Raw genomic sequence first — 72,089 nt, 5'->3', positions numbered from 1 at the left:
TAGCCCATTTCCATTGTGAACTGTCCCCACATCGAATGGGTGTGGCTTCGGAAGATAAAACTGAATGGTCAAATTTGAAAATAATTCAGTGGTAATGCACTCATTTCTCCTTGATACAAGCATTAGTACATGGCTTACCGGTAAGTGCAACATCACTAGTAGTTGGTGTAATACATTAATGTTAGATGTCAGGCAAGTGGAGATCTATACATTCGTTTCATTATATAATATTGGTGGTGGTATTTTCTCCTATTCTTTACTGCATAATGTAAAATAAACATATGGATCGACATTAAAAAATTTTTTTGTTCAAGGTTTTTTTTATTAGTTTCCGCAGTATATAACACATACATAGAAATCCAAGCATAAAAGTACAGAAACAAACACAAAAATGAAAAAATTACCAAACTAAGGTCAAACATCCCAACTCCCCAATCGCCAGACATATATATACAATGCATACATACAAAAGCCCAAAAAAGGATGTAAACAAACTGTATATTATAAGCCTAGTGTAGCATATCCTAATGAAGATTCCCCTTGTTCTGTTACCTTTTCTTTGTCACATTACCGCCTTAGCTGCATCCATATCTACTATGACAGTTAAGAAAGGCTGCCAGATATTATAAAATTTCTCAGTAGACCCTTTGATGGTATGTCTAATTTTTTCCAGCTTAAGTTGACCCATACTCTCTCTTATCCAATGGGTGTGTGTCGGTGGAGTAGGGTCCTTCCATTTAAAGAGTATCAGCCTCCTAGCTAGGAGAGATCTGAAGGCCAGCACAGTTTTCATCCTTTTGTTAATAATTATGTTTTCTGGGGCCACACCAAACAATGCAATAAATGGAGATGGTTCTATTCTCTCTCCAAATGTCTTGGAGAAGGTCTCAAAGATATTAACCCAATATGTGTAAAGCTTCGGGCATGTCCAAAACATGTGCAGCAGGGTGGCAGGGTCCTGTCTGCATCGAACACATATGGGGTCTATATCAGGCTTAATTTTAGAGAGTCGGGTCTTGGACCAATGCAAGCGATGAACAATTTTGAACTGTATCACAGCATGCTTAAGACAGATAGATGACGAAAAAATTCCTTTTATTATATTGTGCCAAATTTCTTTTGAAATACTGTAGGTTCTTCTAAATCTGTTTCCCATTTATTTTTAAGCAAATTAAGTGACTCTAGATTAGGCCTATTAAGTAATTCATATATCCTACTTACAGTTCGTTTTCCGATTGATTTATATTCAAAAACTGAGTCTGAGAAGTAGGAGGGCATGATGGAAAGCAATTAGAGTTCAACGCTACAAAGCTCCGAAGCTGCAGATATCTGAAGAAATGTGAATTAGGGATGTCATATTTCTGTACCAACTGCTCAAAGCTAACAAAATTCCCCTCAATATAAAGAGCAGATAATGAAACCACACCCTTTTTAGCCCAAACATCAAAAGCTTTATCCATCATTGATGGGGTAAACATGACGTTCTTTGCAACTGGAGCAGCCTGTAATAGATCTTTAAGTGCAAAGGACCGTCTGATTTGGTTCCAGATCTTAACTGAGTGTATAACTATTGGGTTAGAGGTTAAGTTAGATATGGGCTGTGTAAATGGTAGTTTAGAACACAATAAAGCTATTAACGAAGTAGGTCTAACTGCCGCCGCCTCTAATGCGGGCCATGCATAGGATGAGTTATCCTCAGTTACCCAGTAGAGCATTGATTTTATGTTGGCTGCCCAATAGTAGTACATGAAATTCGGGAGTGCCATCCCTCCCATTGAACGCGGTCTCTGTAATATACTTCTTTTGATTCTTGGCGGTTTTTTAGTCCAAATGAATGATGTTATTTGATTATTCAGTTTAGAAAAGAAAGATTTAGTTAGAAAAAATGGAAGGCACTGAAAAATATATAAAAACTTTGGCAGTATAGTCATCTTTACTGTATTAATTCGTCCACCCAGTAAAAGAGGCAGATTGTCCCAACGTTCAAAATTATGTTTCAAATTAGATAAAAGGGGCTGAAAATTGGCTATATATAAGTCTTTATATCTGTGTGTAATCCAAACACCCAGGTATTTCAATTTATTATGACTAATTTTGAAAGGGACTGAGCCTAACCATGACAAATTAATTTTATCACCAATAGACATTAATTAACTTTTTTGAACATTAATTTTATATCCAGATATTTTACTAAATTCGGGAAGTAAATTCAACAATTTAGGAAGACTTAAGCTGGGGTTTGATAGGTACAGCAACATATCATCCACATATAACAAGACTTTATGCTCCAGCCCTGCCCGCTGAATGCCCTTGATATCAGCCCTTTGCCTCAGGGCCAGGGCCAACGGTTCCATTGCTACTGCAAACAAGAGTGGGGACAGAGGACAGCCCTGTCGCGTGCCACGCTGGAGCTCAAAGTAAGCAGATATATTATTGTTAGTCCGGACAGCAGCTAGCGAAGTTGTATAAAAGAGTCTGATCCAAGCAATAAATCTGTGCACAAAACCAAATTTCCCCAAAATATCAAAAAGATAGTCCCATTCCACCCGATTAAATGCTTTTTCAGCATCTAGTGAAAGAACTATCTCCAGCACGCCGGGCGGGGAGGGGCTATGAACAATGTTTAAAAGTCGTCTGACATTAGAGAAAGAATAACGATTTTTAATAAAACCTGTTTGGTCTGGGGATATAATAGATGGTAAAACCCCTTCCAAACGTCGCGCAAGGACCTTAGCCAGCACTTTGGCATCAGTATTTAAAAGGGAAAACGGTCGGTATGAGTTGCACTCTAGGGGATTCCTATTCCTTTTAAGAATTAAAGAGATAACTGCTTGCCGCGTAGTTAGTGGCAGAGAGTTCAGTAGGAGCGATTCTTTATAAACACAAAGCAATAAAGGAGAGAGCTGATCCGAATTTTTTTTAAAGAAATCTGTTGGGAATCCATCCGGTCCCGGTAATTTGCCGCTTTGCATAGATCTAATTGCTAAACTAATCTCTTCGACGGTAAGGTCTTTTTCCAACTCAACAACCAGCTCTGGATTGACGGAGGAAATGTGAATTTTTTCAGAAAGGCCCCCGGGGAAGGAGGGTCCTTATAAGCCTCAGAGGTGTATAATGACTGGTAGTAGTTCTCAAAACATGCATTAATTTTTAAGCTATCAGTATTCTTGCAGCCCTGCTCATCATTAATTGCAGAGATTGTCTGATTGGCAGTTTTTTGCTTCAGCTGATGAGCGAGTAATCGCCCAGCATTTTCCCCGTGCTCATAACATTTATGCCGTGATTTAGAAATTAGATATTCTACCTGCCGCGTTAATAGAAAATCAAATTCAGTTTGTAATAATATACACCTTTTCATCATATCCACAGAGGGCGTATGACTGTTAAGCATATCTATCCTCTGTATTTCATCTGTCAGCTCTTTGAGGCGCATAGTGTTAATTTTATTTCTATTTCACAATATGATATTATCTGGCCTCTTAAGTACGCTTTTAGCGCCTCCCAAACAGGTAAAGAGGACATCCCTGGTGTTTGATTTATCTCGAGGAATGATGCAATCTCAGAAGAAATAAATTTAGTAAAAAAAATTTCTGCCAGGAGCAGAGGATTGAGTCTCCGAGGGCGATAGCTGGTCTGTGTATCAGGAATACACATTGTCATGGCTAAGGGGCCGTGATCTGAAAATGCTATGCTTTTATAACCACAGTTAGTAACAAGGGAAGAAGTCTATTATCCAGAAAGAAATTGTCTATACGGGAGTAGGTATTATGAACCGGAGAAAAAAATAATATTCTTTTAAGGTAGGATTACGAAACCGCCAGCCACTCCATAGTTTTTAAGAAAGCGTTTAATCGAGCGAGCCGACCTGGACAGTGATACCCTTTTGGGTGAACTACGATCTAAAACATTGGAGAGTACACAATTTGGATTGCCACTGAGAATAAGGTGGTGTGATGTCAGATTTTGTAAAAGAGAAAAAAAAATTGAAAAAAAATGCAGGATTATCCCAGTTTGGTGCGTAAATGTTGGCCAAGATAACTGGAAACGAGAACAGCTGTCCCACATCAACAACATAACGCCCAAATGGATCAATTTCTGTTTTAGTCAGTGTATATGGTATATTTTTATTAATAAGTATGGCAGCCCCTCTAGCCTTTGAGTTAAAATTAGAGTGATATATCTGTCCCGACCAACTGCTTCTAAGTCGAGAAAGATCCATAGTGCGCAAATGGGTCTCCTGAAGGTAGGCAAGATACAGTGGGCATCTGTCAAAATAAGTCTGGCACTTAGGCTAACCCCACACACTACTTTATCACCAACAAAAACAGGGTGAACCCAATATCCTTCCAAAATAAATCCACACATCGAGTGTTTGTGCGTGTCAGGGACGCTATAAAATCAGCAAAAAAAAAGAACAAACAACAACACAAACCCCCTCCCCCAGGCTCTCGACAAACCCCTCAATCAAAGACCATTTAAGCAGTGTGCACTGTTATTAAATTAGATTCCACTTCCAACAGTGCCATACGCAACACAAACATTAACATCTTTCAGTGAAACATGGCTGATCATCACAATTCCATCACGATAATAGGTGAACCAAGTTATTTATCAAAGGGAACAAAAACAAATAGCAATTCAGATTAATCAAACCTTCACATTCTTGTACCTGCGTAACACTTGGAGTACCGTATACATCAGTAAAGTTCAGTCTCAGTCCTTCTAAGTGGAAATGATGTTCTTCTTGACATACCTCTTCGCTTCCTCCGCATCTGTGAACTCTTTTTCTTTACCGCCATGTGAGATACGTAGCCGGGCTGGGAACAAGATACCAAAACAGACGCCTTAACGTTTGTGCAATAATTTCCGGACCTCCTTGAAGTCGTCAGCAAGTGCATTTTTCAACTCAGATTTAATCACCTCTGAAATGTCCGTTCTGAGGGAGCAAAATATCTCTGCTTTCAAATCTGCCGCCTCCATCTTTTCTGGGCTGTCCAGCGGAGGCGGAGTTGTTCACAATCTAGTGACGGTGGAACTCGAGGCTGGTGCGGTGCTGGGCCTAGCAGCCGATGATGTGTCGAATTTGTATTTATGCGGTTTTTCAGCCATTAGTTCGTACATTTTCCGGATTCAGGAACACATTCAAACAGATTTCTTGTGCTGGTATGTAAGATAAGGCACTTATTAATTTTATAAAACGGGTTCAGCGAGAGCCCAAGCCAAACAAGTCCTACTCCAGCACCCCTTGACATTTAAAAACTTTTGATTTACTTTTTTTTAGGTTTTTTTATATCACAAATTTTGTCTTCTCATTTAGAGGGTGACGTCTTCAATACAGCGGAAATGTAACATTTGTGGAGGAGGACAACATGAGTATCAACATGTGTCATCAAGTAGAAATAATAGGATTCATTTTTAAACAGGACGTCAAAAAATTTGAAACACTGAAAGAATTAATAATTAAAATTATCTACCCTCCAGTCAAGGGTGGTTACTACACTGCTTTTACTTAGATTGTTCTTGTTTATTAAAAATTTGGAGAGTACTTTGCTGACAATTGTCCAGAGCTCATCCACAAACTAAATAGTTAGGGCAAATGTTAAATTTCCATGTCTTCCATGTAATTCATATAGTTTTTACACAGAGGGGCAACATTTTAAACACTTTGGAGCTCATTTGAAAAGCGCTATTGTGTTTTAAAGGTTGTTTTTTCTGATTGTAATTCTTTTGTGTTTAATTCCCTGTTCAGTAATCAGAGAGTGTATCACAAATAAGAAATCAGAAAAGTTAGATCGATTTTATGTCTTAGAATGACTAGAGTGCGTTAAAATTTACTTCACACACATCAGTACACCCATTTCAGATGTAAAAAAAAAAAAAATTCAGTTTAACTTTTTAATTAATGTCTTTTGGTGCTTGGTGGTAAACAAAAAATGTTGTTTACATTAATCAAGTAGCTTATTAGTTTAAAGCAAATTGCATTTACTCAACCTTTTGATTTCACTTATGGTATTGTTAAACTTCAGGAAGAGTACTGGAAAAGTTTCATTAAATTATTTCCAGTGTATTCACAGTATCGTGCAGTCTTAACTTCAGGCAAATACCAAAGGACTGGTAAAGTTTCATTAAATTCTTGACAGACACACATGTTTGTAGACTGAAATTTTTTTATACTGTTTTCAGGTCCTACAGCTTACACAGGACCTATAAAACAAGACAGAAACATAATCGTCTCACATCTGCACTTGCTAACTTGCTAATCAATTTTAATGTTAGTGATTAGCATGTTGATTTTAGTGTTAGCATGGGCGTCAACTCGCACGTTCTGTAATATTCCATTGTCATTCATATTGCCGTTGTTTTAGACCTTTACCAAAGCATTCGCTAGTCAGTAAATAAGTAAATAAGCAAATAAAAGATAAATGTATAAATAGCTTTATTATATTTAGCTTCACATATTTAGGCCTTTTTGTGGACTTCATTCAGCCATTTAAGTTATATGAAAAATACCATGCCTACCAGACCACTATTATTTTCTGTTCAAATTTAAAGGTGTGTATGCAGGTGTGCAAAAAAGTACAACAAAGAATACAAAAGTGTATAATCTTTAATAAAGTTAGCCTAATACAATATTGTTTCTAATGCTGAAGCAATCATGATTTTGTATTAGTCTATTCTCTGAATAGAACACAACAGCATGTGTCGTGGAAATTAATTGAAGACTCAGGCTTTGGTTTTCAGAAGATAACGGCCTTTATTTATCATGCAATAACGGCCGGGGGAGACTGCAGTGTCACACTGAACTCTGAACGCTTTTCGTTTAAATACCCTCTGATACAATGGAGTGTAAACAGTGATGTTCCACAACAGCTGGGTTTCTTTAAATTCCCCCGTTCTATGTATACCTCACCTTCCTGAGCAAGCACATTCCAGGAGGCCTTATATGGTTAGCTTTTGCACTTACGATTCCCCATCCTATGTGTAGCTTGGATTCCTAGGCAAGCACTTGTTAAATTGACTACAGAGAATGACTATTATGTTCCAGTGGGTACCTAAAAGTAGGTGAAATCACATAAAACCAAATAGAAATTACTACCATACATGCTCCGAGGTGACTCCCACATAACCCCAGTTACTGTAATCCCTCTTCTAACCTTTCATTCAAGATAGGTGTAAAGCTATCAAACCGGTTTTGCTGATGGGGGAATTCATAGAATTGAGGGGTTTAAAATGATTTAACAAGATCGAGCAGACCTACATGAAAGGTGAGAAGAAGGATTACAGTAACTGAGCGCGCTGTCGTGTTGTATACAGTATACTGTACAACACAAGTTAATCCTGTTGTAAAGTGAAAGTATTTTACAAAAGACGAACAGCTTTATTTTAGTCATAAATTCACAATCACATTCCAGCTATTATTTCCAGCCATGGTTAAATAATAGATGAAATAATTATTCAATGCTGGACACAAACAGCAAAAAAACATGATTATTATTATTATAAAAAGCCCTAAGCACTTCGTATTCATAAAATAATATTTACTTAATATGATATTGCTTATTCATGTTGACACATTTTTACGTTTTAAATAAGACATGTTGGCATATTCACGAATCAGGACATTTGCATAGTTAACACTATCAGATAGCCTACTATCATGAAATTAAATACATTTTAAGACCATTTAAACCGAGGCATTGCCATGTCTTTCATTGTTTTGTCCCTGTTAAGACATTACAAAAACTATAAAAGAAACTTATTAGGAATTTTAAAGCACGAATTAAAAAAGTATGAAAATAATTTAAAGCACATATACACACATTCATCATGAAAGATCTGTTGTAAAACAAAATAAAATTTATGTTTGCTTCAGCATTGGAAAAAATATTGTTTTAGGGTAACTAATAATACACAATTCTTCGTTGCACTTGGTCTGGCTTTTAGATAAAGTCCTTCCATGCACCATCTGGCGTATATTCAGTGAAGCACAACACATTTATTTAATTTCCCGGATGTTGCTTGCGGCAAGTCGCGGCACGCTGCACACCAAATTGCGGCATCTCGCAGGAAAACACGCATTCTTGATGGCCACATCTGTACATAAGACATACATAGTGAGTGACAGGCATTTACAATAATGTTTTAAAGGTTTTAAATTGCACACTTTGTCCAGTTATGGTGGTTCCCCCAAGACAGAAAGAAAAAGTTCCGCCACCTGCAGAAGGGGGAGGGTGCCTATGTAGGAAGCCTATGTAGGTAAACGATGAGTAAACGATGAGCGATAACGGTTGAGACGCACACTCATTACAGGCGCACACCATGACACATGGTATTAGTTTTCACTGCTGTGCTGATGACACATAGTCATACAGTATCTTACAAAAGTGAGTAGATCCCTCCAATTTCAGCAAGCACTTTATTATATGTTCTCAAGGGACAATACTATGGAAATTAAAATGTAATATATTTTAGAGTAGTCAGTTTGCAGCTTGTATGGCAGTATAGCAGTGTCTTCTAACAATTACTGAACATGCAGAAATAGTCTAAACTGGGAAAGAAAATGAGTGGACAATACTATAGAAATGAAAATTGGATATACTTTTGAGTAGTCAGCTTGTATAGCAGTATAGCGGTGTTCTGTAAAAAATAACTCAATGTGCAGACTTTATTAAACCATATACTGGCCAAGAAAATGACTACAAACTAAAATTAACATGTCAAAACTGTGTCCAAAGTATCAATATTTTGTGTGCACCATTGTTATCTAGCACAGCCGTAATCCTTAAGCTGCACATGTTGTTGCTGGGATCCTCTTCCACTCCTTCACAAAGATATCATGGAGCTGCTGCATGTTTGCTGCATGGTGGCGCTTTGCCACCTTCTGCTTAAGGACGCCCCACAGATGCTTAATAGGGTTTCTGGAGACATGCAGTACTTTGCCACTAACATATGACTTATTAAAGATGTACAGCTCTTATCACTTAGGGTATACTTACTTTTGTTGCCAGCTATTTTGACAATAATGGCTGTATGTTGAGTTTAGGACAGTAAATCTATACTGTTATACAAGATGCAAATTGACTAATGTATGTGTGTATGACTGTATACGTGACAAATAAAATTTTACTTTGTCTACTATAAAATATTGTAGCATTTTACCACCGGAAAAGATGTTGGAGAGACTAGTGAGCTTACTTGCTGCCCAATGGCTGGGAGTACTTTATTTTACACGCAGCATGTGTAACATGAGCAGCACATTCAGACGAGAACCACATCCAATTTAGTTTAAGCATAAACCGGCACACATTCAACACGTCACACACACCCACACACAAACAGGGCCGAAGCCACTACCCCAAACACCCTTCCCCAACATGGTGAACACATAGCAACCCCTCCCGCAAAGCATGATGGTCGCCAGCCGAAGCCCAGCCTACGCCACACTGCCCCCACCACAGCTGTGAGTCCCCGGTCACCATGACGAACTCAGGCGCGAAGGCAGTCGGGGCTGGCGTTGTGAACGCCGGAGTCCTTTTGCGGGGTAGGGAGGAGCACAAACATTGTCCTGAGGCGGTCCGACCTCCGCAAAATTCGATGTTTCGGTGGCGTGCGGCTGATAGGGAGCGAGACGGTCACGGTGAAGCACAACCACTTGCGCCCGGCCCGCTAACTGCACCCGGTAGACTACATCGGAGAGCTGGGCAATCACTGTACAGGTGCCCACCCAGTGGGACCTAAGCTTGGGCGAGAGCCCCCTCTTCCTTACGAAGATGACTCCTGTACTGCTGTGCGGGATGCCCAGAGCACGAGAGGCAAATGTTAAGCCAACGCTCCATAGGTGCCCCCACCTGAAAGTCCTGCAGCGGTGCCCGCGAGCGCTGGGTGGGGCCCTTCTTTGCCGTACAGAAGTCGCATTGGTGAACAAAGAGTTCACTGTCCATATGACAACCTGGCCAGTAGAACCGAGCACGCAACCGGCACAGCGTTTTAGTCACCCCGAAGTGTTCAGAACCGGACTGTCCATGCACCATCCCCAGCACACATGCCCGCAAAGTCCTCGGTACCAGCAGCTGAAAACATTCACCAGCGCCACATAGTCGTTCCCAGTGGCAGTGGAGTAACCCTCCCCGCAACACTAGGCGGGTAAACTGTGAGTGGAGAGCTTTTATCTGAGCTAAAATCTGAGCTTTTAAACTGTTCGGGCTCTTTAAAACTGAGCAGCCAAACTAGCAAAGCGTGATCAGTCCGCAGCAAGAAGGGTTGCCCGTATAAGTACGCCTGTAAATGTTTTAAAGACGTGATGACCGCTAACAGCTCGCCCCGCGTGACGCAGTAATTTCTCTCGGGCCCAGACAACGCGCGGCTGAAATAAGCGACAACACGCTCTTGATTATCGGAAACTTGAGACAGTACAGCCCCCAGCCCTACATTGCTCGCGTTTGTGTCAAGGATGAACGTGCGCGATGCATCCAGATAATCAAGAACTGGACACGTGATCAAAGCTTCACGTGTTGTACAAGCACGCGCATGTACAATGTCCCAGCGAAACGGCTGGTTCTTTTTTGTTAGCCCGTGCAGCGGGCTTGCGATCGTGGCAAAGTTTTTCACAAACCGGCGGTAGTAAGAGGCTAACCCGAGGAAAGTGCATAGTGGCTGGATCGGTGGCAATCCCTTGAGCACTAATTATGTAACCCAGAAAAACAGTCTCTTGCCGCAACAGCTGGCACTTTTTGGAATTGAGCCGCAAATTCGCCCGCCGGAAGATTGTAAGATCTTGACAAACGTTTTAACGTTAATATACACGACCAAGACAACAGTTGTTTATCAAGAAACAAGAATTTATTGAACTACTTATGATACATGAAACTCTTTGCCATGCACCAGTAAATTGTCCAGGTAGACGACACAACGGTTGCGAGAAATATCTGCCAGCACTTTCTCCATCAACCAATTTTGAGCGTGGCATGGTTGTTGGTGCCAGATGGGCTGGTCTGAGTATTTCACAATCTGCTCAGTTACTGGGATTTTCACGCACAACCATTTCTAGGGTTTACAAGGAATGGTGTGAAAAGGGAAAAACATCCAGTATGCGGCAGTCCTGTGGGCTGGTCTGATGAGTCTCGATTTCTGTTGAGACATTCAAGTGGTAGAGTCAGAATTTGGCGTAAACAGAATGAGAACATGGATCCATCATGCCTTGTTACCACTGTGCAGGCTGGTGTAATGGTGTGGGGGATGTTTTCTTGGCACACTTTAGGTCCCTTAGTGCCAATTGGGCATCGTTTAAATGCCACGGGCTACATGAGCATTGTTTTTGACTAGGTCCATCCCTTTATGACCACCATGTACCCATCCTCTGATGGCTACTTTCAGCAGGATAATGCGCCATGTCACAAAGCTTGAATCTAACCCTAACCCTAACCCATTCACCAGATCTCAACCCAATAGAGCATCTTTGGGATGTCGTGGAATGGGAGCTTCGTGCTCTGGATGTGCATCCCACAAATCTCCATCAACTGCAAGGTGCTTTCCTACCAATATGGGCCAACATTTCTAAAGAATGCTTTCAGCACCTTGTTGAATAAATGCCATGTAGAATTAAGGCAGTTCTAAAGGCGAAAGGAGGTCAAACACCATATTAGTATGGTGTTCCTAATAATCCTTTAGGTGAGTGTATATATATAATCACTATTACTTGACCCTGAAGTTTACTTTAGCACACAAAAAACAGAAAAGTCCTTTCTGGTAAATCAGCTGCATATGTAGTTTATTTACAGTAATTCATAAAAAATGAATATACATTGTAAAGTACAAGGTAAACACGAGAAAGATTACAAAATGAAAAAAAAGTGTCTACTTTATAAACAGCTTAGTATACTGTGCCCATGCTGCCTTTGCCATTTTCTGGTGCGCACATAGCTTCTTTACCTCCTGCTTATGGTCACATTCATGCACTGTTTATATAGAATATGTGCATTAATTGCCGCCAGGTCTAGGAGGTTGTAAAACAACACCCTCCACAGGCCACAGGCCAGCGACAGGCCAGCCACAGGCCAGCGACAATTGCCTCTCATTACTCTCTTTACTGAATACAGTCACCCAATTTGATCCATAACATCAATGCCAACTTTAGTGCTGTTGTAGTAGGAAATTGTTTCAGGCAGTTTCTTTTCGCCATGATCAGTTGAAACTGCATGATGTATTGTGCTCAGAAGGCATACATTTTTCTTTCGTTTTACCTGGTAAATCGTGAGTGTTATATTTCTTCCTTTCCGTAGGAAAGGCTCCACAATACGCATTACAACGGTGTCTGATAACCGCTGACCAGCCACCCCACTGTCGTCTTTCCCTAGATAGGGAATTGCGTTCAACATGTATTTTGTTTCAACATCGGCGGCCACCCAGAGCTTGATATATCAAACGTATTTGGTTTATTGGCCCTGTACTGCGTGAAACCGCAGCGTGCTTTAGTAGGGAACCCCCAACCCCAACCCCACCCCTGTAGTCTGTTCACATGCAATAATGCAGATCAAACATAATACGCGTGTCCATAAATAAAAAGGAATATTTAGACCTTTATGCAAACTATATTTCACTTAAATACACAGATTAAAACGAGGAAAGAATGGTGGTGCGGACAAATGGAAGGAGGAAGGAAACGGAGACATAAGTTTTCTTTATTTTACAAAATCTGAATATATTCAGTAAATGTATAAATTATACTTAAAGTATCAAATACAACTATGAAGTCTGGTTTAATTGGTACCATCTAACATTTTATTTTCAATTTATTTTATGTTTTGCTGGCAAAAGACTTTTTAGGCAGAGACGTCTGCTCGGTCTTGTTAATTTGTTTTAAATACAGCCAATTCCCCCATCAGCGAAACCGGTTTGATAACTTCACACCTATCGTGAATGAAAGGTGAGAAGAGGGATATAGTTACTAGGGTGTTCACCTCGGAATACTCGCTGTCGCGTTGTATTCAGCAAATAGATATATTTGTTTGTTGCATTTCAGAGGGAGTATGTTTGCAGTTTTATCGATAAATCTGCTCATTTGATCAACAGCACTCACTTTTACTTTAATGTATATTTAAAGCTGTTTATAAAGTAGACACTTTTTTTTATTTTGTAATCTTTTTTGTGTTTACCTTGTACTGTACAATGTATATTCATTTTTTATGAATTACTGTAAATAAACTACATATACAGTTGATTTACCAGATTGAGACCAAATTGAATTAAATCTAGTGTTAATAAAAATGCTTCCTTGGCATATGACTTTCTTTATATTGCATACAGATCTGGCCTTTAAAAAGGCACGTTTTCGAAAAAGGGATCCCACGACTTGCCGCGGTTGCGCGCGGCAAGCTGTGAAAATGCCCTTCAATACCTGTAGGGGGCAGTCGTGTTTCAGTCTAAAGTATTGTGTGTCTACTGAAGCCGAAAAATGTTATGTCTCTTAGGCGCCCACTGACAGCAAGCGACAGAGCTCATAAACGTGTCAAGCTCAAACTGTTATGTATTTATTCATCATTTTCATTCAGAATTATTATTATTAGTAGTAGTAGTTCTCCGAATTTATTATTATTATTATTATAACGCACCCGCGCGTATGCAAAAGGATTACAAGGTACTGGTGGCTCGCGACGGCAAGTCATGAATAGCAGGCACTCCGTGACAGCCAATGAAATTGAAGCATTTTTGCGGCTTTCCACGTGGTGCGGCGTTGCTCAAATAATAGTATAAAATCGTCTAGACACTGGTTCGAATCCCGCTTTGGGTGAAAATGTAATAAATGTGAATTCTTTGTTTTACACTTTTTGCTTATGATTATCATTAAATTATAGTGAGTGAGTGTTATTGTGTTTCATAGCTTAAGAAAAAAAAATCTCAATTGCAAACATGCATTTAGTACTGAAGCATAACTTGATAATGTAATGGCATGGTTATAGCCAAAACTTGGTTTGTGGCTGTTAAATAATAAGACTGACTTCACTTATTCAGCCGAAACACTTTTAATTGAAATTGCAATTAATTGTTACAATCTCCACACTCATTCATTTATTTTACTTCTCACTATACATTATTCACTTTACTTAATAAAGCCTGCAGAAATTATCATACTGTATTTTAACACACTCTTGGCAACAATAACAAAAACGATAAAGAACAACAAGAAGAAAAAAATACACACTTGAGAAACCACTGTCAGTCTCCCCCTTTCTCACATTATCATTTCTGTCTTTTCCCATCTTTGTCTTTTCATTTCATTGAATGTATAGTCCTGAAATTCTCTCCATTTCATCTCCTTCTCCATGCCCAGATCCTTCCTTCTCCATAATTCTACAAATCCTTGTACAAAGAAAATACCTTTCAGTAATCTACTTTCCTGCCATTCCAGTGTAACCCGTGTGTACAAGTCGGCTGTTTGGGATGAGAAGGAAAGATTTAATTGAAGATTTAGTTTGGAAAAACGACTTGTGGTCCCAGCGCAGGAGGACTTTTGGTTAGACAGCTCTTTCAGTTCCTGATGCCTGTACCTTCTCTGGCAGTCGATGTCGTTTGGGGCGTAGCAGAAGCAGGAGCTGAAAGAAACGTAGAAAAATAATAATGAAATAAAGACTACATAGGCATGCACATTTCATAATAGGCATACTGATCAGTTTTTAATTTAAAATACATGGATTCAAACTCGTTTGTGCATTTTACCTGTTACAAAGAAAAAATATTTTGTTTAATTAAGCATCACAAACAAGCATAGTTTTTATAACATGTTATATAAATGCTCAGTGGACAACAAAGATTATAAAGATTAAATATCAGTACAGGTACTTTTACTGTGTGTACTATCTAATTCTAACTGTCTAGGTTTCCTTTTAAACAAATTAAACAAACACACATTATCCGTAATGCTGGCAAAGGCCTGACATTGCCATGAAAATCCCTCGGATACATAGGAGCTATCACAAAAACTACACATTTTACACAATACAGTTTAACTTACTGTTACACAAACAGTACAAACAGTTATGGTTATGTTATGGTTCCCTCCAAAGGATAATTCTGTGAAGACCATGGTACTACAGTGGGTATTTAATATGATACTGCCTGTGCTTTACCACACCAGCATTGTGTACAAACATATCTACTGTGGTACTGTATGAACAAAAATACCATATTACTGTAGGTACCTGCTGAACTGAAGTAAGTACCATGAAGTTCACCCAAAGTGGATAAATATACTATATAACATTTCTTATGGTATAAACACATTAGAGTTAGATGTAACAGAATGAAATATAGCGTTGTTTTTTTTTAATTAAATTTAGCGTTTTAGTCTCGTTGCTACTTCATCTAAATGTCCTCTAACTAAATGAATGAATGATGTGTTCAGTGTGTTTAGACGTGAGCACGAGCGGTCAGTGAATGATGAAGGTTAACGCACACGATAAACTCTGCAAAAACAAAAAGATTACAGCGATGGCGGCGAGAAATGTATAGCAAGAGCTAAGATAAGGTCTGTTCATCTGTTAGTGTCTTATTCAAGTTAAAATTAATAATAATATAAGAAAAAACTTACCGATCAGCGTGGTCTCTGTGTCGCGCAAGCGCACAGCGTCCGTCTGTCTCACTCAGGTTCCCGGCTCGACCAATCAGCGCGCGGAACGACGCCGGCGGGCCACACAGCGCCACCGGCGGCCGAAAGTATATTACATCCGTAGTGGTTTAGCACTACCGTTGAAAATGAATGGGAAACGGTTTAAGGTTTTTTCTAAGGCGGCTCGTCCGCGGACTGATTCGCCTGCCATGCGGGAGACCCGGGTTCGATTCCCAGCCAGTTCTCAATATGCTGGTGCTATGCGCTAAAATGCCACGATATAGCCATTACATTATCATCTTATGCTTCAGTACTAAATGCATGTTTGCAATTGAGAATTTTTTTTTTGCTTAAGCTATGAAACACATTAGCACTCACCTCACAGTTGCTATAATTTAATGATTATCATAAGCAAAAAGTGTAAAACAAAGGATTCACATTTATTACATTTTCACCCAGAGCGGGATTCGAACCAGGGTCTGGACGATTTTATAGGATATACGGATATTATACGGATATTATTTAAGCAACGCCACACCACGTGGAAAGCGGCAAAAATGCTTCAATTTCATTGGCTGTTACTGAGTGTCAGCTATTCACGACTGGCCCTCGCGGAACGCAGAATCCCCGGGCTTCGACTGCGCTTTCTCCATTCGTTATTACAGGGGCGGACTGGGACCAAAAAGTGGCCCTGGACTTCCTGGCCCACAGCAGCCCACACCATAATACATTGGCTTATTAATGTAGAGATACATTTTTAACACCAGTTACTAGTATAAAAATATAACACAATACAGAAATCAATGCTATTTAAACATGTTATTTGAAGTATCACTGAACATATATTGGGTCAAAGAAACGAAAAAAAAAAAGAACATCAAGACAAACAACATATAAATCTATAAAGACAATATTTTAAAAGGAATGGCAATAAAACTGAACAGGTAAGCTGAAATAAAATCAGTAGCAGCAGTAGCTCACGCTAGTAAAATAGTTACTTATTTTAATTATAATAACTGAGAAACATTATTTCAATTAATATTGACCACCATCATAATAACTAGCACAAGTTAATGCTGCTACTAATTTTATTCTGTTTGATTGCCATTCTTTTTACTTGGCTCTGGTAGATCAGGGGAGACGTGTTGGTCATCATCAGCATGTATTATGATGTGGGATGTGGTGCGCTGCTGGGTCCAGCCTCACTGTCCCTGACCTGTTATAGGCAGAATCTGTTAATTTGAAGCATTTCACAGCATTTACCTCTAAAGCTTTTTCTTATTTTCGCGTAACCTTTTCTTCTTCCTCCTTTTCATTCATGGAAATTATTATTAATTTGCTCAGAAAATTTGCTGCATTGAGAAAGGATCAATATCTAAAAATTTAAAGATGCCCACGTGTGTGGACAAAGAATACAAAAGTCTATAATCTTTAATAAAGTTAGCCTAATACAATATTGTTTCCAATGCTGAAGCAAACATGATTTAGTTTTAGTCTATTCATTGAATACAACGCGACAGCGCGCTCCGAGGTGAAGGCACCCACAGTTACTGTAATCCCCCATCTCACCTTTACAACAGGTGTGAAGTCATCAAACCGGTTTCGCTGCTAGGCGAATTCACAGAATTGGGGGTTTTAAAACAAATTAACAAGACCGAGCAGACGTCAGAGAGGGGGTTTGGTTGGTTAGAAGTGCCGCTGACGGGGGGCGCGGGAGGGGGTCTCGCCCGGGGAGCAATTCAGTGTAGAACCGCCACTGCCTATTCTCCAGCACATCACGTACTTCCCTGATCTAGGACTAAACTCCGCGCTTTGCTTTTATAATGTGGAGCAAGCCCAAGATCATATTAACGTAGCATTCATCATTCAAAGTTATTCATATCAGTGTATAGTAAGTGTGATTTGAAAAGTGCTATAACTCCACCTGCTACAGTTTCAGCCCAGTGGAACAATCTGACTACATGTGAAGTGCCATGTAAAGGTATTTGCCCCTTCCTATTTTTTTTCTTTGCATATTTGTCACACTAGTATAGGTGGAATTTCACCTAAACACTTTAGGTGAGAACGTATAGGTTAATATGTATAGGTGAGAACAGCTGATTCACACTTAGGGAGAGTGAATAATTTGCATTTGAATGTTGTCTGGCATTGTAAGCACACGCAGTGACAATAAAAGAACAATAGGATTAATAGGAATAGGAGGCACTAAAGAGGAGGATTTTAATTTAGACTATAAAAAAATTAACCTGCGTCTATTTTTAGGCGTGCCAGCTGCCACTTTTTAGTCTTATAATGCCCACATGACATGCTGGTAAAGAGCTGGACATAGCTCATCCATGCCAATGATCCCGGGTTTGCACCCTGCGCTATAAAATACGAGTACGACGGCCATCCGCGGACAGCAGCTCCTGCCTCCGTCCGCTCGCGCTGGCTCTTCTTTGAAGTCCCTGGGGCGCGTTCCATTTGCCCCGTTTGCATGCCGCACTTCCGTGTTGTGTGCGCGCGTCTCACTCACACCGCGTAGTAAAATCCACTGTAAATCAACAAACCCCGAGTATTTTATAGCGCGGATTGGAAGCCCAGGAATATTAGCAACTGTTATCTTCTTGTACTGTTATAAAAATATATATAACAAACAAAATACAGCTTTTTTCTCAGAGGTAAATGGAAAAGTGAAGTTGTTCAGCTGTTTGGTGTCACTATGCAGATGTTACACCCAGTGTAGTTACCGAAATCTTTGGTTTGGTTCTCATTGAGAGGCCACACATCTTTTCCACATTTCCACATTTCCAAATAGACGCGTTGTCCGTTGCCTAGCAACATTGAACGAAACAAGGCATAATCGTGGTGTTTGCTTCGGTTATGACATAGCATAGTTTATTATCTGCTGTGGTAGATCTGATTTATTCAAACCCAATAATAAAGCTTTATATCCTCAGGAGGGGTCACTACATTGTTTTAGCATGGATCTGCTCCATCTAAAGCACTGTCACACAAAAAAAACATCCGAGATTCCAGAAGCTTCAAATAGAATAAACGAACTAATGAATTTTCTTAAAACATTATAAAATTATTTATCTTATAAGTAGAGACTTAGTAACTCCCCTTAGAGACTCTGTAGTAGGTTTTCTCAGTTAAATATAAAGAGAAAATACCGCTGATTATCAACGCGGGAATGAATGGCGCATTGCCCAACTGCAAGTTTATCTTGGAGCTAAACTATTTGCTTTGGGTAAAAGCGCCATTTAGCTATCATTGTGTGTCAGCAACAGCTTCCCATTCAAAACAATAGGCAGTCAAATGACCGGTGAACCGCGTTAAAAGTAGGTGACACTGGCTTCTAGTGTTAACACAATAAAAATAAAACGCTACTGTATGTCTAAGAGCTCCAAGCCACTGCGTCCGCACACGCCGCCATCTTGAATGATAACTCCTACTCTATTTCTTTTCCTATCCACACCATGGTAAAACAACTTGAACCCTGCTCCTAAGCTTCTAGCCTTGCTACCTTTCCACCTTGTCTCTTGTCCTCCTTGCCTACTGTCACTCCTAAACACTTGCCTTTCCTCTTCTCTATCTGCCTACGAACATGCCTTTCTCCTCCCCTTCCTTGACTTTTCGAGCACCACTAACAAGGGTAAATTGTAGTAGTAGTCAAAGAAGCTGGAAAGGATTGGTCGACCTGCAAATCACGTTACACTAGGGCAGTGGTTCTCAAAGTGTGGGGCGCGCCCCACTAGTGGGGAATACAGACATGGCAGGTGGGGCGCAATGAACGGGAGGGAATTAGTGGAAAATAATAGGAAAGTACCTATTCTAATTCATGCTTTTCTTTATTGATAATAATGATCGGACACTTGAAACTAAACAATCACACGCAAAGAAATGGATCAATAATACAAGTAAATTAAAATAAAATCAGGGAAAAAGTGGAACCATAGTGCAACAATAACGGTTTAACGTCGGCATGTTAATTGCAGAGGAACAATATATAGGGAAACATTCGGTATTATATATGTAGTTTCATTTATTCCAATGTGTATGCTGATGTTTCTGTATTTTTGTTAAATATTAATATTTTATCAGGCAGTACTAGTCTGGCATTTCTAGTTTCTAGTGGGGTAACAAAGTTGCTTTTTGATCCTTCAGGCGCTGAACAGAAAGGAAGATCAATATCGTTCTACGCTTTTTGTTCGTGTGCGGCATTTTGCAGTGATCCCTAAATCATTTGTTGCGCCGTAGAGAATAATGGTGTTTATGCTTTTAAACATGTATATTTTAAGGCGGATGTAGCTTAAAGACAATTTAGAGAGGAAATATATGTGGGTATCTTATTTGCGGGTTTATTTACGCAGCTGTTGAATTCGGAGTTGCAAATATAAAACTAACTTTACCGCCGTCACAAACAGGTGTTATGCGCTAAAATGCCCCCCTGCCACGGAATGCCCCTCTACATAATCTCTATCAAACATTATATTAGGATATGCATTCAAAGGTTTATTATTATCAAATATATTATTACTATTATAATTAACCCTAGGCACGTGACACTCGTCGAGACGATTAATACAAATCCCCCAAAGTGATTATTTTATGGCACATTTATTTTGCAGGAGTTTGTCAATGTACAAATAACAAATTATTTATCACAAATTGCACTAAATAAATATTGTTTGTGGTGAAAAATTACAGGAAAAATAAGCTAAAATAAGCAATATAAAAATACACATGTGGTATATGAAAAAATATATAATTTATATATTTTCCCCTATACATTTTTTATATTGCTTATTTAATAATTAAATTAATTTGTTATAATTTGTAATTTGTAAACCATAAACCTATGAATTTATGTTTTAATATATTATTTGAAAGAGATTATGTAGGTGGGGCAATCTGTGGCAGGGGGGGCATTTTCGAGCTAACACCACCTGTTCAGTAGCATACTGTATGTAGTGAGCATAATAACGTTAATGGATACATTTGTTGCATGGACCACAAAAAAAGCAGGTGATTCAGCATCATTAGCCTAATCGACCAAAAACCCAGCCGAAAGGAAAACATGATGAAGCCTATGTTGCGCTTGAATTCATGGTGGGGATGGTGGGGCAGAAGAGAGACCCGTGTGTGTTTTGTGTCTTAAAGCGCTGGCAGCAGACAGCACGAGACCCAACAAAGTAGGAAGACACTTATAACAATTGCACGTGTATTTTATCTGTTTTGAACTTGGTGTTATTTGATCTTATCGGTTTAGAAATTGATATTTCAATAAATAGTACACTTGGCCGTTTTCGTTATCATTTTATTGACAAGTGGGGCTTAAAAATTCGCCCACCCTTTTAAGTGGGGAATGACAGAAAATGTTTGAGAACCACTGCACTAGGGGAAGCAGAAAACCGGAAACCCTCCACTGCTAAGTCCTATTTAAGGACCTGGGTAATTGGGTGCAAGTGTTTAGAACTTAGGTGATTTGGAACGTGATAAGTTTGTTTTCGCTATGTTTGTATGCGGAAACAACCAGGTCTGTTCAACTGTCTTAGCTGGCCTGACACGTATTTTATTTTTTAATGTTGCAATGGGTTTGCAATTTGATCTATTAAAATATTTCCATATTTTGTTTTTAGATTTTTGTATTAAATGGTTCTGCTTTAAATGTCTGAGATTAATGGCTTTTAAGTGTTATTTTATATAAACAATTAAAAAGGCGATAAACAGACATGGACCGTGCACGAATTATTTATTTATCGACTGATTATTTATTTAATCCTTGAATGTATGCATACAGTATGTAAAATAAATAATAAGGTGAGGTTAAGAGAAGTTTAAAGGAACGTTTTGCAAAATAAAACACAATGATTTATTTCCACAGAGAAAATAAAAAAACGTAGAGCTAAAAAACAGAACTTTCTAGAAACCCAATTTGTTAGCTTTGTTGTTAAATTGGGACAGCAACTTAAAGAGAACATTTTAAACATTATTTGGCATAGTTTTTAATAACTCCTGAGCAGTGCCACAGGCTGATTGCCTCCATTTCATGCTAAAGGAGATAAAAGTGTAAGTATATAAATTAACATAATTAATTAGATTTTTGCATTTTAATTTCATGTTTGATTGATCTTATAAAATATTCTGATATTTTGAGACATTGGATATTTAATTCCATGATCTGTAAGCCGAACTCATGGAAATTAAAATTAAATACTGTAGGCTTTATATAATTTACATTATGTGCAATGAATCTAGAAAAATATGAGAGCTTTACTTTTAAATTACAAAAAAAAATTAGTCCATTACAATATTCTAATTTTTCAAAATGCACTGTGCTGACTCATATCAGCAAGCTAGCAAGAAAAAAACTTTTCTTACCAGGACAGAGGCAACCTTAACTCAAACAACTAGACTGCTTGATAGAGGACAAAATATAGTCAATTAAATATGGTCAGAGCATATTAAGAGCGTGGTATTTTATTTCAGAGACACAAGAAACAAAACAGACAAAACAAAACAAAACAAATTTTTTTTGTCCCACTTTACTAGTATGCTCCAAAAAGATTTTATGTTTGTTTAGTAGAGGTTTGAAGAGGCATCATTTTGATATATATTTTTTTAATTTATAAATGGTATAAAGGACAACCTAAGCTTTTTAAATTATATAATATTGTCATATACAGTATGGTACTAAGATTTTACCACAAAGTAACAGAGAACATGTTATTTCATTCACCCTATATAACAGCATATCTCAGCTGGAGAATGCTGCGATAGTATCGTGGGCATGACCATTTTTTTAAATTCTACAAATAGAAAAAAAAAACAACATACAATGATTTCTGCTATGGAGAATTAAAAAAGTTATGACACTTTATAATGTCCAACAGCTGCAACAAAGATTTGGGAATTGTGATCTTGAAATACTCCTTAATTTTATATATCAAAAATAAATATAAAATTTCTACTGTTCTTACTATCCCTCACCTGAAATCTGATTAACAAAAGCTTTCATAAACATATATAAATAATAGTATATGTGTATATAAAATCGTTGATCATGATGCATCCATTACCACTTGAGTGTTTATTTAATTTAATTTAATTTAATTCAATTCAATTCAATTTTATTTGTATAGCGCTTTTAACAATTGCCATTGTCCCAAAGCAGCTTTAGACAAAGAATTATTTAAGTTTGTATGGAATTTGAATGTGTATGAATCAGGCAGTTTATGCTATACTACTGTTTTTGGTTCACATACAGTAAGCCTCCTCTTCAATTTTTGGGATGAGTATTTTAATGTGCTTGCCATGGATAATGAATATGTGCATGATCTGTGATTCAATTTTAATTTATTATTTCCCATATTGTCAGCTGTGACAAACCCAAATCATCACTTTTCCAAAGCAGCATCTTCCCTGGTACTAAAAAATGTAAAGCAGGAAACCTGTGGAGACATTATATAAAATGTTCGTTAACTAACCAGTTGCATAGCGCACAATATCTTTTAAAAAATAGTATTCTACTTTTGTCAGATTTAGAACTTTAGAACATCTCTCCTCTGCACACATCTTTGCCTAAACACCATGTCCTCGCAACTCCTAACCAGTTAGGACACCGCTTCTCATCGAGTTCCCCTAAGTTTTGGTGGACGTAGGAGTGATTTCCTATTTTAAGAATGTTGATAAATTGTTCCTAATATTCATAAATGTAGGACCAAAAATATTGCATCACTCCGAAATTTTTTGGCCACTTTTTTTGGCTATTTTCTCTCTCCTTTAAGTGTCTTTGAGATATCTGTTTTTTGACATTATAGTGCATTGTATTTTATTTTATTTTCTAATTTTCTTTGTATCCTATTGTATTTTATTTTATTTTTTTAAATATGCAGTTACTGGAGAAAAAAAATTCTTCGGGATTAATAAAGACTTATCTAATCTTAGAAGATGGGTACACTGCATTCTTAAAGAATGGACATATTTATTAACAACGACTGGATTCATGCTTTATAATGTTTATGCCAAATTCTGGCCGTTCCATCTGAACGTCAGAAATCAAGACTTATTAGATCAGGCAAATTTTTCTCTAATCTTCTATCGACCAATTTTGGTCAGGCAATTTAAATTACAAAGTCAATTGCATGTTTTTAGCTGACAGGGGAGGTACCTGGTGTGGATGGCATACCGCAGTTGTAACAAGATACTATTTGGGTTACTCCATTATATCAGCTCGAACCAGTCTGGCTATTCTTCTCTGACCTTAGGCATCAACAAGGCATTTTTATCCAGAGAACTGCCACTCACTGGATATTTATTTTCTTATAGATGGCAGTGCATGAAAATCCCAGTAGATCAGCATTTTTTGGAAAAACGTAGACCAGACCTTCTGGCACCAACAACCATGTCCACGAGTCACTTAAATCACCTTCCTTTCCCATTTGGACTGCACAAAGGCATTAAATTACTGCCATGTGGTGGCTGAATTATTGGCATTTCGGTTACATTTAATCTTGGCCGCAGCATGGATAATTTTTAACATCTGTTTTACACACCTTTTTAACGTTAAAAACACTCGAACAGCGATACTGTGATAAATAACTACCAAGTAACTGTTCATATTCAGCGCCTAATTGAAATGGGTTAAGAAATGTAAACGTTAGTGTTTTTTTTTAATCCAGAAAACCGGATCTGCCTCTTTTACAACAATTAGTTTCCATCACAGTGTTGCCGTACCAATATGGCGAACACTTTGACATATGATTGCGGCGATTGCAGATGAGTTTGGTATGACCTTCTTCGGGGTCCTACTTTACCCTTCACATGGTAATTTTCTTTGCGGTCCGTTGATCTACCTTACATCTTAGATTTTTAGTTGCTCAAGATTATTGGGTCTAATAGGCACGAATAACTAAAGCAACATACATATTATTCCATCTTATACAACAATAATTATTTTGTTTTCATTTCCACAAAAAGTTTTTTTTTTTTTTTTAACTATGAATACGTTTTAATCAGGCAATGCCATTTGCTACCGTGCAGGGTCCGAGTACTGTGTCGCGTAGCGGTGTCATCAAACCATGTGGTGTAGATAGTTCCAGAAGCATACTGTCGGCAAGGTGGAAGCCTTGTATTCGCACTGACTGTGAGGTGTAATCGAGCTCAATTAGAAGTTGTTTCTTGTTAGCTAATATAATACCATATTGTTGTTTACACATTGTGCGAAAATGTTAAATATAGGCAAAATGGTTTCACAAAGCTGCGTTCGAGGTTTACCATGTTTAGTCAAAAAGGTGGGTAATTTTCTTTTACCTTGCGTCATTGATGGATGTTTCCTTGAAGTAGTTAAAATGTATAGAATTAAAGGAACACTTTTTCCAATGTGCTAATTGTATAATTAGTCATTTGTTTTCTCATTGTTAACTTCGTGACGATAAGATAACGTTAGCAATACACAGGAAAGTATGCTTATCTTCGTGATTTTTTTCCTTTAGCTTCATGCTAGTAAATACTAAACTGTTAGTATTTATTATACTAAAGGCATACTAAACGTGATTTGATAATTTATTTGGTTATTCCAGTTTCTAGATACGACCAAGTGAAGATAGTTACGCGCCGTTATATCGGTGTTTTGGATTTCCTTCAGTCGTGTTCTCTTTCCAGTATATGAACCTATCCAATTGTGTACTTTGCAAATACCAGTCAGTAACTTTTTGTAGACATGTCTTCAACTGATGCCCGTCCCTCTTCTAAGTATGTAACGTTAACCAAAAAAACGCAGGTTTTAAGCTGTTATGTTTTTGAATTGTCGAACAGTAAAGATTTGGCTAAGAGCAATAATTTTTCTAGGCTTGCTGGAATCAGTTTATGGAACATGCCATTCAGGCTCCGTCTAGACGTCAATATGCGTGAGTAAATTGCAACAGTTCAATAAATTATTAGCTATCTAGTTTTTTTTTTTTTTTTTTTTACTGCACTTGCATATTCATCTTGTGGTGGTCTGTGGATGTTACAGTTCAGAAGCAATCAAAGGAGCAGTTATTGGAATTGACCTGGGGACCACAAATTCATGTGTGGCTGTCATGGATGGTAAACAAGCAAAGGTCAGATTTTTAATAAATTGGTTGTAATGCAATATATGCACAAATTATTTTTACTTTTAAAAAAGTTTTTGATGTTGAATTTTTAAAATGTTTCTTAAATTTTTATTTTCATTTTTTTCAATTAAATATATTAAACTCTTTGCTGCACATTATGAAAGTGCCGTAGCCATATATGAATTATTTATTTTTTAAGGTGACTTTATGCAATCAGGTCCATGCCTTACTTTTCCCCCTTGCCTTTGTACACCACTGCAGTGTGGTAAAACGTAATCTGTGTGATTGAACATTTTTAATCATGTGGCTTTAATTCAATTATAAACATCACATGATTTAAACATTACTTTTGTTTTTTTTTAAATTGCACACGCAATACAATGTCTTGATTACGTTGGTGTAGTTTGGTGGCCCCTAGGACAGGGGGTGGCAACCCAATTTAATTTCGGCGTAAAAACGATATATGCAGTATTCTCTCCATTTTTGATTTCAAAAGAGTTTTATGGCTCCTGGTGTTTTCTGTGGGAAACAGGTCCAAAGGGCTCTTTTGAGTGTTTTAAGGTTGCGACCCCTTCCCTAGGAGGACTGTGTATGTAAGTGAATGTATATGTATATGTGTGTGTATATATATGTATGTGTGTGTGTGTGTGTGTATATATATATATATATATATATATATATATATATATATGTTTATGCAGATGTATGCAGGGGTTGGACAATGAAACTAAAACACTGGCCAAATGTTGGAGGTTTTATGGCTAAATTTGACCTAGTGGCCAATCTTCATTGACTGCGCATTCCACCAGTAAGAGCAGGCAGGGTGTGAAGGTTTAATTAGCAGAATGATAGCACAGTTTTGCTTAAAATATTGCAATGCACATATTATGGGTGACCTATCAAGTTCAAAAGAGGACAAATTGTTAGTGTGCGTCTTGCTGGCGCATCTGTGACCACGACAACAAGTCCTTGTGATGTATCAAGAGCCAAGGCATCCAGGGGTAATGTCAGCATTCCACCAAGAAAGACGAATTACATCTAACAGTGCAATATACACACTGGTGAAAGAGTAGTTTGATGAACTTGAAAGTGAAGTGGAAGCGGATAGTGATGTCCTCCAAGTGTGTTACACCCTTAATTGCTCAATTAACTGATAAGCAGTAAGATGGCCAGGTTTGTGTGTCCTGTTTCCTTATTATTTCATAACAAATCAAAGTGTGTGTGTTTGAAAGCAATCCAAGGCAAAAATGTGGATGATTTTTAAATGGATGAATCGTTCATTGACCTAAACTAGTTTGGCTAGTTTGCCTGTGAAAATAGACAGACTATGTAAACAGATGGGTGTAATCATTGAATTGGTAATGGGGTATTTTGGTTAAAACCACCAATTTAACGCTGAAAATCTACAGTTTTATTAAATCTTGATAGTTTTTAAACCAACTGTGGTGGTGTTAACAGCTATTGTCTAAATACTTGTAGACCTGGTTATGTCTCCAGTTGCTTCGAGTTATTTGTGCAATATTGTAATATTTTCTTGCTCAATGTCAATATCTACAGGTGAACTTAAAAATTTTTCAACCCCCATAAACTTTTATTTTGTGCAAATTCTTTGCAATAAAACCTTGGATTGCGAGTAACTTGGTGTATTGTGAGATGAGCAAAAATTTTAAATATATTTTCACTCGATAAACAAGTGAGGTCTTGCATATACATAATATTTAAATAAATGTTATTTGTATAGCACTTTTAACAATTGTCATTGTTTTAAAGGGGTTTTCAAAATGAAAAGAAATTAGAGAAGTTTGTATGAAATGTGAAAAATGTGTACAAATCAAAATGATAGTCCCTGATGAGCAAGCCGAGGGCGACAGTGGCAAGGAAACCCTCTGAGATGGCAGTAGAAAGAAACCTTAAGAGGATACCAGACTCAGCGGGCAACCCATCCTCATTTGGGTGATAACGGATAGCAGGAATTATTTTGCAGTCATACTTTGTGTAAGGCGGCTGGAAGTTCAGTATTATAGTAGGAAGTTACTATATAGCCCAGTTTATTACTGGAGGCTCAGGTAGACTGTAGAAAATTCTAGTTCTGAACAATTAAGTGACTGCAGTGACAAGAACAGCTGTCTACATCAGCCGAGGCCAGGATCCTCTTTACAGTAAAGTGGAAACGTCCCCCGTCACCACCACATCTCAAGCAATATGATCTCTCTTACCAGAAGCGGGGCACAAGGATGAATCACAGGTCCAGAAGGCAGAGCGGGCCTGCATAACTGGCAGCTCAGGACTATGTAGCTCGACAGAAAAAGAGGGGGAACAGGAGGGGGGGGGGGCAGAAGGAAAGGCAAGATAAGTCACGTAAGGTACAAGATAAATATATGTTAAGTGAAGGGTGCCAGCAGGGACTCCTGGAGGACTAAATATGACAGCATAACTTAAAGGGAGTGACAAAAGGAAACACAGACATTAGGGCTCCCAGGGATGTAAAGCAACCAATCACTTTACCAGTCAACAAACCAGAGGGATCAATGCAAGTGGGCAAGACAGCATCCAAACATACCAGTTCACCATGTTACTCTACGTTTGAGTCAACCAAATCTGCTCCCTTACCTAAGGCAAATCTATTCACAAAAATGCTTGGCTACATAAATAGGTTTTAATCCTAGACTTTAGTGTCTGAACGTTAATTGAAAGAATATTCCATAACTTTGGGGCTTTGTAAGAAAAAGCTCTGCTGCCGCCTGCTGTAGTTTTTATAATATGCGGTACAGACAAGCAGCCTGTATTCTTTGATATAAGTAGGCATGACAGATTGTAAGGCACTAGCAGTTCACTCAGAGACCATTTATTGTTTTAAAAGTCAAAAGTAGTATTTAAAAGTAATGTGAAATTTCACTGAGAGCCAATGAAGTGTGGTAAGATAGGGGGTGATGTGCTTGTATCTTTTGGTTCTGGTGAGGACTCTTGCTGCTTTATTCTGAACCAACTGAAGGTGGTTTATGCATCTAATTGAACACCCAGTTAGGTGTTCCAAAAGTCTAACCTAAAGGTCATAAAAGCATGAACTAATTTTTCATCATCGTTTAGTATAATATAACCAGGATATCATTCTTTTATTTCAGAAATATTGCCAAGATAAATATTTGTTGAGATTACTAACCCCTGTATTGACTAAGCTCCTCACTGTATTGACTAAGCTCTTCACAATATGAAATCTCTCCCAAGTGCCAAAATTTCCCAGAATGATTTCATTTTGGTCTTTTTTTCAAGAGTTAGAACAAGAGAGATTTATTAAAATTCATCAGAAATGTCTGAACTGTTTAGGAGTAGTGAGGGAATGGCATTTAGGAAGAGCCGCGTTCAGAGGAGAGACGTTTTAGTAACGTTGAGCTCATAAGACTCGTTCGGACAAAAAATGGAATACTTATTTTTATTTTTTTTTTTTTTAATTGTGCGTGTTTAACTGGTCCAGTTACGAACATGTCATATGCTGTCTCCACAGGTAACTGATACTGTAAGGTTTTTTCTCTCTTTCTTTCTTCAATGACAGTGTCAGTTAAACTCTGCTCTGATTTTTTTCAGATCATGCACAAAATCATACATCAAAGAAAAACAAGCTGCATTAATGGAGTCGTGGGCATCATTCATGGCACACATTAAAATACTCCTATTTATAGAGTCCAGCCCGGAATTATTCTGTTATTTTATTCAACCAGTGGTTGAGAGAAATGACAGGCTTCACCTGAAAGATAATAAGACGATGTACAAGATGTGTAATTGTGGGGAAAAAACATTCTCAGCTTTTCTTTACATTTAAACAAAAGTGGTACATGCAAAATTATTCATACCCTTTGCATACTGTCACAGGGAAAATCTAAAGTTCTATACCATTCCAAATAGTTCAAGTTGATTAAGTCCATTTACTCTGATTCATTGGGAACAGCTGTTTTAATTTACTCAACAGGTGAAAAAAAGAAGCGCTCTGCTGTGGTTTGTGCACAGTCATGGCTAAGACAAAGGACATTGTGGCTGCTCACAATTCAGGAAAGGGCTATAAGACCATATCTAAATGTTTAAGTTCCAGTGGCTACAGTACAAAGTATTATTAAAAAATACAAGACATTTCTCACTGAAAAATCCGAGGACATGGTTGGAAGCCAAAAGTGACACCTGTGCTGGCCAGGAGTAGTGAGCGAGGTTAAAAAAAAGAATCCAAGCATCAACTCCAAGGCCATTCTGATGAAAGAAGCCTTCAACCGGAAGACCAATCCCGACTGTCGAAGATGGTGGTGGGAGCAATACATCAACGTTCTCAACATCAGGCAATCTGCAGAAAAACTTGGCCTTGGGCACCAGTGGACATATCAGCAGGACAACGAACCAAAACACACAGCAAAAGTCATGAAGAAAAGGTTGGCAGACCAAAACTTTAACGTTTTGCAGTGGCCCAGCCAGAGTCCTGACTCAAATCTAATTGAGAATCTGTGGAGAAAGCTAAAGATCAGGGTGATGGCAAGAAGACCCTCCAACCTAACAGTTGGAGTTCATCGCTAAAGATGAATGGGCAAAAATACCATTAAAGACATGCAAAAAGCTGATCAGCAATTATGGAAAGTGTTTGATTACTGTAAAAGCCAATATAGGCTATTGATTATTGGAAAGTGTATGAATAATTTTGGACATGCCACTTTTTGTTTAAATGTAAATAAAATGAGTAATAATTTTTCCCACAATGATGCCTCTTGTACATCGTCTTATCTTCTGGGAGACGGCTGTGTCGTTTCTAATCAAGAAAAAAAACTTGGTTGAATAAAAGTAAGTCAGAATTTGCCATGGGTATGAATAATTTGGGGCTTAACTGTATCTACATTTTATATACGTCTATGGAATTATTTAAATATATATTATTTTAGATTCTTTGTTATAAGCAGCTCTTCATTACTTTATTAACATGCTATCTCCCTGTGTTTCACATTACTCTGGGTACGTTCCACAAACGGACAGGTGGCATTAATTGTGTATAATTAGTTAGCCTAAAACAATATTTTTTCCAATGCTGAAGCAAACATGAATTTTATTTTGTTTTACAACCGATCTTTCATGATGAATGTGTATATATGCTTCATATTTTTTATAATGATGAACTGAGATGCCCAAAATCGTGTATATATAATCATATTACGTAACTATTATTTTATCAACACTAAGTGCTTTGGGCTTTTTATAATAATGATCATAATGTTTTTTGCTGTTTGTGTCCAGCATTGAATAATTATTTCATCCATTATTTAACCAAGGCTGGAAATAATAGCTGGAATGTGATGTGATGGTGAATTTATGACTAAAATAAAGCTTTTCGTCTTTTGTAAAGTACTTTTACTTTGCAAAAGGCAGCACGTGTTGTACAGTATATACAACGCAACAGTGCTTAAACGGCTGAATGCACTCGTATAAATACATAGGGTCCAGGGATAGCTCAGTGGTTAAGGCATTGGACTACGGTTTGGAAGATCCCAGGTTCAAACCCCACAACCACCAAGTTGCCACTGTTGGGCCCTTGAGCAGGGCCCTTGAGCAAGGCCTTTAACCCTCAACTGCTCAGATGTGTAATGAGATGAAAAAAAAAAATGTAAGTCACTCTGGATAAGAGTGTCTGCCAAATGCTTAAATGCAAATAGCTTTTTCGTTGCATATACTACATCATATATTTGTGTCTAATACTGTTTTATTCATATTTTTACATGCATTAAAATTAATAAATGCAGTTTATTTACTTGCGATTGTACTTTTAAAATGTAACCTCCGTATCTACAGTATAAGCATATCTAACTACTTCAGCAGTAAATGAGAAATTTGGTCGGTCTGGCTTTCAGATGAAGTTCTTATTTGATATAATTTTATTATTTAATTAATTATCTTATTATAAATATAATTCTTATTCTCTCTATTCTTGTTGAGTATAGTCCTTCAGAGCAAGCATTGTGTCAGAAGATTCTGCGGAATCTATTCTCACCTTTCATTTACGATAGGTTTGAATTTATCAAACTGTGCACTTTGTTGGCAAATTCTGGGGTTTAGATGAATTAAGAAGAGACAACGCTGGCCTCCAAACACAAAAGGCTACATGTCATAGGCGATTACTGCTCCTTTGATCTGCTGGTTACAGCAGGGCGCCGACTGCTGATCAGTGTAAAGTGACTAAATTTTCATAAAACTTAAACTGCTCTTGTAAAACAACCATTAAAGATATCAAAACATGAATTTGATCCATAAAAGTTCAAAGTCTTGTGACCCGTATAAACTTTTAAATGATGTTTCTACGACAAAGTATGGCCGAGCGGTAGGCCTTCAAAGTGGCCTGGGTTTTAACCCTTCGGGCCATTCATTTCCTATTAAAATGAATGTGGGAAAATGGGATTGTTTTTAGGAAAAACTGTGTGACGAATCCCTACCAAAAGTCAAAGAAAACTAATCTTGAATATTTTTCATGATTTGACACCTCACGCATGGGTCAACGACGAACAGTGACTTGTTATTCACCAAAATCCCCATTATAAGTTAATAGGGGAAATTTGGGGACCTCTCTTGCCCTGGGTGTAAAACCTATACCCTTGTGCATGGTATCTTCTGACACAGGCTGCAAACCTTTTCAAATGTGGTAAATTTGATGTTTTTACAAAATTCCCTCTCTGCGCTACAATCTGTCAAAGTTGATCTCAATGTTAAGTCAATAGGATTTTGGGGGCCACCCCTTAGAAAAGTCATAGCACCCCATTCCCGAATAAGCCGCACGATTTGACACCTCACTCATAGGTCTACAACAAACGGTGCTTGACTAGTTACGCGCCAAACTTTCATATGGAAGAAGATAAAGAAAAAGAAAAACTAAAGAGGTACATTTCCTGAAGAAAATGTGAGTAGTGCTTGCCGTGGCAAAACTCTGGGCCCCCCCATATCTCTATGACAATGGGATCTTAGCATCATGTTAGTGACTTTTTTTTAAGATGTTGCTAGCAACATGCTAATAAAGCTAGCATCATGCTAGCAACATGCTAATGAGCTGGATATGCTAGTTACACTAGCATCATGCTAGGAACATTCTATACATGTTATTAGCGAAATGCTACTAAAGTTAGCATAATGCTAGCAACATGCTAATATCGTTAGCATCATGCTAGCAAAATGCTAATCATGTTAGCATCATGCTAATCATGTTAGCATGATGCTAACACCATGCTAGGGGGCATGGCTTATGAGCATGACGACAAATGCAAAAGACTGGTTGGGTGCCCTCCCCCGTGTCTCTACAACAGTAAGAGGTTCCATTGTTAAATTACATTTCAAAATTCCTATGCATTGTATGTTAATTGCCCACTGCTGGGGCAATTAACCACCCACCCCTTAGAAAAGTCTTAGCACCCCATTCCCGAATAAGTCACATAAGCCGCATAAGTTCATTCATGGGTCTACGACAAACGGTGCGAGACCAGTTATTTGCCAAAATCCCTATTATAAGTCAAGGGGGCAACTTTGGGGACCTCTCTTGCCCCGGGGGTAAAACTTATACCCTTGTGCATGGTATCTTCTGACACAAGCTGCAAACTTCTTCAAATGTGGTAAATTTGACGTTTCTACAAAATTCACTCTCTGCGCTACAATCTGTCAAAGTTGGTCTCAATGTTAAGTCAATGGGATTTTTAGATGAAGTTTTAGAAAAGTCATAGCACACCATTCCTGTATAAGCCGCACGGTTCGACACCTCACTCATGAGTCTACGACAAACGGTGCGAGACTAGTTACGCACCAAACTTTCATACGGAAGAAGAAAAAAAAACATACGTTTGCAAGATAATAGTGATGCTTTGCAAGCACCACTAATAGGTTTGCAAGATAGCAATAGTGATGCTTTGCAAGCACCACAGAAAAATAATAAGCCTGTGAGATAATAGTAGTGCTCACTTCGCAAGCACCACTAATACGTTTGCAAGATAATAGTGATGCTTTGCAAGCACCACTAATAGGTTTGCAAGATAACAATAGTGATGCTTTGCAAGCACCACAAAAAAATAATAAGCCTGTGAGATAATAGTAGTGCTCACTTCGCAAGCACCACTAATAAGTTTGCAAGATAATAGTGATGCTTTGCAAGCACCACTAATAGGTTTGCAAGATAACAATAGTGATGCTTTGCAAGCACCACAAAAAAATAATAAGCCTGTGAGATTATAGTAGTGCTCACTTCGCAAGCACCACTAATAAGTTTGCAAGATAATAGTGATGCTTTGCAAGCACCACTAAATAACTAGAGTAAATAAACTAAGTACTTTAAAATTTATTTAGTTATTTTAAAGTTGTGTCTATGCTCATGTCGGGTCACTATTCACTGGCTGTTTAACTTCTGTCAGTGGACGAGGGGGGGAAGAGGGGCTTGTGTGTGGGGGGGGGATTGGAGAGGGCGGCGCACGCGGCAGTCAAATTTAGTCTCAATGTTAAGTCTGACCCTTAAGTAACCCCTTAGAAGAGTCATAGCACACCATTCCCGATCAAGTCGCACATAACGATGTGACGTACATGTGGGTTTTCTTAAAACTGCGGGATGAGTAACGCTGCAAAATTTTAGGCGGAAGAAGGAAAATAAAAATAAGAAGTAAACTCCCAGAAGGCATTGTTGATACTGTAGCAGGCCAAACTAAGTCAGTATGGCGAGCATTACAGGTATTAATCTGTGTTGGCTTCAGCTCGGGTTAGTGTAAATGTTTTCTACATTTAAATTTATGATTTACTATTGCTCATGGGAATAAAAAATTATTATATTTTTGTCTGGTAACAGGTGCTTGAAAATGCAGAAGGTTCACGGACAACTCCATCAGTTGTAGCCTTCACTGCTGAAGGGGAGAGACTGGTGGGTATGCCAGCCAAAAGACAAGCTGTCACTAATCCAAACAATACACTCTATGCAACCAAACGCCTCATTGGGAGACGATTTGATGACCCAGAAGTACAGAAAGATTTGTAAGTTGTGTTTATTTTTTTTATGCATTGAGTTTTATTACTTTATCTTCCTTTTATCAGAGACCAAGTGCCATAGGTCTGTTGATCCCTTTTAGTGACTGTACACTTTTTTTTTTCTTGTAGTTATGTGTAGCATTTTCCTGTATGTCCCTTACCATAGAAAAATATGGAGAAAAGCACTTTCTGCATCCTCTTTTGCTGTTGAGCACTCACAGCATGATCTCTATTATGCTTTTTTAAGCTATCTTTTTTGCCCTCTGTGTAGTAATTTTGGTGTATGCCATACAACCTGTCTAATACCAGCCATGTAGCATACTTGGGAAATGCTTTTAGAAAGAGGTTTCACTTTATTATTTGGGTCATGACAAGTTCTGGACACTGATGTTTATCTCCAACATACTGGATTTATTGGGGGCATAAATAGATTTGGCTTATTTATTTATTTATATATTTTTAAATAGGGTAATCTTTACATTATGAATTAGTTTATTAATTGTGGGTAAATGCACACATTGCATAGAGTTTGTGGTTCAGTTTCACACCTGGAAAATGAGAGTGGTTCCTGTTCTATGATAAAAAATAAATGATTATCCTTGTTTTTTTTATTACTTTTTTTATTTAATTTATCACAAATCAATGTGAAGAATGTTATCTTCGTGCTAACTAGCCAGCTACACTAGGAGGCAGCAAAACATCTCACTTTGAAAACATTAAAGTGGCTGCAATGTGATTGGTAGTTGTCACCTCAGTAGTTGTTTACATTTAAGGCTTTGGCAGCTGTTTATGACATGGTTTCATGAAAGTCTGATCACAAATTACATAATCTCATTAAGACACATTTTCCTCAGCATTGCTATCAATAAGCAGGATGTTTCGCACAACAAAGTAATTAGTGTGTGGTTCTTCAATTGCAGAAAGAATGTCCCATATAAGATAGTACGTGCATCCAATGGAGATGCCTGGATAGAAGCTCACGGAAAGCTATATTCCCCTAGTCAGGTTGGGGCCTTTATTCTAATAAAGATGAAAGAGACTGCAGGTAAAACTGTCTTTTATAATATTACAATTATATAATGTAATAATACATATACAATGTAGGGTGTAATAGAAATATTTGTGCATTTTTGTTAGTGTTTTTTTGTTTGTTTTTTAATTTTTTTTCAGAAAATTATTTGGGCCATATGGCGAAGAATGCTGTTGTGACTGTTCCAGCATATTTTAATGATTCTCAGAGACAGGTAAAAACTGCATGCAAACAAGCCAAAATGTTCTGAAAGGTTGATATTTATTTTCAGTTTTAAGATTTGTAGCGAAGAGTGAAATTTCCACAAAGCCACTCAGTTTGGCTATGCTAGTTGTAGTACAGTGGTTTTAAACCTAGTCCTGGAGGACCCCTTATGTCCTACGTATTTTATTTTTGTCTCTCGTGTCACATGAGCCTCAATTCCAAAATGGCCGTTAATTATGTTTAGTCACATTAGTTTTGTTTGGAGCTGAGGAAATTCTAAAATGTGCAGGGAGGTAGGTAATCCACTGTTGTAATTAAATGCTTTAGAACTACATAGCATTTTGTACGTAAAAATGTTTAGTGAATGAATCAAGCTTTAGGTGTAAAACCCCAAAGCACGTCTCTCAAGATCTCTCCTCCCCATTCACCATTACCATCTTATTTTACACTCACCTTAATAGAACTTTCACCTCTGTAATCCCCAGTTACCCCTTCACCCACCAACCATCCTCAGGCGAACTAACTGCCACCTATTTGTCACTAGCACCCAGGTGAGGAGAGAGGTAAACTTTAGGAAAGCTGCAGGGCCTGATAAAATTAGTCCCAGCAAACTGAAGATTTGTATCAACCAGCTGTGTGGGATCTTTCAGCACATCTTCAGCCTGAGCATTAAGTAGTACAATGCACCAAAGGTTTCAGAGAACGATTAAAGACCAGTGTACCCTTTGACAGGATGGTCCTGGAGAGACTAATGTTAGAGACTAACTGTTAGACATCTCCAAATGTTTGTTCTTTTCTTTTTGGCCATGTTTGTGCCATACAATACTGTGTTACCCGTTCATAGTTTTGCTGTTTGTTTTAAGTTGTTTTTGTCCCACTTTAAGCCTGCTTTAGCCAATCAAAATATAAAAAATCAAGGTTTTTAACTGATTTGCTAATTCATCTCATCAAGAGCTTTTGACAAGCTCATTTATATATGTATAAACCAATGTGCTGCATTAATTACAGGCAACCAAAGATGCTGGCCAGATAGCAGGTCTGAATGTGCTCAGAGTTATCAATGAGCCTACGGCAGCTGCCCTTGCATATGGACTTGATAAGACTCAGGACAAGATGTATGTGTATAAAACACATTTGTTAGAAAATTATTTATGATGAAAATGATTTACAATTTTTTTTTTTATCTTTTGCATGTTTTTTTTATTTTGTCTCATCTTTACCTTCCAGTATTGCAGTTTATGATCTTGGCGGAGGCACATTTGATATCTCTATCTTGGAGATCCAGAAAGGAGTTTTTGAAGTGAAATCTACCAATGGTGATACTTTTTTAGGTGGTGAAGATTTTGATCAGTATCTGCTAAGGCATGTAGTGAAAGAGTTTAAGAGAGAGGTTTGTATTTATTTTTGTTTGCACGTGTACATTTTTATGTGTATACTTTATAATTAAGGTCAAACAACTTGGAACCATAGGAGTTTAAATGATATACAGTGATCCTTGGATTACGAGCATAATTCGTTCTAGAGGTGGGCTCGTATTCCAAAACACTCGTAGACCAAATTGAATTTTCTCATAAGAAATAATAGAAACTTAAATTATTCATTCCACAGCCCAAAAAAAGGAATACATAAAAATAATTATAACAAAATAGTACATAAAAATATAACAAATGAACCTGCACTTTATCTTTGAACGGTGTCCAATGACTTACGCGCACACAGACACAAAGAGCAAATTGAGCCTTGAGCAGAGAAAGAAAATGGCTTTATAGTAAACATGCGTGCACAGATGTTAATTATACCAGTGAGAGACACGCACTAAGACCCCGCAGGGGAGACAATTACCCAAAATTCCGCAGCACAAGAGAAATAAAAACCGTTGGATGATACTCTGTACTCGTTAACCAAGACTTGTTTGTTTTCCAAGTCGAAATTTATTTTAAATCTCCGCTCATCTTGCGGAACGCTCGCAAAACGCGTTACTCGCAATCCGAGGTTTCGCTGTACCTCCTTTTCAACAGTTTGAAGAGTAGAAATTTGACATAACACATAAATGACCGCTTTAAAGTTTTTTTTATTTTTTTTATCTGACTCTATTGCTTACTGTTAATGGTTTAGCAGATTATAAGATTTCATTTTTAAAATTATTTACCTGCATCATTCAATACTTGCTTTAACAAAAAGATTGACAGTAGAATGCAATAATGAATAGTGAGTTTTAGGGGGAAAAAACTAATATTTTGTGCTCATGTTTATTTACAAACTAAACTAAAACAAATAAATATTAGCATATATTAATACCATTGACAATGACGCATTCACACTTGCATGCAAACACACACATGCGGACAAGACAAAAACGTATGGTTGAGAAGCACCTGGCCAGACTTTCAGAACAGAGCAGAACTTAAAAGATAGGGTAAATAATTTTTTTTGCTAGTTCCCAAGGACTTTGTGCACTTGGCAATTTTTTTAACTTGCCAGAGCTGTACATTAGATTGCTAGATGACTGAGCTCAGTTAGCATGCTGCCTCAACAGGTATGGCATTTGTCGAGGTGTGCAGATGGATGTAAAATTAAATCCAGAAACAGAATGAAAAAAAAAAATTATTTAAAAAACTTTCCCTGCACCCAAAATAGTTCTCGTTAATATGGTTAAAGAAATATTAGTTACATTGAGGTCAAATTCCAGAAATAATGTTATGCAGTGTATACTTTTGCTCACAACTGCCCATTAATAATTAACCACTTTTAATTTTTAATTGTTTTGTTTTTAGTCTGGTGTAGATCTAACCAAAGACAACATGGCATTGCAGAGATTAAGAGAGGCAGCAGAGAAGGCCAAATGTGAGCTTTCCTCATCTCTCCAGGTTGGTTTCTGTTTGTGGGTTTTTTATTTAATTTTCAGGTGTGAAAGCCAGCAGTCTGATCTTGGCTATGACATGCAGAGAAACCTTTCATTGGTCACAGAGCGGGGGAAAAAAAATAATTATTTCCAAAAGTTAGGTGTGCACAATTTGTATGAAAATAGGCAATAGAAAATTAGTTGTTTTATAGTGAAACGTTTATATATTTTAGAACCATTCAATCTCACATTAAATATTTTAAGCCTTTTTTTCTTTAATGATTATAGCCTTAAACTCATCAAAAAACTACTATATAAAAATCTTTTAATTCATACATAAGACACCATTGATATTGTGAAATTCAATTCACTATCAACCAATTCACTATCCCACCCAATATTATCTTCCCACTCCCATCTTTCTGGTGCTTTATTAGAACTGGTTTTCGGTGTCCATCTTGTTTTATTCATCCACGGTCTTTATATTCTGTGTGTGTGTGTGTGTGTGTGTGTATATATATATATATATATATATATATATATAATGTGTGTGTGTGTATATATATACTTATACAGTCGTGGCCAAAAGTTTTGAGAATGACCCGAATATTAGTTTTCACAAAGCTTGCTGCTAAACTTTTAGATTTTTGTTTCAGTTGTTTCTGTGATTTACTTAAATATAATTACAAGCATTTCATACGTTTCAAAGGCTTTTATCGACAATTACATGACATTTATGCAAAGAGTCAGTATTTGCAGTGTTGGCCCTTCTTTTTCAGGACCTCTGCAATTTGACTGGGCATGCTCTCAATCAACTTTTGGGCCAAATCCTGACTGATAGCAACTCATTCTTTCATAATCACTTCTTGGAGTTTGTCAGAATTAGTGGGCTTTTGTTTGTCCACCCGCCTCTTGAGGATTGGCCACAAGTTCTCAATGGGATTAAGATCTGGGGAGTTTCCAGGCCATGGACCCAAAATTTCAACGTTTTGGTCCCCGAGCCACTTAGTTATCACTTTTGCCTTATGGCACGGTGCTCCATCGTGCTGGAAAATGCATTGTTCTTCACCAAACTGTTGTTGGATTGGTGGAAGAAGTTACAATTTTGCACAAAAACACAGCCATGTATAAAGAATGGTACCAAAACACCCTGTTTTGGTACCATTCTTTAAACATGGCTGTGTTTTTGTGCAAAATTGTTGTGAGTGAGCCCACTCCCTTGGATGAAAAACAACCCCACACATGAATGGTCTCAGGATGCTTTACTGTTGGCATGACACAGGACTGATGGTAGCGCAAACAAACAATCGGAAAGAGGCTTCATCGGAGAATATGACTTTGCCCCAGTCCTCAGCAGTCCATTCACCATACTTTCTGCAGAGAATCAATCTGTCCCGAATGTTTTTTTTTTTTTGTTTTAAGAGAAGTGGCTTCTTTGCTGCCGTTCTTGACACCAGGCCATCTTCCAAAAGTCTTCGCCTCACTTTGCGTGCAGATGCGCTCACACCTGCCTACTCCCATTACTGAGCAAGCTCTGCACTGGAGGCACTCCGATCCCGCAGCTGAATCCTCTTTAGAAGACGATCCTGGTGCTTGCTGGACTTTCTTGGACGCCTTGAAGCTTTCATAACAAGAATTGAACCTATAAATTGTTGATTTAGGTGCCACAATATTCTTGCCTGTGAAGCCATTTTTATGCAACGCAATGATGGCTGCACGCGTTTCTTTGCAGGTCACCATGGTTAACAATGAAAGAACAGTGATTTGAAGCATCACCCTCCTTTTAACATGTCAAGTCTGTCATTCTAACCCAATCAGCCTGACATAATGATCTCCAGTCTTGTGCATCGTCACCTGAGTTAACAAGAAGATTACTAAAATGATCTCAGCAGGTCCTTTAATGACAGCAATGAAATGCAGTGGAAAGGTTTTTTTTGGAATTAAGTTAATTTTCATGGCAAAGGAGGTCTATGCAATTCATCTGATCACTCTTCATAACATTCTGGAGTATATGCAAATTGCTATTATAAAAACTTAAGCAGCAACTTTTCCACTTTCCAATATTTATGTAATTCTCAACTTTTGGCCACGACTGTGTGTGTGTATATATAATATACAGTGGTGTGAAAAACTATTTGCCCCCTTCCTGATTTCTTATTCTTTTGCCTGTTTGTCACACTTAAATGTTTCTGATCGTCAAACACATTTAACTATTAGTCAAAGATAACACAAGTAAACACAAAATGCAGTTTTTAAATTATGGTTTTTATTATTAAGGAAGAAAAAAAATCCAAACCTACATTGGCCCTGTGTGAAAAAGTAATTTGCCCCCTGAACCTAATAACTGGTTGGGCCACCCTTAGCAGCAATAACTGCAATCAAGCGTTTGCGATAACTTGCAACGAGTCTTTTACAGCGCTCTGAAGGAATTTTGGCCCACTCATCTTTGGAGAATTGTTGTACTTCAGCTTTATTTGTGGGTTTTCCAGCATGAACCGCCTTTTTAAGGTCATGCCACAACATCTCAATAGGATTCAGGTCAGGACTTTGACTAGGCCACTCCAAAGTCTTCATTTTGTTTTTCTTCAGCCATTCAGAGGTGGATTTGCTGGTGTGTTTTGGGTTATTGTCCTGCTGCAGCACCCAAGATCGCTTCAGCTTGAGTTGACGAACAGATGGCTGGACATTCTCCTTCAGGATTTTTTGCTAGACGATAGAATTCATGGTTCCATCTATCACAGCAGGCCTTCCAGGTCCTGAAGCAGCAAAACAACCCCAGACCATCACACTAAACATCATTGAGATGGTTTTTAGCAAAATTGAGACGAGCCTTAGTGTTCTTTTTGCTTAAAAGTGGTTTGCGCCTTGGAAATCTGCCATGCAGGCCGTTTTTGCCCAGTTTCTTTTTTATGGTGGAGTCATGAACAATGACCTTATTTAAGTCAAGTGAGGCCTGCAGTTCTTTAGATGTTGTCCTGGGGTCTTTTGTGGCCTCTCGGATGAGTTGTCTCTGCGCTCTTGGGGTAATTTTGGTCGGCCGGCCACTCCTTGGAAGGTTCACCACTTTTCCATGTTTTTGCCATTTGTGGATAATGGCTCTCACTGTGGTTCGCTGGAGTCCCAAAGCTTTAGAAATGGCTTTATAACCTTTACCAGACTGTTGGATCTCAATTACTTTTGTTCTCATTTGTTCCTGAATTTCTTTGGATCTTGGCATGATGTCTAGCTTTTGGTCTACTTCTCTGTGTCAGGTAGCTCCTATTTAAGTGATCTCTTGATTGAAACAGGTGTGGCAGTAATCAGGCCTGGGGGTGACTACAGAAATTGAACTCAGGTGTGATAAACCACAGTTAAGTTATTTTTTAACAAGGGGGGCAATCACTTTTTCACACAGGGCCATGTAGATTTGGAGTTTTTTTTTCTCCCTTAATAACGTAAACCTTCATTTAAAAACTGCATTTTGTGTTCAATTATGTTATTTGACTAATAGTTAACCGTTTTTGATGAGCAGAAACATTTAAGTGTGACAAACATGCAAAAGCATAAGAAATCAGGAAGGGGGCAAATAGTTTTTCACACCACTGTGTGTATATATATATATATATATATATATATGTATATGTATGTGTGTGTGTGTGTATACGATAAGTATTTGATCACCCTGTGATTTTGCAAGTTCTCTTACTTAGAAATCATGGAGGGGTCTACAATTTTTAGCATAGGTGCATTTCCACTGCGAGAGACAGTCTAAAAAGAAAAATCCGGAAATCACATTGTATATGATTTGTGAATTTCTGCGTCAAATAAGTATTTGATCACTTGCTTATAAGCCAGATTTCTGACCCTCAAAGACCTGTTTTTTTGCTTTTAAATAGTCCATGTGCTTCTTACGGAGCCACTCCTTGGTTTTCCTGACTGTGTGCATTGGGTCATTGTCATGTTGGAAGACCCAGCCACGGCCCATCCTTAATGCTCTGACTGAGGGAAGGAGGTATTAGCCGAATATGTCACAATACATGGCCCCATTCATCCCCTTCTTAATACAGTGCAGTAGTCCTGTGCAGAAAACACCCCCAGTGCCTGATGCTTCCAGCCCCATGCTTCACTCGTAGGTATTGTCTTATTGGGATGATACTCGTCGTTCTTCTTCCTCCAAACACAGCGAAAAAAGTTCTACTTTGGTCTTATCTGACCACAGCACTTTCTCCCATGACTCCTCTGGATCATCCAGATGGGCTGACTTAAGCAGGGGAAACTTCCGTGCAATGCAAGATTTTAAACCGTGACGTCTTAGTGTATTACTGATGGTAGCCTTGGAAACGATGGTCCCAGCTCTCTTCACAGCATTGACCGGCTCCTCCCGTGTAGTTCTGGGCTGATTCTTCAGCATTTTTAGCATCATTGATGCCCCATGTATCTAGACTTTGGCTAATTGTGGCGTGTACAAACAGGTGCTACTAATTTAGGGCCTGTCCACACGGAGACGCGTTTTGCTGTATACGTATACATTTTATATCGTATTTCATCCACACGGATCCGGCGTTTTAGGAGACTGAAACCACTATTTTTTTTTAAACCAGGTCCCAAAGTGGATAAATCTGAAAACGACACCCTTGCGTCTTCGTGTGTACGGCTGTTACGGTTTCCTATTTTGTTGTTATTTTGCTCTTGTCTAAGGGAGATTGGAAGCCGACATAAGAAAAATAAATAAATAAAAAAAAAAGGATAATATCTTGAAGACCGTCACTGATTACTATTTGAGAAGTCACTCATAAACAAGAACGAGACCAACTCGAGAGTAGCGCTGAGTTTTAGCAAACTTTAGTAATTTTAAAGCACCAAAACACACAGTGGAAACCAATAGTACAAGTAGAGAAAGAAATAGTATTTACAGAAAATATATACAAAATATCAAATATGCATTCAACGGTGGGAGCCACGAGCAGAGCTTAAATCAAAGAAATAAATAGAACAAAACACATTCTAACTTATGCGCGGCGGTCAATCTAATCTATAAACAAAATGAAAAAATCAGGGCGTGGGATGCCCGCTAACTACACTAACTAGCCAAAACATAAGTACAACAATTAGCTCTCACTCCTATCTAGTGTGTCTAAACAAAGTCTAACTCTACGTGCTGTTTATGTACACCCTAGGGCATACTAACCTGGACTCGACACCGCGAATGGAGAAACGTCCAAGAACTCGTACTGGGCGTAGTCAGGACAAAACAACACACGTAGAAAGCTTAGCGTAACGCACACACACCATTCACAAATCACTACGACAACGTTCAATAATACCGGAAGTATAGCGTCACCATAACAACAATCTATATGAATGAACCAAAAAAGCCGCGCCGCTGGCTGCGTCACTTCCGGGTTCTTATACTCGGCTGGGGCAGCCTCATTGGTTCCCACGGGAATCGCGGTCGCGCTGGAAACCATGATTGACAGGTGCGATGTCCAATCCCAAGACCTAAAAGACATAGGCACTAAAATACGTGCGAAATGCCCGAAAATACTACGGGACGTAACAACGGCCAATCCGTATATTTTGTGAAACGATGATGTCATTACATCACGTGTCGGCTGCGTCACACGTAACAGCAACAACAATAATGGCGGACTACATAATCGTGTCCGTGTTGCTACAAAGCCTGCTAGCTTTATTACAGCAGAATCTATTGCTTCTATGCAACTGTTATGAGCAACAAGCGATAATGGACAACACAATCTTGGTTCGTATACAGAGCGCAAGGTTATGCGCATGCTCAAAGTCTTCTTCTCCGGTTATAGTGTATCTATATGGCAAGATTACAGCGCTCCATACTGGTCTGGCATATATACTACACCGTTTTCAGTGGTTTTGTGTGTACGCTATTTTTTTTTTTTAGAACGAGGGGAAAAAAATTATTGAATAATAAAGTGATAAAATATTTAAACTATTAGTCTATATATATATATATATATATATATATATATACAGTGTGTGTATATAATTTTGGCAATTTTTGACATTTGCTTTTTTCTGTCTTTCTCTCCTTGCTTATCATGCATAGCTCTTTGCCTCTTTCCATGTGGACACATACTCACATTTCTCTTGTTTTTGCAGTGACCACGAGTCAAAATATGTGCTATTTCATCACCCTATTTTTTAAGGCAGCAGAAATTTGCCTTATGTTTAATTTAAAATCAGTCCTCGCTTTAAGACGCCCCCCACTCAATAAAGCAATTAGGCCACCTGCAAATGTTTGCACAGTGACTGAGATTAAAATGGTTTCCTGGGAATCAAATGTGTTTTGAAGATGCTATTTCATGCAAATACTGGCTTGGAATTGTAATACGAAATAATATGGAATTTTTTAAACCAGCAGAACAGAGAACATGGTTAGGCTTCGGAAATGTTTTAGCACCTGTTGATAGCACTGATATGAAATCCACATGCTGCTGGTGCATCAGCAAGCACCCTAAACATGTGCAAACTCAGGAAGTTGCTTGAGGAATGATCTGCCTTCTCTCATTTTAGTGTATTGGTGATCTAATCAAGGACCACATATTCACATATCACGTGTCTGATTAAATTAAATGAAGATGACCCAGGTCGGGGACAAGGATTTTAATTGATCTATTAAACAATTTGCTGGATGTTGATCATAGTTTAAAAAATAAACACAAGGTAATTATTATTATTTAAAATAACATAACATGGTTAATAGCTAACCATGTGTTGTTAATTAAATTATTTAATAACTTAAATAGCTAAAGAAGCTGCCTTCAAAATAGAAAACAATTGTTAACAAAACATTAGTCGACTAATATTTGTAACATTATATTGCAGGTAAGTGTTTCTATTTTCAGTGCTATTTTCATTTTCCTGTATCAAAGTTTTTTGAGAACTCTTATCATATGCATTCGTAGCCTTTATTCCTTTCATGTTAATTTGAGTGAATACGAGAATATGAAAAGACACTTTAATCTAAGAATCAAGATACATTATTTTGTCTTAGAGGTTTTCCAAATAAAGAATTTAACATTCTCTTACTGACATCTCTTAGACTGACATCAACCTTCCTTACCTAACAATGGACAGCTCTGGTCCCAAACACTTAAACATGAAACTTACCCGTGCACAGTTTGAGGGTATTGTGGCAGATCTAATAAGAAGGACTGTGGCCCCATGTCAGAAGGCCATGCAAGATGCTGATGTTTCCAAGAGTGACATTGGCGAAGTCCTGTTGGTTGGAGGAATGACTCGCATGCCAAAGGTATTTGCAGAACTGTTTAGAAGGCTCTTACAGAGTAAAAAGGAACCATAAGATTAAGAATGATGGTGATATCAGTTCCTCCTAAGTGCCATTTGGTCAAATTGTTAATAAATTTTTGGGGTAAAAGGAATTAGATTTTATGTACTGCATTCTGGCAAGCTATATAATTTAAGCTATCTGTTATTTTGGTTACTGAAAACTGAACTTTTTTACACTATTAGTTATGAATGTTAAAATATGATAGACTTAATTTTAAACCTAAACATTATACAGTATTTACTCTCCTTTACTTAAGTGTTTAAACAATTGCAAGTTTGTGTTTATACAAGTCCTTTTGTTCTGCTTTTAGGTTCAACAAACTGTACAAGATCTGTTTGGTAGGTCTCCTAGTAAATCTGTTAACCCAGATGAAGCTGTGGCTATTGGGGCAGCTATCCAAGGAGGTGTATTGGCTGGAGATGTAACTGATGTGCTCCTATTAGACGTCACTCCTCTCTCTTTGGGAATTGAGACTCTGGGAGGTGTGTTCACCAAACTTATAAATCGGAATACAACAATTCCCACCAAAAAAAGCCAGGTAATTTTTTAGGTGAAATTGTCCATCATTAGTCTGGTGCGTGTGGCCTAGGGTTATTTTTAAACATTTTTTTTTTTATTATTATCTTTTATTCCAGGCTATTTTTACTGTCAAAGTTAATTCATATTTTCATTAAATTTATTCAGGTGTTTTCCACTGCCGCTGATGGGCAAACACAAGTAGAAATTAAAGTCTGCCAAGGAGAGCGTGAAATGGCAGTGGATAATAAGCTTCTTGGACAGTTCACACTGGTAAGACATGTTTACATAAAACTGACAAAATTACTAATAAAATTGAATACGGTGTTTTTTATTATAGTTGGATACAAGTAAACTGTGAAACTCATAATGAGGTGAATCAATTACTGAAATCGGTATGACCGTACAGTGGAACCTCGGATTGCAAGTAACCCGGTTTGCGAGTGTTTCGCAAAACGAGCAAAAATTGTTTACGAGAAACAAAACAAAAAAGCAAGTTTTGGTTTACGAGTATCATGTGGCACGTATGCGCTGCTTGTTTTGACACCAAATGTCACATGATCACAACTGAGCCAATGTTTTCTCTCTCTTGAGCTGTGGAATTGTGGGTAATTGCTTGGTCTTAGTGCTCATCTCTCAATCGTATAATCGACATCTGTGCACCCGTGTACTGTTTACTGTGACAACGTGTGTGCATGTTAAGCATAATTTTTTTTGTGTGTGTAATATATATAATACAGGGGTTGGACAATAAAACTGAAACACTGGCCAATGTAGTTTTGGAGGTTTCATGGCTACATTTTACCATCCTGGTGGCCAATCTTCATTGATCACACTCTACTCTTACTCTTCTGCCCCTCAACTCTCCTGTTTCCACCAAAACTTTTCATTGAGAGCTCCACAGGTTCAAAGTATATGGCCAGCCTGCTATAGCCAAACCTTTGGTCACTCGTGCTAGTGCCAAACGTCGGTGTTTTGAAGGAGCGAGTCAGGAAACATTTTCCTCCATCAGCATCATGTTAGTAACCTGGCCACTGTGCATGACTTGTATCTGTTATTGTTAAGACAATTTGATGCTCTGTTTGCTGCAAAAGGAGGCCCTACACCATACTAATGAATTATCGTGGTCTAAAACCAGGTGTTTCAGTTTCATTGTCCAACTGTTCATTGTTGAGGTCAATAAGTATTTGATCACCCTGTGATTTTGCAAGTTCTCTTACTTAGAAATCATGGAGGGGTCTACAATTTTTAGACAGAATCTAAAAAGAAAAATCCGGAAATCACATTGTATGATTTTTTTTTTTTTTTTTTTTTTTAAACAATTTATTTGTGAATTACTATGTCAAATAAGTATTTGATCACTTGCTTATCAGCCAGATTTCTGACCCTTAAAGACCTGTTATTTTGCTTTTAAATAGTCCATATGTTTACCCGACAGAGCCTTGTTTTCCTTAGTGTGCGTGGGAAGAGGAGGGGAGGGGCAGAGTGTCTAATGACGCACACATGCACACATACACAGTGCAGGCTGAGGGAGAGAAAATGGATCTTTAACCTTTCTAACACATACAGCGCATGCATGCACAGACACTGAAGGAAACACTTATCTGTCGGGATTTTTTTTTTGTTATTTTTTACTTTTTTTAATGGTAAAGTGCAGGTTAATTTTTGTGGAACAAATAATTTAAGTTTTCGTTATTTCTTATGGGGAAATTCGCTTTACGAGTGTTTTGATATACTGTACGAACACGCTTCTGGAAAGAATTATGCTCGTAATCCAAGGTTCCACTGTACTTTCATTACATGGTTCAATTATGTTGCTTCTCTTTCTCTTTTATCTCCCAATTATAAAAATTAAATACAGTTGAAATAAACTGAAATAAGCAATACTGAAATGGAATGTTGAACAATATTACCTTGTCATCTGTTAGTTTATTTCCCCTAAAAAAAAAAGATCTTCACAGTTGAACACACTCTCCTTTAACATTTCCCACAAGTAAGCAGTGGGTGGTGTAATGTAATATCAGGGGACCAGTTCTGCAATGTGAGGTCAGATGAATACTGTTTCCTCTGTGGAGAAAAGCATTTCCAACATTAATTGCACAATACAACTTCCGTTTCACTACTGGGAATATAACTCATATAAATGAATTTCAGTGGAGAGGATTTAGGTTTTCATTTTTTGAAAACTACTTTTTAATTTAGGATATAATCTGTGACTGTCACTAGGTTGGCATTCCACCTGCTCCACGTGGTGTCCCCCAAATTGAGGTTACCTTTGACATTGATGCCAATGGAATTGTGCATGTTTCTGCTAAAGACAAAGGCACTGGGCGTGAACAGCAAAGTAAGATTTGTGGTTTTGTTTTTTGTTTTTTTTTCTCTTTGCTTTTTTTCCCTTTTCCTTGTAAAACCTGTGGATTATTTTTGTTTATTCCTAATATTTTTCAGTTATCATTCAGTCATCTGGTGGTCTCAGCAAGGATGACATTGAAAATATGATTAAGAATGCTGAAAAGTATGCAGAGGAGGACAGAAAGAGAAAGGTAATTTAGCCTCTTTTATGGTCTTTTTATTTTATTTTTTACAGTCCCCTGTGAAAGTGTTAGTAACAATTCTTTTTCATTTACACTAAAAGCATTTGGATTTGTGGTGATTTGAGAAAATATGAATGAGAAATGGATCAAATTTATGTGTATTAATGCTAGCCTAGTTAATATCTCTCGGAAGGTACCTACCAATTTGGAGGAAATGCACTGTCCGTCACTTATTCTTTCTCAAACACAATTATTTTAGCTCTTTCTCTTCTTTTGCCAAGTCAAATATTGCATCTTTTGTTACAAATATGTTATCACATGCATTTGTGTTGACATCAATAACTAATTGGACATGATTTGGAAAGGCACACACCTTTCTATAAAAGGTCCCACAGTTGACAGTTCATGTCAGAGCACAAACCAAGCATAAAGTCAAAGGAATTATCCAAGATAGGATTGTCTAGAGGCACGAATCTGGGGAGGGTTACAGAAAAATTTCTGCCTGCTTTCAAGGTCCCAATGAGCACAGTGGCCTCCATCATCTATAAGTGGAAGAAGTTCGAAACCACCAGGACTCTTCCTATAGTTGGCCGGCCATCTAAACAGAGCGATCGGGGGAGAAGGGCCTTCTCAGGGAGGTGACCAAGAACCCGATGGTCACTCTGCCAGAACTCCAGAGGTCCTCTGTGGAGAGAGAAGAACCTTCCAGAAGGACAACCAAATCATGCAGAACATGCAGAGATCAGGAATTCACCAATGAGGCCTATATGGTAGAGTGGCCAGATGGAAGGCACTCTTATAGTAAAAGGCACAGTTTGCCAAAAGGCACCTGAAGGACACTCAGACCATGAGAAACAAGATTATCAGGTCTGATGAGACTCTCTGGCCACTCTACCACCTCCCTGACTAAGGCCTCTCTCCCCCGATCGCTCCGTTTAGATGGCCGGCCAGTTCTAGGAAGAGTCCTGGAGGTTTTAAACTGCGTCCACTTACGGATCATGGAGGCTACTGTGCTCATTGGAACCTTCAAAGCGGCAGAAAATTTTCTGTAACCCTCCCCAGAATTGTGACTTAAGAAAATCCTGTCTCGGAGGTTTACAGACAATTTCTTTGACTTCATGCTTGATTTGTGCTCTGACATGAACTGTCAAATGTGGGACCATTATATAGACAGGTGTGTGCCTTTCCAAATCATGTCCAATTTTACCACAAGTGGATTCCAAGTAAGCTGCAGAAACGCTGTGAATACGTATGTACATGTGCTTTTTTTATTTTTAATGAATTAGCAAAAATCTCAAGTAAACTTGTAGAATTCTGAGGGGAAAAAAATTTATTTAATCCATTTTAGAATAAGGCTGTGACATAACAAAATGTGGAAAAAGTGATGCGCTGAGAATACTTTCCGGATGCACTGTATTTAAAGCGGAGGGGCATCATAAACTTATATGTATATATATAAGTACAACTATGAAACAATTTGACCCCACTGGCACTATTTAGAATCAGTAAAGAGCAAGTTTACACATGTATTTCATACGTGGGCAGTGATTGTAACATTCCACATTAGTTTAAACAGTATTTTAGATAATTATTCATTCATTAAATATTGTTTGTCTATAGGATCGTGTTGAGGCTGTTAATATGGCTGAAGGCATTGTTCATGATACTGAGTCAAAGATGGAGGAGTTTAAGGACCAGCTGCCCCCTGAAGAGGTAAAGCATATTTTTTGCACGTATACATTTTTGTAAAAAAAAAAAAAAAAAGTTATAACATTTTTTTGTTTTCCTCAGTGCAAAAAGCTTCAGGATGAGATAACTAAAGTGAGAGATCTACTTTCACGAAAGGACCATGAGACCGGGGAAAACATCAAACAGGCTGCCACTGGTCTACAGCAAGCATCTCTAAAACTTTTTGAGATGGCTTATAAGAAGGTAATGCAATGTCATAAATTACCCCTTATTACCTGGTATAAGCAATGTAAAGACGTATACAAGGAGACTGTATCATTCTCTCTTCTATTTTTTTTTTTTTTGTGGTTTGCACTTTCATCACAGTGATGAGCACTTTTTTGTAAAATATAAGATGTACAGATAAGCTAGGCAAATTTTTAAAGCAGAAAGTGCAAAAGAAGTGAATAATCTTTGTTATATTTAAAATAAATTTTCTTACTTTTCATATACGGACATTAACAAGGTTATTCTCAGAAAACTTGTCTTCCACTCTTTCATGCAGTTTATAATATTTTTTATTAAATAGATAAAAAGCTACATAAAATTATATAAGAAATGTTTTTGAAGTAAGATGTTTTGAAGCAAGTAAGAATGACCTTTGACATTAAACTCTACACTGTAAACTATTTACAAAATTTTAGATTACTTAAATCCTGTGATTTATCTTTTGCTTATAAAAAAATTATGATATAAACTTAGCTCATATACACTTGCACATGTACATGTTAAACTCTGTAGACTTCATGATCTCATTGAGCTGAACAATTTTCACTAAAATGTCATGAGCTCAACTCAACATAAGGTCAAATGTTTTTGACCATTTTCAAAACGCACCCAATGGACACACATTACATAAACACTACCCATCCTATACAAGCGCGCGCACACTGCATATTCTACACAAATGAGGACCAGCTCAAAAACCTACGCCATTACGATCACCTCCATTCCCAACACATATGATCTATATGACCCCATTTTAGGACGCAAAATTGTGAAGGGATTTTTTTTCTCAAACAGTTTAGCCATGGCAATGCTATAAACTTGCTAAAAAGTGACTAGTAACATCACATTGAGTGACATTAGCATCCAGGACTTTTTGGAGGTTTTGACATGCTCAAAACAACAGGTTGTATGTTGTGCACAGCGTTGCTGAAGGAAACAATGATCTGTTAGTGGTTGCTATAAATCTGTTCTCAATTTTTGAAACAGCAGTTAAGGTCTGCTGTGTGCCAATTTGCTTGCTATTTACAACATTAAAATCTTTTCTAGATGGCATCAGAGCGACAAGATGGCACTGGAAATTCCAGTGGAATGGAGACGGGAGAAAAAAAGGAGGGACAGCAGTAGAGCCTTCCAAGCGGTAGTTATTCTGAGAGTATAGAAGACCTTGGCATTGTTGTAAACTGTCTTGAACGAAACTATCTTCTTAGTCTTCAGCTATTTCTGACACACTGCTTTATCACAGTATCATACATTTCTGAAACTGAGTTCATATGCATCTTTTTGTATTAGGATCCTTCTGAAATTGAGTTCAAATGTATCTTTCATTTTCATTGATCTAATTATTTAAAATTTCCCCCAGTTGTGTTGTCTATTACTGCTTTTGTGATTTTTGTATTAAAATTTGTAAAGTAAATGTCTCCTTCCCTTACATCAAATCATATGAATGCTTTTTAGTAATTTTTATTTAATGGATTTACGAGTGGAGGAGCTTGTACTGTTCTACCATTTTTCTTATCATGAATATGTGCATTTTGTGTTGTAGTGTATGTGTAAGCCTCTTAGAGTGGAGGAGCTTGTACTGTTCTAAGAGGCTTACACATACACTACAACACAAAATGCACATATTCATGATAAGAAAAATGGTACACAATTATTTTATAAAAATGCACTTAATTTTTTAAAAAGGAGATTTTGATCATTTGAAATGGATCATATTTAATGACTGATAAAATGAGTGGAGGAGCTTGTACTGTTCTAAGAGGCTTACACATACACTACAACACAAAATGCACATATTCATGATAAGAAAAATGGTACACAATTATTTTATAAAAATGCACTTAATTTTTTAAAAAGGAGATTTTGATCGTTTGAAATGGATCATATTTAATGACTGATCAAATGAGTTAACTCTTCTTAGGAAAACCATGTGTGCTAAAACAAGCTCAAAAACACATTTATATAGATAAGCTGATCATTGGTCATTGTTAAATTGTTTTCCAATCAGTGTTTCCATGCATATGTATTAGGTAATTGCAACTTATGGTTTTACATGTTTGTGTGTTTTTATATAATGTGTATATATATTTGTATGTGTGTGTATGTATATGTATATATATATATATATATATATATATATATATATATATATACATTATATATGTGTAATATATAAAATATATATATATACACTGCTCACAAAAATTAAAGGAACACCTTAAAGAAACACATTAGATACATCAGATCTCAATATGAAGTTGGATATCTATACAAATAACGACAGGGCAATGTCTTAGGAACAAAAGGATGCCAAGTCTTCTAATGGAAATAAGTTTTCAGCCTAAAGAGGGTTCAATTGTGTGGACACCCTAAAATCAGAGTGAAATGAAGATGTGGCAGGCTAGTCCATTTTTTTTAAAAACTTAATTTCTGCAACTCAAAATGCTTTTCAGTATCTTGTGCAGTATCGAGCTTGTATGCATACTTGACAACGCCGGGGCATGCTTCTATTGAGACGACGGATGGTGTCTTGTGGCATTTCCTCCCAGATCTGTGTGAGGGCATCCCTGAGCTGTTGTACAGTCTGAGGAGCAACCTGGCGGCGCCTAATGGACCGAAACATAATTTTCCACAGATGTTTTATTGGGTTTAAGTCAGGGGATCGTGAAGGCCATTCAATTGTTTCAATTCCTTCATCCTCCAGGTATTGCCTGCATACTCGTGCCACATGAGACCGGGCATTGTCGTGCATTAGGAGGAAACCAGGACCTACTGCACCAGTGTAGGGTCTGACAAAGGGTTCAAGGATTTCATCTCGATACCTTATGGCAGTCAAAGCACCATTTCCTAGGCAGTAGAGGTCTGTGCGTCCCTCCATGGATATGCCTCCCCAGACCATCATTGACCCACCACCAAACCTGTCATGTTGAACGACGTTGCAGGCAGCATAACGTTCTCCTTGTTTTCTCCAGACTCTTTCACGTCTATCACAGCTGCTCAGGGTGAACCTGCTCTCGTCTGTAAAAAGTACAGGGCGCCAGTGGCGGACTTGCCAATTCTGGTGTTCTTGAGCAAATGCCAGTCGAGCTCCACGGTGCTGGGCAGTGAGCACAGGGCCCACTACATGACGTCGGGCCCTCAGGCCATCTTCATGAAGTCTGTTCCTGATTGTTTGGGTAGAGACATTCACACCAGTGGCCCTCTGGAGGTCATTCTGTAGGGCACGAGCAGTGCTCAGCCTGTTCCGCCTTGCACAAAGGAGCAGGTATTGGTCCTGCTGATGGGTTGAGGACCTTGTACGGCCCTGTCCAGCTCTCCAAAAATAACCGCCAGTCTCCTGAAATCTCCTCCATGTTCTGGAGATTGTGCTGGGAGACACATTAAACCTTCTTGCTGCAGCACGTGTGAATGTGCCATCCTGGAGAAGTTGGACAACCTGGCCAACTTCTGTAGGGTTAAGGAATCGCCTCATACTGCCAGTAGAGATAATTACTCAAGCCAAAACTAGCACGAGGGGAAAACCAGCCAAAAAAGATCAAGAGGGAGAAACTTGAAATGACCTCCACTTGTAAAATCAGTCCTGTTCTGAGGGTTTTCTAATTGTTGCCACTGTAGTGCACCTGTCATTAAGTCCATGAACACCAATACAGCTGAAAGGGATCAACAATGCCCTCAGCTGCTTAACCAACCAGAAAATTATCAGACAGGTTTAATTGATTTCATGCCAGGCCCAATAAAAAAAGTGTTCCTTTAATTTTTGTGAGCAGTGTATATAAACAAGATGTTATTTAAATACATTTAAAAATGAACCTAAAAACAATGCTTAGAAAGTCATCTAATATGATGTAACTTTACTTTTATCAAAGCTCTTCTTATAAACACTAACATTAGACACCAGGCACTGGCCCTTTTTATGAGCATAAAAGTACAATAATGCTATAGGAAACTTGTTTTATGATCAATTATTTATTGCTAATATCAGTCCTGTCAGGTCAATAGTAAGGCATGCTTAGACCATTGGTACTGTATATAGGTTTGCTTTTCGACCAAGGAAGTATGCTCTCTCACAATTTAATAAAAAAAAAAAACAATGGTACAAAAAAATTCTCGGAGAGAAACTTCTCCCAACCATCCAAGAACAATTTGCCTGTTTCAACTTCTGCCTTTTCCAGCATGATGGAGCACCTTTGCCATAAGGCCATAAGGCAAAAGTGATGAGTGGATCTGGCAACAAAACAAACATTTTGGTTAATGGGCGGGAAACTCCTCAGACTGAAATCCCATTTCTTAATGGGAGCAGAAAGTGCAGTCAATCTTTAAGAGTCAGGTGGACAAACAAAAACCCATAGTAACATCTGACAAAAAGATCTAAAAGTACTGATGCAGACTTTCTGAAAGTTAATATTTATGTAATTCTCAAAACTTTTTACCCTGCCTCACTTTAGTTAAATTAAGTGTTCATGACTTAATAAGAAAGAGACTGGACAAAAAATGGCATCCATGAGACCGTTCCAAGGCAAAAGCCTCTGCTGACCAAAAAACACAAAGGCTTATCTCACAACCAATAATTAAAAAAATTTACTTGTCACATACAGGATATGCAGTGAAATGCTTATACAAAACCAGTGACCTTAAAAACAAGATCATCAATAAGAAATAAATTATAGAATACAATAGAAAAGCTTTAGCTAGAGAAAATATATAATAAAAAAACTTTGCTGTACAAAATATAAAGATTGTAAAGATTTGGTTGTACAAATTGAGAGAATATAGAAACTTGTGGAGATTGACATAGAATATAAATGGAAATGCCCAGGGAGTGTGCAAATATGCATGAATGTGTGGATACAATGTCCATAAAATGTGCAAGAATGATGTCCAGGTTGTGTTCAAATGTGCATGAAAGTGGAGATATGTAATGTCCATAAATTGTCCCTAAGTGTGTAGGGTCTGTGCAGTGTAATTGACATTTTTTCATTGACTCAGGTTAGCCATATGGATAGTTCTGGGGTAGAAAAACTTTAATTTTGAAAGATACCGCCTTAATTTAGCTAAATGGGACAGCAGAAGCTTTATATGAGTCTCAGTTAAACTATAAATGCTATTTTGCCCAGATTGAGGATTGTAAAATTTGACCATGATTACATTCTACTCTCATTCCAGATGACAAAACTAGTGGTTGGTGTGCAGAGCCAGAAAATGTATAATGACGAAGGCTTATGGTAACCTACTCATGCTTAATGGTAATGCATCCCAGTGTTGCTTGGAGACAGATAAAAAAAAAAAAAAAAGTTAAACTATCCCTTCAGGAGGAACTTGGGAGTCTATCCTTCTTTAAGTAATATTGAATAGCAGGCCCATAAATAAATATCTTCTAAAAACTGTGCTACAGTGGATATAAAGTCTACACACTGTCAAAATGTGATGTAACAAAATTAGACCAAGATAAATAATTTCACAAATTTTCTCACCTTCAAAAAAGTTTTTTTGAGTTGTACAGATTATAGGTCACTATAATTATTTATCTTTGGGGGTGGGGGAATACAATTTGCACTGTAAAAAAAACAGTTTAGAAACAAGTTGCATTGCATGTTCAACCTTACTCAGCTTTTAGAGAAATTGTTGACGAAACAAAATTTTTATTTGTCAGTGTTTATCCAGTTTAAATAATCTTGATTTGACTCAACTTGTCACTGTGAGCTCAAGTATAATTGGTTGTGGGCTTAGTTATATTTCTCTAGTATTGACTTAGCCCAACACTTTACCATTCAAAAAAGTAAGTTGGCTCTTTCCATTGCAGTTGCTGGTTCAGTTAATTAGTAATCTTAAGCATCAAGTTGGTTGAACATTTTTAGTCAAAACAAGTAGTAGACTCAGACTGATTAATGTTGGTTCAAGTGATTGTTTTTCTGTAAAAGTTTAAATAGTGATTTAAGGCTATGGCAACAAGAGTTTGTGTCTCACATTCATTCTCTGACATGTTCTAATTTATTTGCAACATTGTTTTTTAGAATTGCCTCGGTTGCATGTTTAATGAAATTATGTCTTTATGTACCCAAAAGTAAATAAAACATTGTAGTTTGTAATATGTTGTGTATTTATGTATGTACTGTATGTATGCAAGTGCAGTGAAATCTAAAATAAAATGCTTTACAAAATAACTATTAATTTTAAATCAGTGATACTTGATCTTTATTAAAATCATTGATTCTTTGTGAGTTATTTGAAAATAAACAAACAATACTTAATAGTGAGAGATATAAACACCAAATAAGGGAACATGAATTGTTGTTGCTTTTAGGGGTGATAAAGAAGAAGAAACAAAATGACTGAGAGGTGTTGGTGGGTAAGAATGTCTGAATCCTTTTATGTCAGATTTTTAAACATTAGGGGCTGTTTATAATTTAGCTATAGTCTGTACTCTTTTGTCTCTAACTAAACGGGCTGTGAGACATTTTTATCAAATCCACCATGAGATCCATCGATAGTTTAAAAAAAGAAATTACCATTCTAGAAGGCAACATTACTGTATTTAACAAAAAATTATCTGTAGTGTGCAAAGCATTTTTCTTGTTCCTTGAGAAAAAAGTTTATTAAGCCCATTTTTTTTGCAATTTTGTATTTGGGTGGTTGTGGAGCTTCTGTTTCACTTTCCGGTGATTTTAGTAGAGACAGTTTCAACAGGGTCGGTTTTCAGATTACCAAGTTTAAAAGTTTTTGCAGTGCCAACGAGTACAGCTTTGCCTTTCTTATATTAATTCAGAACAGTCTTTAACAAAATGTGTCGGTTTTAGGCTTAAATTTTCTGTGGTCTTGTTTTTATAGCTGATGTTTAGCGACTAAATACATTTTATCCATGGTCATATACAGTGAGGTAAATAAGTGTTTGATCACCCTGTAATTTTGCAAGTTCTCTTACTTTGAAATCATGGATTTTTTTTCAGCATAGTGCACTATGCTGAAAAAATTCACAGTGCACTTTCCACTGTGAGAGAAAATCCAGAAATCACATTGTAATATTTTTTAACAATTTATTTGTAAATTAGTGTGTCAAATAAGTATCACTTGCTTATCAGCCAGATTTCTGACCCTCAAAGACCTGTTATTTTGCTTTTAAATAGTCCATGTGCTTCTTACTCCTTGTGGCTCCTCCTTGGTTTTTCTGGCTGTGTGCTTTGGGTCATTATCATGTTGAAAGACCCTGCCACGACCCATTTTTAATCCTCTGACTGAGGGAAGGAGGTTTTTGCCCAATATGTCACAATACATGGCTCTGTTCATCCTTTCCTTAATACAGTGCAGTCGTCCTGTCCCCTGTGCAGAAAAACACCCCCAGAGCATGATGCTTCACTGTAGGTATGGTATTTTTGGGATGATACTCAACATTCTTTTTCCTCCAAACACGGCGAATGGAGTTAAGACCAAAAAGTTCTACTTTGGTCCCATCTGACCACAGGACTTTCTCCCATGACTCCTCTGGATTATCCAGCTGGTCCCTGGCAAACTTCAGATGGGCCTGGACATGGGCTGACTTAAGCAGAGGAACCTTCCTTGCGATGCAAGATTTTAAACCATGACGTCTTAGTGTATTACTGATAGTAGCCTTGAAAACGATGGTCCCAGCTCTCTTCACGGCATTGACCAGCTCCTCCCGTGGCTGATTCTTTACCATTCTTAGCATCATTGATACCCCATGTATCTGTTTAGACTTTGGCTGATTGTGGCATGCACAGGTGTCTTTATGACAGCTAACGACCTCAAACAGGTGCTACTAATTTAGAATCATAATCAGAGTTTAGCTGGACAGCAAAATAACAGGTCTTTGAGGGTCAGAAATCTGTCTAATAAGCCGGTAATTAAATACTTATTTAACACAGTAATTCACAAATAAATTGTTCAAAAATCATACAATGAGATTTACGTATTTTTTTTTTTTAGATTCTGTCTCTCACAGTGGAAAGGCACCTATGCTGAAAATTGTAGACCCCTCTACACAAGGTGATCAAATACTTATTAACCTTACTCATATATATACAGTGGTGTGAAAAACTATTTGCCCCTTCCTGATGTCTTATTCTTTTGCATGTTTGTCACACAAAATGTTTCTGATCATCAAACACATTTAACTATTAGTCAAAGATAACACAAGTAAACACAAAATGCAGTTTTTAAATGATGGTTTTTATTATTTAGGGAGAAAAAAATCCAAACCTACATGGCCCTGTGTGAAAAAGTAATTGTCCCCTGAACCTAATAACTGGTTGGGCCACCCTTAGCAGCAATAACTGCAATCAAGCGTTTGCGATAACTTGCAACGAGTCTTTTACAGCGCTCTGGAGGAATTTTGGCCCATCATTTTTGCAGAATTGTTGTAATTCAGCTTTATTTAAGGGTTTTCTAGCATGAACCGCCTTTTCATGCCACAACATCTAACTAGGTTTCAGGTCAGGACTTTGACTAGGCCACTCCAAAGTCTTTATTTTGTTTTTCTTCAGCCATTCAGAGGTTGATTTGCTGGTGTGTTTTGGGTCATTATCCTGCTGCAGCACCCAAAATCGCTTCAGCTTGAGTTGACGAACAGTTGGCCGGACATTCTCCTTCAGGTTTTTTTGGTAGACGGTAGAATTAATGGTTCCATCTATCACAGCAAGCCTTCCAGGTCCTGAAGCAGCAAAACAACCCCAGATCATCACACTACCACCACCATATTTTACTGTTGGTATGATGTTCTTTTTCTGAAATGCTGTGTTACTTTTACGCCAGATGTAACGGGACACGCACCTTCCAAAAAGTTCAACTTTTGTCTCGTCGGTCCACAAGGTATTTTCCCAAAAGTAATGGCAATCATTGAGATGGTTTTTAGCAAAATTGAGACGAGCCTTAATGTTCTTTTTGCTTAAAAGTGGTTTGCGCCTTGGAAATCTGCCATGCAGGCCGTTTTTGCCCAGTCTCTTTCTTATGGTGGAGTCGTGAACACTGACCTTAATTGAGGCAAGTGAGGCCTGCAGTTCTTTAGATGTTGTCCTGGGGTCTTTTGTGGCCTCTCGGATGAGTTGTCTCTGCGCTCTTGGGGTAATTTTGGTCGGCCGGCCACTCCTTGGAAGGTTCACCACTGTTCCATGTTTTTGCCATTTGTGGATAATGGCTCTCACTGTGGTTCGCTGGAGTCCCAAAGCTTTAGAAATGGCTTTATAACCTTTACCAGACTGTTGGATCTCAATTACTTTTGTTCTCATTTGTTCCTGAATTTCTTTGGATCTTGGCATGATGTCTAGCTTTTGAGGTGCTTTCTTGATTGAAACAGGTGTGGCAGTAATCAGGCCTGGGGGTGACTACAGAAATTCCTCTTTTTGGCAAGCTCAAGGTGCCTACGTTGTTTCTGATGGTTTATGGTATTGTGCTGATGGTCGTTTGTGCCTTCCATCTCATTGTCTTCCGTTTCTCGTGCGTGAGTTCTATGTTGTTACACATCGCGCGCGAAGGGGGGTTAAGGAAGATATGAAAGAACTCTTTTACATAGCTAACATGCTTGGAACAATTGATTCATTAATATCTAGATGCTTGGTGTGTGCTCAGAATACGTTTAAATATCTTCTGGTTTTGGTAGACAAGTTTTCTAGGTGGGTGGAAGCTTTTCCGTGTGCTCGAGAGAATGCAAAGGTGGAGTCCTAGTGAAAGAAATAATATCTCGTTATGGCGTGCCTTATGCTATTGACTCAGATAAAGGAACATGTTTTACATCACAGGTAACACAGAATTTGTGTAAATATCTTTCACTGTCCTGGTATTTTCTCATTCCTTATCATCCACAGTGATCAGGTATAGTAGAAAGAACAAATAGGACACTGGAAGAAAATTTACTAAAGCAATGCAAACCATGGGGAGTAAAAACTGGGTTGATCTGTTACCTGCTGTTCTAGCTGAAATAAGAATGACACCATTAAAAGACGTGCACATGTCACCATATGAAATTATATTTGGCAGACCCTTTCCCGTGCCATGGAGGAAAGGTAAACCCGCGATAGGAACAACTGATCTTGATGTACATATTGCTGAATATTCTGCTGCTCTAATAGATCCTCTAACTAAACATTATGAACAAATTGCTGATGTGACTTTAAATGTGGGAGATACTGTTCTGGTAAAATCTTTGACCCCCAGAAAACTGGGAGATTGTAAATATGACGGACCAGCAGAAATAATCGCAATTACTCGTATTGCTATCCTAACTGATCTTTTTCCACAGTGGATTCATGCCAATAGGCTGAAGAGATGTCCTGTCGGCGTGAGACCAAAAGATGAATAAATGCGTGTGTATTATTATCTTTCTGTCTCTGTGATTTTTGTTACCTAGACTTAAGACGTGCTGCAGTGATGTCCAACCCATGACATGACCTTGAAGGAGTGACGTGACACAGAGGGATCGCCTTGGATTGCCACGGGTCGACTTTTTACTTTTGCTATTAGTGTACCATTCCTGGTGGTGTCTTAGCGCCTCGTGAGGTGGGACGAGTGCAGATTGGGCGTGCCCGCACTCTGAGCACTGTAGCGTCAAGAAAGGCAATAGTTCACCACTAGTAGTTATTTATGAGTTTGACATTGTGAACAAGGTTTTTGACACACACGAGTTTGCACTCAACATGTCATGTTTCTGTGTATTTTTCGCTGTGTGCAAAATTCTTTGTATGAGTATGTTTCAGGGTATGTTCCTGCGCCGCGTCCGATGGCCTGTTGTACGCCGGCGACTTCTTAAAAGCTCTGAGTTTTATTCAACGATGTTTCTTATGAATAAAAGGGGGGAATTGTAGGAAATATTTAATTCTTAGTGTGTTTCATGATATTCTGTGTGCGTGAGAACAGATTGTCTTTCTTTTACCATGACACAAGCTGCACTTTCAATAAACAGATTCTATAGTAGTTTATGTTAAAGGTCGTAAAACTGTTGAACGCTCGTAAATGCAGAGCTACTCCTAAATTTATGTTCTTTCTTACCTTATCTTTTAAAAGCATTCCAGACTGGATGTAAACATTCCCACATCCACCTTTTCTTTGGTTCTTTGTGTGTGTGCGTATATATACTCCTGTCTCCCACAATAAACTTTGAACGTCTCACTGAACACTGACTTGTGTGCTTCATTGAGGGGTTCCCTGAGCTCAGGCGGGACAGCAGAATACAGGCGGAGCACTGAGTAGACCAAAGGGGGTCTACCAAAATTCAAGAAATCCTTACAACAGTGGTGTATATAGATATATATACACATTAGTTGATGAAGATAAACCCCACCTAAGCTTGCTCAAGGCAGTCCTGTGCAGCACTCTGGAGGGTACATTGCCACCAATATCATGATGGGGCAATGTAGCATGCACGGTCAGGCGAGGAACACTCGTGGGTCTCAGGCCGGCACATACTATACCACAGTCTGGTAGTCCATCAAGAAGCTCTCTCAGATGATGAAAGCCAAGAAGTTAATTTTAGAATATAGTTGCAAGTAACGATGAGCAGGCCAAAGCACCAGTGCCATCAGCACAAGGTGCACCACACAACCAGTGTGCCTTTTAAACATGCTAAGACCTCTAAAACGCCCCGGAAAATGATGTCAGTAAATATAGCACAAGTTTAAGGCATTTAAGGCAGCAACTGCTTTATTTCACCATAACTAGGCAAAAAAAAAAAAAAAAAAAAAAAGGATCATTTCCAAAACATTCATGCATTTTGATATACATGTTGAAAAACAACTTTTTTGTTATTCTTTTTCACATTTTGAGGCTTAAAATTGCTTATAAATTTATTTTGTATGTTTTACATAACTATCCATTAGTTGTGTGAGAAAACCACATTTCATATTTTGATCCTTAAAATTACTTATAAACTTATTTTGTATGTTTTACATACCTATCCATCAGTTAAGTGAGAAAACCGTTTTCCTAAGCTCGGACTTAGAACGCAGCAAACGCTTTATCTCATGTTAAAAAGGTGAAAAATCTAATAAATGATCATTTCCACAACATTCATGCATTTTGGCATACATGTTGAAAAACAACTTTTTCGTTATTCTTTTTCACATTTTGATGCTTGGAAATGCTTATAAACTCGTTTTGTATGTTTCAAAATGACCATGCATTAGTTGTGTGAGAAACCACTTTCCTGAGCTCGGACAGCGCTAAGAACGCAGCAAACGCAAAAAATCTAATAAATGATCCTTTTCAAAACATTCATGCATTTTGGCATACATGTTGATAAACAACTTTTTTGTTATTGTTGTTAAGATTTTGACCATGAAAACTGTATATAAACTCGTTTTGTATGTTTTACAATTACCATGCATTAGTTACAAATACAATATACACAAATACAAATACACAAACAAGAACACGCGCACTACACACAGGACCCAGCCACTACACATCCTACACAGACCCACACTGCACATGTATACTACACACACACACACACACACACGCACAAACACCAACACAAAATCTTCCTATTCATTACATACAGTACACATCCTAAACACACAAACACGTGCGCACACACACACACACACACACAAACACCTATCAGACTTTATACGCACAAACGATGTCCTGCTCAAGCCCCTGTGCCATTACAGTCAATAAAAATTATAAAGACACGTCCAGCCATGGTGATTGCTCAAACTCATGTCATATATGTTTAAGAGGTCTTAGTGTGCTGGAAAAGTCCACTGATTTTGAGGTACACCCAAGAAGCGATGGTACAGGTGCTTGGACCCACTCATTGTTGCTTGTAACAATTTTTCTTTTTTTAATTGTAAAAAGACACAGGGATAACCTCTTGGATTCAACCTTTAACAGATGGTTCTTGGGGAACTCCTAAACAAGACATAAATGTCTTACCCCCTCAAATAAAAATTTTGAAATGTTGAGAAAGCACATGTCACAAAATCAATATATTACAAGTTGATAAAATGATCTGCGCTAGCAGAAAAATCTGCCAAAAAAGGGACACTACACAATACGGTATTAGATTTCCCTCATATCTGTCACTCCGCTGTGTGTATTCATTCACAGGCTGCAGCGCGCGCGCACACACACACACACACACACACACTTCCCCTGAGCCTCCGGTAAACATCCAATGACCGTCCGTATACAAATTAGTCAAGACAATTATTAGCGATGAGTCCACGTCAGCTGAATTTGACAGACTGAAGACAAATTACCGTTGTCTGACAGACCCCTACGTAAAGCCCCGCCCCATACTGTAGTTCATGGATAAATTTGTGAAAGTTTTTTCAAAGGGAAATAGGAGACTGTTGTTGTAGAGTGGATTGGAGAGAAGAGAGCTGTTCATTTACTATATATATAAAAAAAAATTAAATATATAAAAAAACTTAATATGATCTGTTCTATAGCTCATCTGTTTTAACTTATTTTTCATTATTTATAAGACAACCTTTCAGTTTTGTAAATATTCTAGTTATAGTGTCTTAAGTCTTACTTTAGGTTAAACGTTTTTAAGAATTTGACCATCCAGCTTAGATAAATGTTATGTCGTTGATTGATCAAATCTGGATTAAGGATATTTTATTTTATTTTGTTTTATTTATTACATTTTTTTTTTCAGTTTCCCCCCTTAGGGATTGCCACTGTACTTTGATCAGGGGGTTCGCGTGCCTCAGGGACCTTAAGAGTTATATCAGCAGGTGCTTAGTCTTCAAGTGGGACACCCAAGTTGGACAGGTCTGAAGGCAGAGGCATGACAAAGTGCAATCTACTTCTCCAGGCTTTGGACGCAGCTAACAACACAATTTAGCAAGCATAATACTGTTACTATAAGCACAGGGGGAAAAACAGTGCTCGAACATTTAGGCATTTGGCAGACGCTCTTATCCATAGTGACTTACATTTTTATCTCATTACACATGTGAGCAGTTAAGGATTAAGGGCCTTGCTCAAGGGCCCAACAGTGGCAACTTGGTGGTTGTGGGGTTTGAACCTGGGATCTTCTGAACAGTAGTCCAATGCCTTAACCACTGAGCTACCCCTGGCTGTCATGTCTATACATGATGCCCCCTTCACATTTCTGACTGCCCCCCATATGGTCTGGTCTAAAACCAGCCCTGATAGCACAACATACAGTGGTCCAGCGTTATCCATGTGCTTTTCATTTCTGTGCCACAAGGGTGGGTCTTAGGAAAGGTTGTGGGAAACAGCAGCGATAAACTGAGGGTTTATCAGGTTTAGGGTTAGTTCCAGGAATACAGACACATCCTGAACACTGAACACACACACACACTTACCACACCTACTTACCACAGACTCAAACACTATACATCCTACAATCACACACACACACACACACACTGCACATACAAACATTACATAGGCATAGTACACACATATAAACACACGGTTATTACAAAGACACATACACACACTACACATCTTAAATACACACAAGAAATCCTAGAGACAGACATACAAATCGTAAACACACACACACACACACGTCTCACACACATTACATTTCCTACACATCATACCGAAATGATGACCTACTCAAGCACCTGTGCCATTACAGTCACCATCAAACCCCGTCCACATTGATTGACAGCTAGCAATAGCGGATCAGAAAGACACATCCAAGCATGACAATGACCTAAACCTATGTCATATTTGTTTAAGAGGTCTTAGCGTGCTGAAAAGGCACACGTTGTAATGTGCATCTAAGTGGCAATGGTGCCATTACATTTGCCTCCAAACTCAGTCTACATTAAGTGACGGCTAGCAATGGTGCACTAGAAAGACGTCCTGCCGTGACGATGCATGTGATATTTGGTTAAGTAGGTTTTAGTGTGCTGAAAAAGCACACAAGTTGTGGGGTGTGCCCAATTGGCGATGGCACAGGTGCTTGAGCCAGCTTATCGTAGCTTGTAACTTATTTTTCTAAGGCTTCATGGCCCACTTCTTGGTTTTTACCTTCTTTAGTGGCTTGCTCTGGGACCATGGGTAGATGGTAACAAAATTGGGTGCAGAATGATTGTAGGAAAAGAATCTTTGTGGGGGAAGGGAGCAAGCTTTTTTGGCCCTAACTCCTTGAGAATACGTTGAGAATGACAGTCCGCCTGTTTGTGAAACACTGGGGAATGTGCTTGTGAGTGGTTGAGATAGCTCAGACTATATGACTCTATCTGCTCAACAAAATGGCACAAGTATGCCATGAATTTCCACAAACGTACTGCTGCCTACTATGGAACGCTCAGCTCCTAGCACATCCTACAGCCCTTTAACCATCTCCATCTGATTTTAATTTTTTAGCGTAAAGGGGTCTCCTAGCAGGAATACACACACATCATTTACACACACACACGCACGCACGCACGCACGCACACACACACACACATAAATAAATAGTACACAAACATACACATACACTGCATACACACATATTACACTGCATACACACATATTACATGCTCTACACCCACACACAAATACTACACATGCATTCTATACACACACATGACAAACACATACACTATACACACACAAACACTTTACATCATATACAGTACACACAAAACCTTCAGACTAGTGTGTGACATATCTTTTACATACACAAGACACACAAACACATACTGCACGCAAACAAAGGCACACCCAACCATTTATGCCACACAGCCTACACACACCCTACGCATCCTACACAAACTATGACTGGCCCAAGCACCTGCGCCATTAAAGACGCCACCAAGCAATCACTAGCAACGATGTATAGAATGACACGTGCCTTAAACTAATGGCGATGCCTTGAACATATACAATATTTTGTGACATCAGTGTCCAGGGCGTTTTAGGGGTCTTCGCATCCTCAAAAGGTGGTGCGGTGCGCCTGGGAGCCGATGGCACTGGTGCTTGGGTGTAACCCATGCATTTTTACAAACTTACTGCCGCCTTCTATTGAACACCCACCACCTAGCACATCATACAGCTTTTCGGCCTTGTCCATGTGCTTTTAATTTCTGGGTTCTTTTCATTCCTTGTGGGTCCTAGCAAAGATCACGGCAGACAGCAGTGATAAGCTGAGCCGGGCAGACTTGGAGTTACCTACTGTAGCAAAGCATGTTAAATGAATGACACCTTCTGTCTCCCTAGATGTGAAAGGCCTAGTTACAGGTTCATGTTCTTGATCAACTGAGCAGTGTTTACAGTTGATGATTCAGGGACATCTGGTCCTGAAGCAGGTAGAAGCCATCTCTGCTCTTCAGGACAGTTTTGAACTCTGTGTAAGAAGGCTGCAACTTATGGCGCCTTCACTAAGTTGGAGGAGTTCACTGTCTCTAAGAACATCATCTCACAACCAACCAGAAACATTCAAGCACTGACATCCAGACTGTGCAACAGCTTCTTTTCACAAGCCCTCTGTCTCCTCAACAAAAAGGGACTGGACTAATAAACAAACACTAATTATTGTGTTATTGTGTGTAAGTTATTGTGTGTAAGTTATTGTGTGTGTGTGTGTGTGTGTGTGTGTGTGTGTGTATAACTCAGATAACTTAACTACCTTAAAACATTGAGACTGATAAACGACACATGTGCAAACAACACTGATCAACAATCATCTAAAAAGTTTTCACACCAATCTGTATTTGCGCTTTTGCATAATATCCATTACTTGTCATTTGCACAAGCCTATTTGATCTTTCCTGATACTTTAAAGGAATGTGTCCTGTTTACTGTTTCTCCTCCCACTACCTCAACTCATTATCTCATTATGTCATCATCATAAAGTATTGAAATGTGTTACGTTGTTGCGTTGAGTGACTTTGTCACTCTTTTTCACTATTTGCATGATGTCTTTTTTCTGTTAACTTAAAAATGTCAACCTGTCCTGTCTCAGCTAGTTAGCTAATTAGGATGCTTAGTAAACTAGTTCGTTTTTGTTCATTTATGTTGTTAATTTATGTTGGATATAGGACCTTGGTCCTAGAGGAAGGTGGTTTCGTTTCACTGTGTACTAAACTGTATATGGTTGAAAAGAAAAGAAAATCCTACTTGAACTTGGTACCACACAATAAGCAAAAAAACAAGCTAAAGACCCATGATTTGTTTTGACCTGCATGGCCTGAATTGGGGCAGGCGGACGTCTGTAAGCCACCATTTCCCCATGCTTCCTCTCTTCTGTTTCTGCTCACTGCTTACTGATGGAGTCTTCATTATTTTCTTCTATAAACTATTAAACAATGTAAAGTTGTTTTCTGTATTTATATGATTATTACATTCTTATTTCATATTTATTTAAACGTTTTCTTATTCATACTGCAATTTAAAAAAATAATTTTTAAAAGTCATAGTCTTAGTTTGAATACTCTATTTTCTTTTTTTAATGTTTAGGTCATGGGAGGTTGTAAAAGCATTTCTCTGAATATCATATTGTATATGGCTATGTAATGTGATAAATTAAATTTGAATTTCATTTGAAACAAAAATTCACCAAATTAACATGATCTATTATATAAACAAATGTTCGCAACTTTGATCACTCATATTGTTTCCTTTTTAACTGTTTTTAAAAACATAAGCGTGTAAATCTGCTTTCACATAAAGTGAAAATCAGATTTCTCGTAATGACTTATTATGAACATGTAGAAAACTTTATGTAATGGAAACTTTTGGATTACCTAACCGAAGTGGTTTACTGATTAGTGTGTCAAACAATACTTTTCAGAACTTTATTTTACTTAACGATGTACAAGTGTTGCAAGATCTCTGGGATTCTGAGCTTGAACAATGCATAGAAGTCGCATGTTTTGTGCATCCGCTTACCGATAATAATAATAATCAATTATAATGATTATAATAAATAATCGATATTAGTGCTTTAAGTGATGTTATTTCACTCTCATTTATTATATTTTAAATTTAATTTTTAAAGTGTACTTTTTTAAACATTCTTTTTTACTTTGTTGACAATTTGTCACAACAAATTTGATGGCACATTAAACAATAATAAAAATGTCAGAAACGTGTTTAAATTACTAGAACATGATGTATGTCATTTGAAAGAATTCCTTGTTCCATGTTCACAAAGTCACAAAAATGTTAATTTAATGTATATTAAAAATGGCTTTCAGACAATTCATGTCAGCATCAGCAGGCAATGAGTCCAAAGAATGATGAAATTTAGTATGAATGTTGAAAACATTTTGATCAAGAACAATGCATACACTTTATCTCAGCATCAGCAGTCTAAAGGTCAAATCAATGTTAATTTTCAACTCATTCATGCATTTTGGCAAATAAATTGAAAACCATTTATTATTATTATATTATATTGTGAATAACAACTGTTTATCTTTTTCACATTTTGATGCTTAAAATTGTTTATAAACTTATTTTGTATGTTTTACATACCTATCCATCAATTAAGTGAGAAAACCGCTTTCCTGATCTCGGACAGCGCTAAGAACGCAGCAAATACTTCATTTCTGCTTAAAAAGGCAAAAAATCTAATAAATGATAATTTCCACAACATTCATGCATTTTCGCATACATGTTAAAAAACAACTTTTTGTTATTCTTTTTGACATTTTGATGCTTAAAATTGCTTATAAACTTATTTTGTATGTTTTAAATGCCTATCCATCAGTTAAGTGAGAAAACCGCTTTCCTGAGCTCGTACAACGCTAAGAACGCAGCAAACACTTTATTTCAGCTTAAAATGGCAAAAAAACTAATAAATGATCATTTCAACAACATTCATGCATTTTGGCATACATGTTAAAAAACAACTTTTTGTTATTCTTTTTGACATTTTGATGCTTATAAACTTATTTTGTATGTTTTACATAACTATTCATTAGTTGAGTGAGAAAACCGCTTTCCTGAGCTCGTACGGCGCTAAGAACGCAGCAGACGCTTTATTTCAGCTTAACTTGGCAAAAACTTAAATAAATGATCATTTCCACAACATTCATGCATATTAGTATACATGTTGAAAAACAACTTTTTTGTTATTCTTTTTCACATTTTGAAGCTTAAAATTGCTTTTAAATTTATTTTGTATGTTTTTTCATGTCTATCCATCAGTTAAGTGAGAAAACCGCACTCCTGAGCTTGTACAGCGCTAGGAACGCAGCAACCGATTTATTTCACCATAACTAGGCAAAAAATTCAATAAGTGATCTTTTCCAAAACATTCATGCATTTTGGCATACATGTTGAAAAACAAGTTTTTTGTTATTGTTAAGATTTTGACCATAAAAACTGTATATGAACTCGTTTTGTATGTTTTACAAGTACCATGCATTAGTTGTGTGAGAAACCACTTTCCTGAGCTCGGACAGCACTAAGAACGCAGCAAACACTTTATTTTAGCTTAAAAAGGCAAATTACCTAATAAATGATAATTTCCACTACATTCGTGTATTTTGGCAACTATGTTAATAAACAACTTTTTCGTTATTCTTTTTCACTTTTTTGATTAAATCACAATTCATTAGATGTGTGAGAAAAATGCTTTCCTGAGCTCGTACAGCGCTAAGAACACGGGAAACGTTTTTTCTCAGCATCTGCTGCATAAACCTTAAAGGAATGGTAATTTCCAACACTTTCATGCATTCTAGCATACATGTTGATAAACAACTTTTTCGTTATACTTTTTCACTTTTTTGATTATAAAAATGCTTCTAAAATCGTTTTGTATGTTAAATATCACAATTCATTAGATGTGTGAGAAAAACCCTTTCCTGAGCTCGTGCTAAGAACACAAGAAACGCTTTTTCTCAGCATCTGCTGCATAAAACTCAAGGGAATGGCCATTTCCAACACTTTCATGCATTCTAGCATACATTTTGATAAACAACTTTTTCATTATTCTTTTTCACTTTTTTGATTATATCACAATTCATTAGATGTTTGAGAAAAACGCTTTCCTGAGCTCGTACAGCGCTAAGAACACGGGAAACGCTTTTTCTTAGCATCTGCTGCCTAAAACGCAGAATTGTCATTTGCAACACTTTTATGCATTCTGGCATACATGTTGATAAACAACGTTATTATTATTCTTTTTCATCTTTTGAGACCGAAAATTGAATATAAACTCGTTTTGTATGTATTACATCACCATGTATTGGATGTCTGAGAAAACCGCTGTCCTGAGCTCGTACATCGTACGCTAATTTCACGGCAAACGTTTTTTTGGTGTGATGAAATAGAGGGCTTTTTTTGGTTATTTAGGAATTTTTTAACATTTATTCTTTAATCTTATATTTGGACCTTCAACATGTCATCGAACTGAAAACACGTTTCACTGGTCATAAGTCAACAGGGGTTCAGATATTTAGATATTTCAGGTAAAAAGCGAAATCCGTTCAATGGACACAAGTTACAGTACAATCACTACTCCACACACACACACAAACACACACACACACACACACACACACACACACACACACACACACACACACAATACACAACCTAAAATTCAAGGCATCCAAATTAAGCAGGCTGCTTTCGGTGGACATGATCGTGGAATAGTATGTCACTGCCAAACACCCACAAGTGATCCTCGCCTGAATGTACACATGGATTAAGGACAGGTTAGGGTAATTGCTGAGCAGTATCATAATTTATTTTAATATTTTTTTAAATATCTTGCTCCTTTTTGCCAGTCTTAAAATCCTCAAAAATACATGAAAATCGGCACATATGTTGTAAACTGCTCCCATTAGGAGGCATATGAACTATATAATAATTAATAATTCACATTATTGTTTAGCGTGCTGGAAAGGTACACAAATTGTAATTTGCACCCAAACAGGAGACAGGAGCGAATACAGACAGTTCCAGGAATACAGACACATCCTGAACACACACACAAACACACACAAACACACACATTATATGCATCCTACACAAAGGATGACCTGCTCAAGCACCTAGGCCATTACAATCACCAAACCCAACCCATATTGAGTGACAGTGGGACACCAAAAAGACACGTCGAAACATGACGATGCCTTA

General features: G+C 37.8%; 1 protein-coding gene across 1 annotated transcript; it reads left to right on the top strand.

Annotated features, from left to right (window-relative positions):
* The first annotated feature begins 24,678 nt into the window (after nt 1-24,678).
* hspa9 (heat shock protein 9) lies at nt 24,679-52,513 on the top strand. Its single transcript, XM_053505754.1, has 17 exons — nt 24,679-24,879; nt 25,436-25,494; nt 25,602-25,689; nt 34,514-34,695; nt 35,610-35,734; nt 35,860-35,933; nt 36,932-37,038; nt 37,151-37,313; nt 38,698-38,790; nt 45,823-46,032; nt 46,382-46,609; nt 46,756-46,860; nt 48,814-48,931; nt 49,036-49,130; nt 50,742-50,834; nt 50,913-51,053; nt 52,125-52,513. Exons 1-17 carry the CDS (start codon nt 24,814-24,816, stop codon nt 52,200-52,202), a joined length of 2,025 nt encoding a protein of 674 aa, XP_053361729.1. The 5' UTR covers nt 24,679-24,813; the 3' UTR covers nt 52,203-52,513.
* Nucleotides 52,514-72,089: the final 19,576 nt, after the last annotated feature.

The sequence above is a fragment of the Clarias gariepinus genome, chromosome 10, assembly GCF_024256425.1.
Source record: "Clarias gariepinus isolate MV-2021 ecotype Netherlands chromosome 10, CGAR_prim_01v2, whole genome shotgun sequence".
Classification (NCBI taxonomy): domain Eukaryota; kingdom Metazoa; phylum Chordata; class Actinopteri; order Siluriformes; family Clariidae; genus Clarias; species Clarias gariepinus.
This window is presented reverse-complemented; position numbering and strand designations above follow the sequence as displayed.

Coding starts and splice junctions, on each gene's coding strand:
- hspa9 (XM_053505754.1), top strand. CDS start 24,814: ATGTTAAATATAGGCAAAATGGTTTCACAAAGCTGCGTTCGAGGTTTA. Junction 46,610..46,755: donor TTCCCACCAAAAAAAGCCAG/GTAATTTTTTAG, acceptor AAATTTATTCAG/GTGTTTTCCACTGCCGCTGA. Junction 46,861..48,813: donor TTCTTGGACAGTTCACACTG/GTAAGACATGTT, acceptor GACTGTCACTAG/GTTGGCATTCCACCTGCTCC.